Source organism: Mytilus californianus, unplaced genomic scaffold (assembly GCF_021869535.1).
Source record: "Mytilus californianus isolate M0D057914Y unplaced genomic scaffold, xbMytCali1.0.p SCAF_12, whole genome shotgun sequence".
Taxonomy (NCBI): Eukaryota; Metazoa; Mollusca; class Bivalvia; order Mytilida; family Mytilidae; genus Mytilus; species Mytilus californianus.
In genome coordinates, this window is record NW_026262604.1 from 60190069 (window position 1) to 60262157 (window position 72089).

Below are 72089 nucleotides of genomic sequence, written 5' to 3' on the forward strand. Positions count from 1 at the left end.
CCTGTTTGTTTCTAATATTGACCCATTAGTTTTTTATTCTGTAAACTCCATCAAGACCCTCTATCACGTACTGAGGGTTTAAAGACGGAATCAATTTCCGATTTGTTTTAATTGGGTCTATAGATAATGTTCTAATATGATTTAACTCGGTACAATAAGTATTAGATAAACCCATGAGGGCGTTAGACCGATTTGGTGTATCTAATTTACATCAAGATATAATTGTCAATACAGAATAATAGTTTTCCATAATTTAGGGGGGGGGGGGGGGGGGCGTCTTTCAGCTATTTGATCATATATTATTGAAAAGCATGATAAATGCAGGGCATCCATGTTCATTTCACAACATCTTGGTGTAAATACTAAATGAGTTTATGAATGTTGTCAGTTGTCATCGCATGAAACGGAGGAGCTCTGTGTCCAAAACAGGTCAGTCATGATGAATTTAAGGTTAGATTGCTCTAAATATGGTACCTCAAAACCGGGTAAAGTACTTACAAATGGAGGCGTGCAAATATTTAACATTGCGATGTCAATATTAGGACACATGCTGGAGATTGGATTTAAAATATCCGATATTTATAAAATACTGTCCGTCTTTGAGCGAACAGTTTACAGAAGGATGGCCGTATATGATTTAAGCAAAACTTCTTTCTCTGAAATAGAAGATGGTGAACTTGACCAAAATCTGATTGGAATAATTAGTGACTTTCCACGGTGTGGGGAAACCTATTTAAGAATCATGCTGAAAAGAAAAGAACACATGTTCCGAGATGGCGTTTACGAGACAATATTAAAAGAGTCGACGAAAACGGTCCACAAGAAAGACGCAGTGGACGCTTCACAGGCGAATTTATAATGTGGAGGGACCACATAGACACATATCACAAACTGATTCGTTGGAAATTCATTATTGTCGGTAGAATTGACGGTTACAGCCTATTGCCAATATTCATGAAATGAATTTGGCGTGATCTTTACGAAGGCGTTCTATGTTATTTTTACCATATTTTTATCTTATGGAGGATATAGGTGTTTTAGATCCATTGAACGAGTTGCAGTTGATGGTACTGCATTACATATTCATGGATGATATCAACAGGAAAATTGAAAATTGGGTATATGCTTGGTGATGTCATCGACGTCGTACAACTATTATAACCATTAGCTCTTTGGGTAGCAGGCTAGCTGCAAAACACAGTCGGTGCAATACCAGAATGTGATCTTCAGTATTATGGTGTAGAAGGTTTCAATAATTCTAGTTTGGAGCATGATGGTAACAGTAGACCAGACTTTTGTTCAATTTCCGTAACCTTGTGGCAGGGATACAGAGATTCACTTAGAACTTCCGTACCTTTTCCAAACACCACTAAGAACCATGGAATAGACGCTTTCATCAAATGTGTGAATATTGTTTCTCAGAGTCAGCAATAAAACCAATCTTATTTTAATCTTTTGAACTTAACATTAATCAAGGTAGCCCTGTCCTATGGATTTCAAGCTTATAAGAATATTAAAAAGAAAGGATACAGGGTATGCGTCAATGAGACACCATCCCAATAAAATAGAACATGGCAAAAATGCCATCATCTAGGGGTCGCCGTGTGGTCTTCAATATAGTGCAACAGTCCACACCACATACCAAGCACTAAATGGCTCGAAATAAATGTGAAACATTAATTCATAGCCACCACAAATCCAAAGTATTTGACGTAAAGACATATAACAATTAAAGAACCTTAATAAGCTACTTACCCCAGGCCCCCACATTTTCACTGGGTAATAAAGATCCATGGGAGTGAACCTCAATTTGAATTTGAAGACGCTCGGACAAGAAATGGAGACTCTATCCAGACGACATAAATGTTTTGCAAGTCCCAATCCCCCAAAAATGGTCCCCCATTTCAGATTTTTTCTGAAAATCGAGCTTAACCAAGGTTTCCATGAGAGTGAACATCAGTTTGAATTTGAAGAGGCTCGGACAAGAAAGGAGACGCTATCCTGGCGACATTAATTGTATGTGCAATTTTTACAAGTCCCCTATGCGAAAACACCCAATTTGGCCTTTGTTAAAAACGGGCAGTACCACAATACCAAACCAGAAGGCTCCTAAGAGCATGTATCACTCACCTGTATTTCAACGCAGAAATCAAGATCTTTTACATAACAGGTTAGGTTAAATTTGACCTAGTGGTATCAGACAAGAAGATCTTGAAGAGATTATCTATAGGGTCCTAAGTTAAACTATGTCTATGGCGGTTACCTTGTTTGATTGATGGGGATACCACCTTAGGACCACCAAAGTTTGGTCCCAATTGCCCCATTGGTTTTAAACAAAAGATCTTTAAGTGATTTTCCTATAGGGTCCTATTTTTAACTATGTTTGGCAATGGGGGCCACCTTGGTTGACGGATGAGCTTATCTAATATAATTCTGAAAGAGGACCACATTATAACAATTCCACTAAAGTTTGGTCCAAATCGGCCAAGTGGTTCAGACGAGAAGATCTTTAAGTCATTTTCCCATAAGGTCCCATGTTAAACAATGTTTGGCTGTGGCAGCCATATTGGTTAGCGGATGGGGTCATCAGATAAAATTCTATAAGAGGATCTCATTATGATCATTCCGCCAAAGTTTTGTTCCAATTGGTCAATCGGTTTCAAACAAGAAGTGATTTTCCCATAGGGGCCTATGATTAAATATGTTCTTCTATGGCGACCATCTTGGATAACGGATGGGGTCATTAGATACAGTTCTGAAAGAGAACCAACTGACATTTTTGGCAGATTGGAACCAACAGAGAAGTCTTTGTACATCATCGCCGCTATTTATAGAGTTGTCTTCTAATAGTACGACGAAATGGTCTTATAGCGTAATCAAATAGTCTATTAGTATATAATTAAATGACACCTCGTGGTATAAGAAAATGGTAGCTTGATATTAAAATATGTCTTCATAACATAGTAATATGACAGAATAGTATTGTAAAATGACAAATCAGTATGAAAAGGTAGCTTCATGTTATATCCAGATGTCTTCATGGTATTAAAGAATTTCTTCATGACAAAATAGTATGAAAAGGTAACTCCATGTTATATCAAAACGTATTTATAGTACATGAATTTATCTTAGTGATATAGCAAATTGAAAGAGTAGTATAGTCAAATGTCGTAGTAGCATAGAAAATTTGCTTCATGTTATATATCAACCCTTAATGATATGATTATCGTTTTCATAAGGCAGCTGTGGCGTTCCATAGTACCACTACGTTTTGATATGGCAAAAACAAAACACTTCAACTTGGCCTATTTTTATTGTACGCAATAACATAAAGGTTTCCGGAAAGAGTTGACAACATTTCACTTGTATATATATTTGCAGAAACGAAAGCAAAAGTTAACCAAGATATTTATAAACAAGAAATAGGTAAGCGATTTTGTTTTTTTTGGATATTGTTTCATCTATCTGGTCATGGGTTTTTTTGAATCTTGCAAAACCGTTTGATAACATACAGGAACCAGAACCGTTAATTACAATATATGCTGCTATTTGAATGTTTTTACAAATTTGAAATAGAAACGAACTATTATATCATTTTTCTTTTGTAATAAACGGTTTTGTTCATCTAATATGGAATCATAATTATTATAATTAAAAAAAGACCTGTCCCCCAAAAAAATAAAAATGCCTTATTCAAGTTCTGAATAAATTAAACAACCAAATACCTGATCCCACCACCACACTAGTTAATCGATCGATCGTTGTATTCATAACATTTAACGGTAAATATTTCATGAATATTCAGGTCAAACTTATTTAATCGAGGCAGCTAGGTCACTTAGTGTGCAAACTTAACAATGATACACAGCTTATAATTTGATACTACAGACACAGGTTATATATATCTAATAGAATAGAATAGAATATTTTTATTTCCGAAATTACAGGGCCAATAAAGGGCATAAAATCAGATACAATTGATTTACATAATTGGTAACAACAACAATGATAGTCACTTGTAAATATATATTAAGTATATTAGCATTGGTCAGAATCAGAGCCAAAAACCACATATATATTGTGAATAAAAGAATAAAATTACATTATATGCATTCATTCTCAAATCATTTACTTGACTTAGTGTCAATATTCATACCTGATCTCCTTAATTCAAAATAGTCACAAATATAACAGCCCAGTTTTTCCATAAGAGTTACATTTTCTTGGGTCAAGAGCCATAACAATTTAGAAGATTTATTAAAATTTTTAAAATTATAACAATTGTTAGAAATGTATTGAAAAAAATTCTTCCCTTTAAATATCATAAAGAGGGCATTCTAACAAAAAATGAAGCTCATATTCAACTTCACCAAGTGAGCAATTTGAACAAAGACGCTCAGATCTTTCTATATATTTTTTTTGAATATCTGTCTGTCTCAATTTTTAAAGAGTGAGCGCTTATTCTTAATTTACAAATTGACTGTCGTTTTTTAAAATCCTGTAGTTCTAAATATTTTTCTTTTTTAAAACAATGTTTTATATAAAAATAAGTACCAAGCTTCCCTTTTTCAGAGTTAATTGTTTGATACTTCAGTCTATTCCAAAATGTTAAATAACTTTCATATTGTTTATTTTTAACATACTGACATAAAGAACCAATTGATTGGTCAAAATTTAGTAATTCAATCTCTCTCTGAATATAATCTATACTAGAGTACCATGTATTTACATTAGAAATATGTAATTGTTTACAACATATGAATGCATCAAATAATACTCCTTCTTTCAAACCTACCAGTCTATGACAATATTTTTACATTGATAAAATTATAGTACAATAAATAGGAAATCTACCAAGCTCTGACATCACAGCTATGTTACTGGACTTTCTGTTTACACCATGAATATATTTCATAAATTTGTTATGAGCTTTTTCAGAAGAATCCTGACCAAAAACTTTTTCTAATATATAATCATTATCTTTTTTACAAGCAGCTGAACCAGTACGAACCATTCCCCATATTTAACTGCCATATAATAGTATGGGTTTAATTGTATGATCATAAAGATATAAAAAAGTGGCAATACTAGGGTTAGATGATGACAAGCATCTCTGTAGCTTAAAACATGCTTTTAAAGATTTGTTGTATAATTCATCTTTACACTGTAAATGTAATTCCAAGATATCTATATAATTTTGCACATTCAATCTCTTTACATCCAAAATGTAAACAGCATTTTAAAAATGTTCCTGGCTTGTTAAAAACTATACTTTTTGTCTATTTTAGATTAACATCAAAACACCATTCTAAACAATATTCATGTAACATATTAATTCTCTTTTGCAAACCTTCCTGTGTTTCTAAAAAAAATACTACATCATCAGCATACATAAGACAATCTACTCTACGGTTATTAATATTTACTGAATCAGGACATAATAAAAACTTGTCAGGTAGATCATTAATAAATATTTTGAAAATATTTGGGCTTAAAACATCACCTTGTCTAACCCCTATAAATGATTTAAAACATGGGGTCATTTCATTATCAATTTTAACACAGAGGTCACTTTTATTATACATATCTTTAATGATAGAATAAAACTTTCCAGTAATATTGTTTGTTAATATCTTATATCTGATACCCTCATGAATCACTTTATCAAAAGCCTGTTTAAAATCTACAAAACAGGCAAACAGTTTACCCCCCTTTTTACTAATATATTTATCAATAATGGTTTTTAAAAAACATGATCAGATGGTCTACATTTTTTTGAAAATCCAATTTGACATGGATTAATCAATGATTCTTTTACCAAAAAATGATCTAGTCTGATATTTAAAACAGAGTTAAATAATTTACCCACACAAGAATTAATGGCAATGCCACGATAATTATCTGTTTTACTTGGATCACCAGACTTAAAAACAGCAGATAAATAAACTGATGACCACTGCATTGGATATTTACCAGATGAAAATACATGGTGAAAAAGTTTCTGAATTAAAGGATTTAGAACTAAACTTCCTGCCTTTAGCATCTCATCAGGTATACCACCCAGACCTGATGCCTTACCACTTTTGAGTTTACATATTTATTCAAATATTTCTTTAGTAGAGAATCTATAATCTAATTCACAGGAAGTGTTTTTCCATATTTTCTATTTTAGAATTAATTTCTTTAATTCTTGTCTCACTGATTGATAGAGATTTATTCAAACCTGAAAAATGATTAAACGAGGTTTCTGGTTTAACTAACTAACTTTTCTTTACTATCATCTGTAGACTCCTTTAAAGAATTAATAAGTTTCCAGTATTGTTTTGGATCAGAATCTCTTAAATTATCAAGACTATCCAGGATGGACTGTTTAAATGTGCGCATTTTATATTTACGCAATTTATTATATTCTCTGTAGCATTTATAATATGAACCTCTGATGATAGGATCATACGGAAATTTTGACAATAATTCACCTTTTGATACTAGAGTTTTCTTCTTCACACCTAAATCAGAATCAAACTATTTACAATTAGGTCTTCGTTTTTTAGATGATTTATTGCGAAAAATATTTGCCTTTGAAGCAGCAACATTTATAATATTTAAAAATCAGAAACTGCTCTCTCTGAATCTTCATTGTCATAATCATGATTCATAAAATTATTTAAAAGAGTTTTGCAAACAGGGTGGCAAAGTGCATCTTGAAATTTACTGGTTGATGATTTTGTCCACTTATAACCACCTAGAAATGCATGCATTTAAAATTTATTAACAGATAAATGTGAAGAATAAGTTGCTAAAATTCCAAAAGACAACTTACAATGACAATCTGAAAAATTTGGGATGTAATCTGATATTTTGAAAGATAAAATTTTAGGTAAAAGTCCTTCTGAAACAATAGAATAATCTACAACACTAGATCCTGTGGGTTTATGGCATGTAAATTTACCATACAAATCACCCAATACTCTTCCATTTAAAATTCTCATTTTTGTAAACATACATAAATCTAATAACTGTTTACCTCTAACATCAACCTTACTGTCATAACTATGTCTTACATCTTGAATAGTATCACAATCATAATCATCATATATAGGTGAATGAGTATCATAAACATCATTTTGTATAAAATCTGGCTCTGATCCTGACCGAGCATTCAAATCACCACATAATATAATATCTCCTAACTGTTTATATTTGCATGTTATATCCCTTTCAATATTGTCTAATACATCATCATCAGACTGATGTAAATAACTTGACATACTTGGAATTATATAGGCTAGACACAGAAATATATCATTTGTTAGATTAAAAATGTTCTTATTCAGTTTAATCCACTGATAATCTTTACTGGTATTTTGCAAAATTTTTATGCCTGGGCAGATAATATTCTTTATTAGTATACCGAGGCCCCCATAAAATCTTGAATTTGAGGACTGTGATCTACAAACTGGGGAAAAATTGTATCCCTCAACACTAATAGGGGTGTTATATCCCAAATGTGTTTCTGTCAATAGTATAATATCATGCTGAATGATCTGTTTTAGAAATGAGGGGTCGTGTAATTTATTGTAGGATTTAGAAATTAAGCTCCCAACATTTAAAACACAAGAAGATAAATTAGATAATAGAATATTTTTGTGCTTATTCATTACTTCAATTTAATATTTAAGAAATAGTGTTGTTAAAATGTGAACTAAAATATTCAAGTAATTTGGGAGAGAAAATAAAAACTTGTGTAATTCACAAGATGTTATATCAAATATACACACACACAAAAAAAAAAAAAAATCCCAAACAAATATGCTAAGTTGAAAACTAAATTCAAATAAAGTTGTACAATACAATGTATAGCTATAAATGTAAGTATATATTTGGCAGAAATTAACGCTTTGCCTTTAAATGTTAATATCCCCTGCGGTTATAATCACGATTGTCTCGAAACTGATGATTGTTCCCTCTTCCGCCTCTATACCGCTGGCCTCGGCCTCTGTTGTACATATACTGTTGCAAATCATCATCAGGCACAAAATCATTTGTATTGTCACGTTGGACTCTAGGCGGTGTATAATTGTATTGGTTAACGTTTCGTTTCATGGGAGTTCTCGGGGGGAGGCCATGAATCCTGTCAATGGTGTCTCTTATATTAGATGCCAACATTTTAGTGCCATTATATGAAAGATGATAATTATCCTTAGGGTCCAAATATTTTTGGAAAGCTCTCCCTTTAAATGCCATATTGCTATTGTCACATAGCTCTACATTTGATTTATTTCTGAATTCTTCTTTTGCCATCAAACTCAAAATCTGAGCTTTGTTGTTCAAAGACTCCTCGTCGGCTCTTGGGATTGGGAGAGATATTACTATTTTTGCATCTTCAAATTTCTCCCTAGCACGATCAATAATAGAACCTAGATATGCAATGCTGTTTTCATTTGGAGCAGTTCGAACAGCATTTGATAAAGAATGTAAAACTATAATATCCGGTGTAACCTCTAGCTCCTGTATAACATGACCAGTTTGCTCTAATGTGAATGCCTCATGTTTTTCTGCAGAGTATATCGAAGAAAGTTTATTTGGGTCAATCCCTTTAATGTTGGATGTACCAATTAAAACAACATGGTTTGTATTTCTTGTTTTAGGCTGTTTTAGTTTTACTTCCTTGAAATTGTTTGTATTGTCTTGATTCAAATGTAATTTTAGACTAAGTACTTCATCTACTTTGTGTTTCAAATTTTTGGATACTGAATCAAAAGCTGAAGCCATTCCTTCAATTTTACTGATCTTATCGTTTAACTTAGTTTGTAGATCAGAAATGTCACTTTATAAGTCTTTAATTGTCTTGTCCTGAGAATTTTTGTGTAGCTCCATTTGGGATTTTTGAGTTTCAATTTTAGATTTCCAACATTCAATATTAATGGCAGATTTGTTTTTAAATTCAATTACAGATGACTTTAGGAGGATATTTTCTTTTTCAAGAGAGACTATACGAGCAGCAAGTTTGTCATTATCACTTGTAGGTTTAAGTGTGGTAGTAATTGTATCTTGCAACATTTTAAAATTGTTGTTGTTTGTTTCTATAGATTGATTGTAATAATACTCCATCAATTGAAATTTTGAATTGAATAAATCAGATTGCTGCGTACAAATGTGTATCAATTTCTTCAGTAAGAGCACGCTTGCTTTTGGATCCAGATGGTACATTGAAATTTGTTGGTAAACAAGTTACAGGGTAGTCACAGTAAACACTAGTTAAGGTGATATCATTGTTTGAGATCAGATGTTCAACATCCATGTCCGCCATGTTTTTTTCCTCTCTACGCGTTCAGGTAAGTTAATATATAATGCTTGCAAGATTCAATTATAGGTCATAAAACCATTGTTAATTAGTGTTATTACCACTTCATTTCTTTAAATAACTATATTACTTTGGTGACAATCTTCAAATTCCGAAGCAATTAAGATTTTTACCGGCGCTCACTGGAGGCTGCAATTACAATTCAGGGGAGGTTATATGTAAACAAGACTTGAGTAGATCACATCACATTTTAAAAGAATCAAAAAGAGTAAAGCAATACCAATTTCTTAACATTCAATCATTTCATTCTAACTATTAAGGAATAAAACCACTAATTCATAGCCCCATTGCTTTCTATGTTAAATTCTGGTATTGCAAGTATTCAGCTTCTTAGTCTTAAGTTCAAATAAAGTGACATGTCAAAACTATACCTTATCCTTTAATTGTATATTAGAGAGCTCTGGTTCCCGAAAATTTTGTAGTACAATAACACGAACTTCTAATCTAAGCAACAGGGCAAATACGTCATATTCAAATTGCATAAATGTTTTTTTTTATTATCAAAAAGAAACTTTCAACGAGTGTTCTATTAAAATACTTCATTTCCCAAATAATATACTTATGGACACAGTTACAGCTGTACATACTAGGAACGACTTTATTTAGAATATGTACTACCTTCTGACCAGGCTCGAATAAGTGGTTCTTTACCTAAACTATAACATAAGCCTCTGGATATAGTCTTTCACTTAACTAGTCAATCAAATACAACAATGTACCTTGATTTTATGACAAAGGCAATCATTACAATACACAGTCCTTTCTTGCAAACTTATTATTAAGGTTCATATACGTTCGATTAGTGCAAACTGTTGGGTAACCTATATGTTTAAATTATTTTGACATATGATTTCAAGAAAAAAGCAAAGGTAAAATAGATAGGTCTCATTCTGCATAAACAAATTGTAGCTTATCTCGGGGGCCATTTCAATCTTTCTTTGGTAGGGGTGAGCAGCTGATACATTAAGTACCCCACCCTTTTCATATTTTTTGTTAATCAAAAATGTATATCCTCTATATATCAGTTAACAAAAAACAGACCTATAGATATATTTTCTTATTTTAGAATACTTATAAAACCTGATAAGCATTCGTTATGCACAAAAAGACATTTCTGTCAACAACCTTATAAATATCAGCATTTTAGGAGAACCGGGGATTTGAAAATATTTCACACAATACAAATAAACATTGACAAAATTTGCCAATCTGACTTCTGTTTGTTTTTAATAAAGGATTATACTTCAACAATGAACATTGTTACGAACAAATGTATTTACAAGGACATACCTTTTTAATATATTGAAAAAAGTAAAAAATATAAAAAAAAAAAAAAAGTTTAGAACAGTATCTTCATTTTTAAATATTGTTTACATTTGTATTTTACATTTTAAATACTGAAAAACGAGAAAAAAATATTTGTTTTTTTTTATTCATGAAGATGCCCTTCGTCTCGTCTGAGACTCAGTGGGAATAACAGTTTCACAGAATCAGCAATCAAAATCATCATTCAAGGCTGCTGGTGATACAATTTTTGTGATTTTACTTTTTTCTATTAAGAGTCCTCTAAAAGAGGGACGAAAGATACCAGAGGGACAGTCAAACTCATAGATCGAAAACAAACTGACAACGCCATGGCCAAAAATAAAAAGACAAACAGACAAATAATAGTACAGATGACACAACATAGAAAACTAAAGACTAATCAACACGAACCCCATCAAAAACTGAGGGTGATCTCAGGTGCTCCGGAAGGGTAAGCAGATCCTGCTCCACATGTGGCACCCGTCGTGTTGCTTATGTTATTAAAAATCCGGTAAATAGTCTAATTCGGTAAGTCACATTCGTGAGCAGGGAAGGGTATTGTAGTTACGACATAAGGAACATATCCGATATCATCTGTGAAACGGTTATTCCATAACGGTCAACTAACTCGTGATGGCGTCCGTAAAATTTACGAAGGGATGATTTCAACTTCACCATTTGGAACTCTTGGCTTAATAGCTTCCTTGTGAGCAGCAATCCTCTATCAAGGAAATCATGATAGGAAACACAAGCCCGGGAATATCGTATCAATTGGGAGATATATACTTCGTATGCAGGCGCTGCTGGAATGTTGCTACATAGAAATGGAAAGTTTACAATTGGGAAGCTGAAATCGTCTCTTTTGTCGTATAGTTTTGTTTTCAACCGACCATCATTGTCAATTTCTAGATGTAAGTCAAGATATGAGGCAGACTTAACTGTATCTGTAGTATCCTTTATCTCTAGTTCGATGGGATAGATTCGTTCAACATAGTCACCAAATTTTGTATTGTTTAGTGAGAGAACATCATCTATATAGCGGAACGTAGAGTTAAAGGATATTGATAACTTCTTATTTATCTTCCTATGAAGTCAGCCTCATAATAATAAAGAAACAAGTCGGCAAGAAGAGGGGCACAATGTGGTGTCTGAAAGGTTTTGTGAATAAATTCTGATATTATTTTCTTTTCCTCATCAGTTATACAAAATGAATTTTACTCTGGATTGTAACTTAAGTTCAATGCACAGATAACATCGACTGCTTTGACAGTTACTATTTTGAAATTCTCTAAAGTAAACTTGTTCCTTTTGTAGTATGTATTACAAAAACTATAGATATATGTTTGAGGTAATCCTCAGTAAACAAAACTGTTTCTTTGTATTCAATTGTCCTTCGATTAATGGTCTCCTCATTCTTTGAATTCGACCAATTTTAAACGTTTTCTCTAACTTATCCAAATAATCATAATCATTAAACAGAGAGATGCCATCTTCTAGATTTCTATTAGTCCGATTCAAAATATTATTCGAGTTACAGGGATCGTGAATCTGTCGAACTCTGACCAGTCGAATAAGAAATGAAAAACAATAAAATATTCATATAAATGAAAGAAAGAAAGAAAATTCGCACAAGGGTAGCTGCTGTTAGTAGAGAAATTATTGTACCCTCGAGTTTTTATGTTATACAACATGTCTAATAAAAGATTCAGACTATTAATAGCTTAATACAATAGAGAATGGAAAGTCTTTAGTTTACATAAAAGGTTTAGACATATAGTTTCAGTAAAACTTATTATGCAAAATATCAAAGTACTGTTAAATATGCTTGCTTATATGTGAAAAAAAATCATTCATAGTACATGAATGTTGTGTCAGTGGCCCGGATGTATGTTTTATATAATCATAATGTTTTCTAGTATATGAAAACTTCGATAGAACAGTCAAAGTACGAATTGTATAAAACAGGGGTATAAAACCACTGATCGGTTTTATGACATTCATATTCAAGTATTTCAAACGAATTTTTATTTGATAAAATATTCATTCTTTATGATATTAACTTGTAAAATGAACCAATACCTGTCTTTAGAGAGATTCGGATGTTCATTCAACAGTTTGACAATCGTATATCTATATTGCAGACCATGACCTGGAACCATAACTGTTAGATCTGCACACACTGTTGATCTGTAAATACAATTTTATTTTTATTTCAATCACTTGTTAAACCATATAAACTGTTATTGACATTTAAAGGTAAGGAAAAGTTGAGGTTTCAACAACAACAAAAAATTGTAACAAGGAAATATTTGCACTTCACTTTACACCTGGAACAATTCAGTCTTAAAAATTTCTTTGTTTACGCTACTTTTGATTTTGCTAATTGAGTGTTCAGCAATTTTTATTTCTTCTCTCCCCCACTATATTTTCAAAAACCAACCTGTTTGTTTCCTGTATATCCTCATTTTCAAAAAGGTCGGCCAATGAAACCAGACCATCTTGCAAGGTGGATGATTCTTCAGGTGTTATGTCAAACAAATACTGTGAGCCCGACTGAGAGTCTGCAAAACAAATTTCTAAAAACTTTTATTTGTAATTACATTTATAAGTAACCGAAAACAAATAGTTTGTGTACTCTCTCAAAATGATAGTGATACGAATTATTGCTTTTCATATCTAAAATTAATACTGATAGCAGAGCTCCAGATAAGAATTCACAAATTGGTGTTTTTATCCACCATTTTTTTATGTAATTGGGTGATAAAGTTTTTTAATTGCATTATCAATTCCAATTCACCCCTCAAGCAAATATCAAATTGGGGTTTTCACCACCAAGCTCCTTAATGTATTGGGTTTTTTCATCAACACAATATTGAATATTTAGGCATGTTATAATCACATTATATCACCCCCAGATGTTTCCATCTTAAATGTGTTTTATTTCTTTGTATATGTGCTTAGCTGTTTTATTTGGTTTATTCACTGACGAGCAATTGTACGTTTAATTTGTGTCCCGTTTTAAACGTTCTGTCAGTTTTGTATTTTCTCAAAACTTATGTAAACTGCAGCTGGTGTCACTAGTTGGACAGTAACTAATTGCCTTTCTAGATCCCATATGATCACCCTACAGTTTATAGTTGTGGTAGGTGTTGCTAAGTGTTTAGATTTTTATGTAATATATGTGAAATTTAGGTGCTGTAAGAAAGTTTTGCCAGTCCTTTCACCTATTTGCCAGATCTACTTTTTAATAAAAATAAAAAGTAGTTCCCAGATTTAAGATATACCCCAAAACCTTGAGATTTATAGGGTGGTTTAATGATGGAGACCACATTAAACTTAAATTTACAAATAATTCTGCAACATCAAGTAAATAAATGACAATGTTATACTGCACTTGCCAATAAGACAACTATCTTAAGCATCCAGAACAATTAGACCAAAACAAAGAAAGTGTCAAGCTGCATAATTTGACGTAAAAAACGGATATGTGTATTCATTCATCAACTAAAATGAAAAAAAATAATATATAAACTGTTTTTGTTTAATTCAATTTACATAAATCTGGGTTAAGTTGTCCCTTATCAGAACTTTTGGTTTCCGATGCTTTCCAACTACATAGCATGTCATAATTGATTTGGCCTTTCACTTTTCCCAACTGATTTCGTTTTTGACGAAACCCCGTGTTTATCGTTCTATAGCAATGTTCTTGTTAAGGTACGCAAACACGCCCGTGCGTTCAATATACGCTTCCTAAAATCACTAGCTGAGTCTTGTTATCATCATAATTTTCCCTCAGCTATCAAAAAGAAGCCGAAAACATGCTTCTATTCAATATTTGTATCGGACATTTACTTTCGTTTTAATTCATTGTATGTTATGATAAATCCCAAGCAATTCGAAAAAAATATGACAGCATGTCACACGCTTATTGGATAAACCCGAGATGATCGAAATGTTTTCATAAACACGTGTACCTTTTGAGCAACGGAAAATTCCAACAGGGACCCATTACAGATACTTGATGCAGGGCTCTATTTTAAGAACGAAAAGACATTTCCAATTATAAATATTATAAAAATAGATTTACGCGACGACTGTAATCAGATAAGGGTAAATAACGCAATCGATAGCGAATAAAAGCGTTAAGAACTCATGGTTTTGGCATATAATTGGGTTTTCCTTTGAATTAATTGGGTTATTGAACCCTGCAATGGGCAATTGCATTGGGTTTTTAATTATTTGTATTGCGTGATCACGCAAATACGCAGCTTATCTGGAGCTCTGCTGATAGTAATATTAAGTATGTTTATATAAAAAGTAAAAAAAAACTACTATTTGGTTTGACTAATTTTTTCTCGTTACTCAATTTTTTCTACGAATATAAAACTGCCTTCTTTCCAGTCCCCGATTTCAGTTCCTAATGCAGGATAATCTACAAAGGAACACAATATTCCACAGTGAGCTTGTCTATGCCATATCTTATCTTGCTTTATATGTGCTTTCGCAAATGTTGGTGCATTATTATCAACTTCAATTTAATTAAGTCTGATCATGTGACTTACATTTCTAAACATTTGCGCATATGGATAAACATGATGATTTCCAACAAACTGTCTGTTTTTAAAATCTAATTTTCACAGCAGTCTGATCCAACAATACTTAACTCACATCTCGATTAAAGCATATCAAAATAACAGCAAAATGCACAGATATCAAAATATCCGTATAAATATCTATCGACAACAAGTTCGTAGTCAAGATTAATTGCTGGTGCTTGTGTACAAAATTTCTACATATGCCAGGGTTGGGAAAAACCCGGGTTGTATGAGTATTGCCCAGCCCAGTGTGAAATACTGGTAATACTGGGTAATATGAAATAATGGTCTGAAAGTATTAAATTGACATTCATTTAATAACTTTTGTATTGTAAAATTTAAAGGAGATTTTCTAAAATAAATATTTTATTTCCAGATCACACTGTCGCATTTCCACGCAGTGTGAACCTTAAATGCGAATAGTAACTATGATTTTGCACATAACTTAATAGTATTAACATCAAAATGAATGCACAAACCTGTGAAATTTCAAGTCGATATTACAAAAATTTCATGGAAAACTTTTAACCTAATTGAGGCTCGATTCAGACAAAGTATACGTGATTAACGTACAGGCAGACCAGACAACAAAACATTATACACTATTTGCCCTTACTGTACCCTATTGGAGGCTAGACATAAAAAATAACCCAACATGTTTCAATCTCGTGTTTGAAATTAAAAGGAAAATATGGAAAATCCCTTGTGCTTACACATATATGTGTAAATATCAGGTAATTGAGAAGAAAGGATAATAAACTCTGTATGTATACAAATATTACCATGTTCATCCTCATAATTCAATAAATGCGTTAAGGACTTTTGATCAAGCTTGGAAATCGGCATATCAGCCTCAGAAACATCATGTTTGGTATTTAGTTCTTCCAGGTGCTCATATTGACATATAAAGCTATCAGTGTCACACTTGCTGTTAGACCTGTCATTGAAACTACTGGTAATGAAATTTCTGTGGTTTTAACGTCACCAAATCAACCTTGATATTTTTCATCTTCTGGTACATTAGTATAGCACCTTTTTTCAGGTCCGGCTCCTCATCACATTCATGTTTAGTAACAACACAGTCACAATAATCACATCTTGCTTTTCCAATAAATTCGTCACATTTTAAACACTCTCCTCTATTTACCCCTTTGATATCTTTCCTCGAGTAGCTAATTGATTTTTTTCCTACATGACAACATTCTCAGCACAAACGTAATTGACATGTTATTGATATATAATGTCATTGATTACATAAAGAAAAGGAATGAAATTGATTGTAATAAATAACTTTGGCATGCTATTGACACAGGTCTGATAGAGAGCTTTGAAAACCAAAACTTCAAACAAAGTCTTGCACAAATTTAACTCGGGCTGATCTTTGCCGAAGTAAAAAAACCTTATAGTCCATTTAATAATTCAACAATTTTTTATATTTGTGTTATAAATATTTTAATGTTCTCTTATTTTTTTCTTATTAAAACATGCCAGTCCAGACTAATTGATTGATTGGTGGGTGTTTAACGGCACTTTTCGCGCTATTTTATGGCGGTCTGCAAGTCTAGAACGTATTCAGCAATATCTTTAATTATGTATTATGTTCGCTTTGATGTATCTTTTGATTATTCCAGCCGAAGATAAAATTGAAGAATTCAAATGGAATCGGATCATGTTGATAATACAATAAGAGAAAAACTTGATCGAAGCGTCTTCCACCCTGACAGAAAGCATGGTACCACTGAGCCCGGTGTTGGTGATATTTTGGACAGAACTCTGCATTTATCTACCTTAGATAATGAAAAGATCAATTCTCAAAAAAGGATAACAAATTTCAAAAATGGAAACCTGCCTACAATCTCCGATAGTGACGAAATTCAAATCACCGAGGAGAATGAAAATATTGATATCATCTGTTCAGTTATTAATAAAAATCAAAATATCAAGACAGAGGAAGATATTCAAGAGAAAGATTTTGAGGGATCGTTCGACTTTTCTTCAGATTATGTTCTTTTATCAACACGGAACTCCACCGATTCTCCGAGTAATGTAAACAATAATGGGAATGCGATTCTTCGACTACTGAATATAACACCTACAACGATTCTAATATGTTTTGGTGCTGGACTAATAGCAATGATTGTTTTCAAAAAGTAAATCTGATCAGCAGGATACGACTTAAAATGAAAAAAATATCGACCACAATTATAACATTTATAAAATATATTTACTTCATATTGAAATATCACTTTGCTTGTTTTATACCGCGAATCATTTATTTCATATAACGCATACAACATTAAAAGTCCAAAGTGTAAAAAGCAGCCATGACATTTGTCATACTACAGCTTTTCCTTATCGGAGAGTTTACTTCTGTTTGTAAGCTATAAGCAAGAAAAATAGATGCTCTTACATGTTTCTTATGAATAATATATTTTTTTGTATAACGTTAACATTGTACTGATATTATATACAATGTATCCATAGTTGCGCTTAACAAAGACGTAATGTATCATGTATTATGCCAGGAAAACGAAGTGTTTTGTTCCTTTGACAAACCGTCTCTTCTCGCTACATCATAACAATATTCAACAATTTTTTCAAAATTATATGGAAGTTCTATGATGTTGTCGGTAAACAATCGTCAAACCTATAGGTTGCACTTTGTAAATACAGCTGTTTCTCAAACCACGCCTCTTTTGAGGAGATATATAATATTCATAGATATGTTAATTTGTTAATGTACTGGTTCCCATTTATGATCTCTGTGTTTCATCTCATAGAGACATCACTTGGGAATGTAACCAGTATAGAAAAACATGGTAGCGCCTAAATTTTAATTCTTAGGAGGTCCAAATATGAAGGTAAGGGTAGTATAGAATTTTAGTATAAGTTTAAACTCTTAGAAGTTCAGGGCATATAAATGTTGAAAATATGAATGTTGGAATGATTAACTACTAAACAATACATTTATAGTATTCTAAAATGCTTTCAATTTGTTATCAGAATAGTTTCAAACATGTTTTAGACATTTCATGTCAGAAAACATGCACATAGGGTAAGCTGGCAATGGTTAAAGTCTTGTTTTCAAATTCTTTAAAAAACTGAAACAGGGGTAGGGGTATAAAATTTACTGTAAAAGGAAACTAAGAGTATATGCAGTGATTTCCTTAAGGCTATAATTCTGATAAATAAGTATTGTTGTGAGAAAAGGTTTAGAAGGTTTTCTATTTGAATAAATGTTTGTATAGGTTGCACTTTGTAAATACAGCTGTTTCTCAAACCACGCCTCTTTTGGGGAGATATATAATATTCATAGATATGTTAATTTGTTAATGTACTGGTTCCCATTTATGATCTCTGTGTTTCATCTCATAGAGACATCACTTGGGAATGTAACCAGTATAGAAAAACATGGTAGCGCCTAAATTTTAATTCTTAGGAGGTCCAAATATGAAGGTAAGGGTAGTATAGAATTTTAGTATAAGTTTAAACTCTTAGAAGTTCAGGGCATATAAATGTTGAAAATATGCCGCACAGCCCTATATTTTGACCTTTGAATAAAATAGTAGTGCATATAAACTTTCCGTTCTGGGATATAATTTTTCACGAAACTTCATAGTAAAAGTGTCACAGTTTTACCTGCAAAGGGAGTTCCTATGGGAAATTGCATTGTCCATATATACAGAAATGCAACCTATAACATATATCATAAAAATCGCCACAATAGTAATCTGCTTTTCAGTAGTGGGAATAGTGTAAAGTCAAGTTCTATGATGTAAACCACAAACCCTTTCTATCAGCAACAATATTCCAAAACGGAGATCTTGCTAAACAATATTCAAGGAAAATAATAAATTTCGGCTAGTTACTGGTATTGTCTTGTAATCCGGATGATTATTTGTATGAAATTAAGACACAGGTCAAGTTTTTACTTTAGAAAATGGATTACAATGTCACAAACCATACGATACAGGTAAAGTTCGATTTGGTTGATTGAAACGTTGGCCTTTGAAGAGTCAGGCCCTCAACTTAGCCTAAAAGTTATTACCGGATACTTAAAATACATTTTTGTACCACTTGATCATGTTGATCAAATCTTTTGAAATGTGAATGCAATATCATTGATCAGAAAATACGGGTTAGGTTCGATTTTGATGATTTTTATACACACATTTAAAGAGTTAATCCTTTAGTAACATTCAATTTGTTTAAGTCAGGTTGCGAATTCTAGTTGAAATTAAATTAAATACCGTTTTGCCTAATGTTTTTAGATTTAAATACATAAAATGCTTACGCTTCTAGAGATCCAGGAGTTGGTTTCACAAAAAGACTTATGACTAAGATTAATCGTAAGTCATGAACAATTCAGTATACTTACGATCAATCTTAGTCGTAATTTTTTTTCGAGAAACCGATTGCTGTAACACAATGCTATCAATCGTAAAATACAGTTATATTACGTTTGAATTTTTGCTTTGGATAACACCAAAATTATTTGAAAGCGGGAGTATTTGTGATCACTATTTTATTTACATATAACTCTAGTTAGTGTTTATTTTTGATTCTGCGATATATATCATCAATTTGTTTAACTTCTAAAGTACAATAGTTTTATCTTTTACCTTACAAGTTTGTTGAAAAAATATAAGTAAATAGTATTGACATGCTTACACAAGAAGCAACTGTGAACATCTAAATGTCGAAAAAGCCATACGACTAGATAAAATAGACAAAACGTAGAAAGTGTTACAAAACGTGAAATATAATAATTCAGCAATTAGAAACCGGAAACAATATTTAAGTAGAACACACTCGTAATACAAGGACTGATATAAGGATTTCTAGCAGAGTAATCGTTCTATGTAATATGCGTATGACCTCCTTGTATGATTGGTCGCAACAGATAAACTCGATCGGCAAATTAAAGTCCGGGATGTAAAACTCTGTGACAACATTATCCGGAATTTTTACACTTATCTTACATACTGGCATTTATTTTTATATTTGTGATATGTAGTATATGTACATTTGAAATTCATAATATGCAACATGATAATTTTGAGTTTTGCATTGTAATTTGTTAATTGTCTTACTCTGTTGAATACTTCTAAATATAATCAGTTTGCTGACAAGAATCAGAATCTTTTTTTCTATTTTGAGAGCAATATCAAAGTACTTTGTGTATGTTGCATAATCATGGGTATTAATAACGGAAGCCAGTAAATTCATATCTTAACTATTTCGTACCAATGCTATTTTGTATCCAGATTCACCATTTCGTCATGTTCGTACCTAACATTTTTAATTTGTAACAAATATTTGTAAGTTGTTTCAACATTACAACACTTGTTTTAAGATGATTTTGATTGAAAAAAAAACAACAGTAGCTTTCACTTTTGTGTTGAAATTTTACCGGTTGAAAATGTTGATTATTCGATGATTTGTTTGGAAATTTTGTTTTTAAATGCTCTTCTATCTTAAGTCATTTGACGTTCCAACTGTTTTAATACAAGCCATATAAAGACAAAACGCGCATTTGGCGTACCGAATTACAAACTTGGTAACTTGATGTGTTTCAAAAATATATGGGTCAATAGATGCCACTTCTATAGAGGTTCCATTACGACGAGTATCACCAGCCCTGCAATCAATACTTTGTGTTGACATGAACTAGTATTGATATGTTCATGTTGTGTGAATTTACTTTTTATAAAATGAATTAATCATAACACTAGGTTTTTCCACCCCTTTAAGTCATATTTTGCACAAGTTTTCAGATGTTTTTGCTTTTTTAAGCTGTTAAACTTTGTGTTTGATTTGAACGCCAAATTGAGGAGTTATTGAACTTTATTCATTGAAAAAGCGACTGGCGTATCATACGCTCATGACGCAGCTCTTCATTATGATTATCTTGAAAACGCTAATTAATTCAGAGACACTTTTAAAAAAACTCTGTTAAAACTTGATCTACAAATATGATGAAATCGTGGGTAGACTCTTTATACGAGTTATTTTCCTTAATGCGATTTTTTTTCACTGTTTTAATTATAATTCGTAAACAGAAAATACGATCAGCAAAATCAGAATTTCAAATATATCATCATGTAATCATATATCTAAATTGAAATCTACTGATTATAAACAGGCCCTTGCATGACGATTTTTGCCATGTTTTTATTTTGTGCACATACTACAAAGTTTGATGGAAACTGATGCAGAAAAAAACATCAGCAATAATAGATCAATGCAGAAAAGAATTTTTAATCAGAATTAATACTCTTGTCTTTAACGTTGTAGAATAGCCATAGTTGAAATTGCACATGGCTCCTGTTGAGCGTCACAGGCTCTTTAGACGCTACTTATTTTAGGTAGCAGTTCACATTTCCGCCTTTTTTTTTGGTAGACTAACTTTGAAAAACGTCCGTACCGGATCAATAATTAATCGATTTCGTTTAAATATGTATGAAATATTTGTAACTGGATATTACGCAACATAAGTTAATCAATTTTGATTATTCTCCTTGTAAAAATATTCATTTATTTTGACTTTGTAAGAATTTACTCCAAACGTTCAAGTATTACTACAGGATAATATTAATAAAATTTGAAATAATTGAGAAAACCATGTTGGTCATGAGCCAGTGAGTCACAAATACAACAATAGACAGCTGTCGGGCTCTTGAAAATTATAATTATTAATTAATCATACATTGTTGTCAATATATTGGGATTCTATGTAACTGTCATGCACGCGAAAGGTTTAGCTAGCTATAAAACTAGGTTTAATCCTCCATTTTCTACATAAGGAAATGCCTGTACAAAGTCAGGAATATGACAATTGTTTTCCATTTGTTTGATGTGTATGAGCTTTTGATTTTGCAATTTGTTAAGAGACTTTCTGTTTTGAATTTTCATTGGAAGTCGGTATTTTTGTTATTTTACCTTTTACTTTAATTAACAAACACCTGCAATTTACACCCAATACTCCAAATTACGGAAGCAATTATGACATATGACAACTATGACGAGTTGCTTTTTTTATTGAGAACAGACCACACATGTTATCGGTTGTCCATTGACATATGGTGGACATTTAAGACTTCCGCATTGAGCTTTCACTCCGTATATAAGGTAACTTAACTCATTATTTTCTACTCCAGAATCAAGAAAGTCAACATTTGCATCAATGCAAATGAAAGTCGTCGTGTGAGCGTGCCCGTCGTCGTTACCAGAGAGATAACCTTGATACTCTTCTGTCCATCCGGGGAGGCACTTATTTCGGCCTGGAATCATTAAAACAGTAGAGTGTGCAGGTTTGCAAACTGCACAAGGCACATCCTTATCTAAGGAATTGGCACCCCAGAAATTATCTTGGTATTCTGCACCACGAAGTATTGCCATATACTTTTCACTCTGATGATTGCCCCCCAATACTTCATGAATCATACATAGTGGATTAGCGGACCCTCCTGTCGCTGCATAAGAAGTACCTGCGGTCTGACCTGTAACCAAATACACAACATAATGAGATGCCATTGCTTTTTGAAAAAAGAGACATTTTTCTAGCAACGTGCTGACTGATATAAGGGAGGAATTCATATAGTAATTCGGATTTGGTTGAAGAAATTCACTCTATAATAGCGGATTTGCTTGAAATGAATGTTTTGAAAAATTGATTCAAGTCGGTAAGACGAAAAATGATGAGATTTTTAATGACGAACACGAACTGATGATTGCAGCTCAAAAAGAAAATAACATGTGTAATAATCATTTTTAAACTTTTAAATACTCAAACATCGGCAAAACAAAATAAGTCAGCCATTTTGCTTTTATACAAATAGCGAGTGAAATAAAGTAGAAAAAGTTGAAAGAGGGACGGGAAACACATTTTTTATTATAATAATTCATTGGAAATAACGTTTTATCCCGTAATTCAAATGATTTGCATAGAAAAACAATTGTAGGCGTAATCACAGCAATAATTGAGAATGGTTCCTTAACAAATGGAAACATGATATATTTAAAAATACCTTTTAAAGTGTTATAATAATGTACGCCAGATTCTCGTTTCGTCTACACCAAAGTGTCGTAATAAATACATGACATAGACAAAATGCAGCCTAATTTAATTTTTGCTAATACTAACAAAGTAGCTCTCCGGATAGCAATTTTCGTGATCGTTATTTATTCGCTTTCAAATTGGAATCTAGATTTGGAGATCAACTTTTCGCTTATTGTCAAAATCTGTACATATTTTCTAATAAATTTTTTTCTCCATTCATATAATATATAATCGATATGTGAATAGACTCATTTCCCAATATTTAATGGTAGTGAAAAAAAGATAGATAAGGGAATAAACGAAAAGAACAAAATCAGCGTGAATAGAAAATAAGACAATCTCCTATTCCTATTAAGAAACAGGAACCCAATTCAATTTAGTTACCATTTTCCGTATTCCATGTGAATACACACGTTTATTCTGCAAATTACTGGAATTCTCTTTTATTGTTTACATAAATGTACGTACCAGAATAAATCAGCGTTGAATTAGTTCCACATGCCTTCTTACCCCATCTGACATAGGTTTGTTGATTTCCTTAAATATATACAAATTGTTCAGTTTTGTTGCCAAAACGTGTAGGAAACTCGGACGATATTTTACATTCTCATATTTGACATTTCGTAAAATAAAGACGTCGATCTTAATAGCAAGTTTTAAATAGTAAGATAATAGTAAGATGATACAAAGAGGCAGAAACAGTCGATAAAGGCATCACCATGGCCAAAGTAAAATATGAAAAGACAAACTTCACTCTACTAGATACTAAAAAGAAAAATTAGTTACTTAAAAATAACAATAATGCAGTAACATCTAAATCAGATAAACATTTATCACTTTACCTAAACACCTGCCATGTTTGAATGGGGTCTTAAATCTATATCTGTTTTTGTATGTACTAGGAAAAGAGAGGACAATTGTAAACACATGATTTCATGACACTGATCACGTTTTAAACGCTGTGTGCCAAATTACCATACATGGGATAACAAGGATATTCGAGTGCAACGAAAATCTCATGATACAATTTTGCTATGAATATGTTTTGAAAACCTTTAAATAGAAATGAATTATTTTTTTTGTCTGCCGCACGACGCATTGCGGGGGGACATAGAAATGCCAAGCGTCCGTCCGTACATCCGGTCTTGTTAGCGCTTTCAGGTGTACAATTCTTCCCAGATTTTTTTTATAGAAATCATATCATAGGACTATATCAGCAGTTTCGAAAATCAGTGCCGATCAATTAATGTTTTAAAGAGTTATGTCTTCGGAAATTGCATTGCATTTGGTCTCAAGCCGACATTTCCCTCAGATGTCTATAACTAATTTTAAAGATTTTTTTTTGTTATTGCCATTGGACAAATGAAATATGTGCAAGGCGGGGGACATGGTAACATTGTAATACATGTATTTGATTTTTCTTAAACTAGATACACATAGAATTAATAAAACTGTAATCCATTTTGCTTAACAGATGATAAATAAGATAAGGTAATGATTACCTTGATGATTTATTTTCTCCTCCTTCAACTGCCTGGTTAGATCCTGTACTTTTGCTTCAAGCATTTCCATACGATGCAAAAGAGCATCCGGATCATTAAGCAAAAGTCTCTTCTCGGCAGTTTTTGCATCATTTAGTGAACATACGTTAAAAAAAAGGAAAGTGACACAAAGGAACACTGATACCATATTGCCAGTTCTATTTATTGACAATCTAACATGATTTTCTGCAAAGGTGAAAAGGTAAGATATAGAACAAGATAGCATTATTACATTTAATAGAACGGGCGATTTTCATGTAAGAAGTATAAGGTTAGGTTCTGCCAACATGGTTTAAAGAATAGATAAGTTTATGTGCAGAAACAATGAAATCTTTATCATTGTGAAAATATATAGACAGAAAAATTTCGTAAAAAGTACAGAAGAGTTGCCCTTTAACGTACATACCAATATCTAAGATATGTTGTACGTTTTTATATCTTGACATGACTTGTGTTACTTTCACTAGACGTCCTTTCAGTCGATTTGTGTGGATCTTGGGTGATAGTGAAATAAATGGCGACTCAATCTGTTTATGGAAATTATATTTCAGTAATTTATTATTGTCTGATCTCAAGACAGTAATACATATTTACCTTATAAAAAAAATTGTGGTACTTCCACTTCTAATACATTCATAAATAGAAAAAAAGTATGAAAGTTAAACTAAAGTGAAAGCTTACGTGATGTCTATTTTAAACAATGCATAGCAAGAAACACTCACCCTGTCGACGCACATGGTGTCGCACCTTTTGAAATTCATCGGATACCCTGAGTTTTTTGTTTGTTACCTTGATTTGTAATAAAAATTGTCATAGAAAATAAAATAAAAAAAAATACCGAAATCCAAGGCAAATTCAAAACGGAATGTTCCTTATCAAATGGCAAAATCAAAAGCTCAAAAACATCAAACGAATGAAAAAAAAACTGTCATCTTCTTGACTTGGTACAGGCATTTCCTTATATACAAAATGGTCGATTAAATCTAGTTTTAAAGCTAGCTAAACCTCTCACTTGTGTAACGATCGCATTGAATTCCATTATATTGACAACAATATGTGAGGTTAATGTCCAATGCATGTTCCGGACGACAATATTTTTACAATAAAAACAATAGGTAGTCCTGTTAAATGTAAAATGACAAAAATACCGAACTCCATAAGTTGTAATTTTTTTGTAATTGTGGTACACATTCTTTTTGACAAAGGTTAACACCGAACGTAGGGACAATTTATCATTTCACTACAATAAAATTGATGTTAACTGACCCATACAAATTCAAAAAAATACGAAAACAACATATAGGAAAATAGGGTAACAGAAAAACTGAAGTCTGTAGTCGCTGCAGTTTTTCATCATCCAAGCTGTCAAACTACAAATCTTATCAATTTACGCATAAGCACGTCTGCTACAAGATTTTTTTCGGTCGTCACATTAACATAATGATCCGTAAAGCAAAGGCGCTATTTCAAGTAGTGGCTAGGAGGAAGATTCAGAAACGCGCGCTGATCAGACATTATCGAAGTTGGCCAAGAATCTACAATGTAGATGGAATACTGATTTACCTATTCATACTGGTACCGATGCTGAATACGAGGAACATGTATGGGTTCCCTTTTCCTCTATACTTTACACTTATAGATCATTAAAGGACTAAGTTTCCAAAACCATAAGTCAAAGCTGACCTTAATAGATTTAGTTATCCTTAAACACGCACCAAAAGTATAAAAGTGTTGTTCATTTTAGGCACAACAACATTTGTCATAAATAAACCAATCATAGTTACAAGTATTAAATTTTCTACAAAAGACTTATGTGTGACGCTCGAATAAAAAAGTCAAAACGGTCAAATGAAGTACAAGGTTGTAGGGAATTGAAGACCCAAAATTCTGAAAGGTTATCCCAAATACAGCTAATGTAATCTATCCGTGGGATAGAAAATTCTCAAATGTCTGATCTGCCAGATGATGTGGCATGAACCATGAAAATGAGGTCTATGCAAACTGACTTTAAATTTCAGAGATGAAGAAATAATAATTCAAACCGAATGCACATATATATTACAACACTTCCTTATAGACGTGATTCGAGCTTGTGATTGTATGAAAAGATATACTTAAATGATGTCACACGTTAAGTGTTCCCATATATAACTTTAAGTATATTACAAGTGATTTAATACACAACTATTATTGAGTGTTTCCTGTATTAAATTAATAACTGTGCACACAGTTGTTTCTACAAATTCAATTATACGTAACATAAGTTATCACTCGTGATCATGCATTTGTCAATGTGATAACAATGAAATTTGATTCGTTCTTAACCAGGTAAGGACATAGCTAAAGATAAGCCTAGTGACGGACTTATGATTGCATTGTAATTTTTCGGTGTCAAAACCTCTATTCAATTTCAAAACGAGAATGCAACAAAAAAGAAAGTGTAGGAAAGTTGGTCAACCTTGATAAATGGCGAGAAATTTAATAACAGGAAGTCGATAACAGACAAATCCCTTTTTATCAACGAATCCTATAGAAGTTATTGCAATGAATGGTATTTTTAAATGAATATGGTTTTGTACGCTGTCCACATAATTATTCACCCGACATGGATGCACGATCACTATCATTTTGTAGGAAAAGGACCACCTTTTGATAGGGGCTATAATACATATTCTAACTCGGTAACGGAAAATGCAGAAAATATTTATGTTCGAAATTGAAATAAATAAGCCGTACTTGCTACAGATGAAAATGAAAATTCCAATTGCACACCAATTTAATATTTTTGTTCAAGAATCACAAAATAAACAACATTCTAAAATGTCTATTCCTGCAACATATATAAGATAACTAACAATCCATTTCAAACAAATACCAAAATAAGATTGATAAAAAAAAACCATACTAATTACAGTACATGTTGTAGTGAGAAAGGTTACGAACTTTGTAATTAAAAATAGTGGATTGATAAATACAAATCAAATGTTCCATCATGAAATGATAGTAGATTACGGAAAAAGGGAGATATGAATACCAAATTGATATGATAACCGATGCGTTCAAAACATTCATGAACATTTACATGTAATCCTAAAGACGTTAAAATGATGATTAATCACTGGGTGAATGGTTAAGGATAATGAACCTTTTTTTGTTGTTTCAATGCTAAAATATGGAAATTTTATAAAAATCCACAGCCTTTCCCCTTAAAATCTAATGATTGACAATTCGGAACTTAATAACTAAGAGATTACTGCATACAGTGGTATCAATCATTCCCTAACAGACGATTTTCAAATGAAGATATCAGTTAAAACAAGTACAAATATGGACTTATACCAGCACACCTTCAGGGGTGCGCTCGACTTTAGTGACACAGCACGAGAGATTTGGACTGTAAAAGTTGTTTGACTTTTGTAATCAATAAAGGATAGCACAACACGGACAAACATGTGAGTGATGAATTTAAAGATCATTTGACTTTAACATAGAGGACTTGGATCGTGCAGAATAATTCAAATACATCTTTCAACAGCTCTATGAAGGGTATATGGCAGGCCTGTAGCAGTGGGAAATTCTTACTTGTATACAACATGCTATATATTGATCGAAAGTGTGTTCGTACTTAAATCAGGGGCGTAGCTAGGCCAAAATGATGTGTACTCAATGCCGAGGAAGGAGGTCACACGGCGAGGGGTCGGGGGCCGCTGAAGGCCCCCAGAAGCTCTGGAGTAAATGATGCAAATCCTGCATTCACGCGATTTCCTGGGACTTAAAATTACCTCCCATTTTAATGAGTAACAAGTCAACTTTTTAAAATAATTAAATTTGAAAAAAAAATTAATTAGACAAAGCAAACTTTTAATGTGTAGTAGGTAGAACTTGTTTATATATTAGGTATAATTAAAAATATATAGTGCCACTACCATATATTTTAATTGTTACCTAATCAGTGACAACCCACTATACATTAAAAATACAAATTTCTAAGCCAACACCGTGCAACTTAAATGGAATTTATTTTTGGAGAAAATACATAAATAAATCTCTCTAAGTTTTATTTCATAAGAGAACAAACAGTCTTTCTTTTAGCTTTTAATTCTCAAAGTTACTTCGGAAAGTCAATGACCATTTCCTTTCCTTTCGTCTACTGAAGATGTCCAAAACCGTGTCTGTTGAAATTTGTTTTTCACAGTATATATTCAATAGACCAAGCCCAGATAAACGATTGGTTTTCATTGTATTTCTCTAGTCTTCTCATGGTACCGACAGATCGTTCTGTCGTTGCCGTAGATACCGGCATACATGCATATACGTTAAGTATATTAAAGTTTCCCCGAGTATAAATCCTTGTTTATAATATCATAATTAGGAAACCTTTGACTATATATAAATACGTTTGAAGTCTAGAAATCAACAAGGAAAAGCACCAAATTCAGTATTTCCGATTTCTATTTATCTACTTCCAAAACGAGAGTATTTTATTTTTACCAAGCAAGGATAATAAGCACTTTGAATGAGCATGGAGAATAAGCACTTTTAGTCTCGAGGCATCTATAGTTAAATCGAGGGAACATATTGAACGAGGCACCGGTCTTGCACGACCGAACGTAGAATAAAAAATAAAAACACGTTGATCGTCAAATAAAAAAAAACGGCGGACGTTGTAAGAAAATTACCATAATCAATCTTAAGTTTATATTAAGTTTGACTGAATTGTTTAAAAAAATCTATTATGACGACGTATGTAAGACTCTACATATCTCACAGGATAATCATAAGAATGACTTGTTTCCCAAGAACGTCATATTTTATTTCATCAGTTACTTTGAAATCTTCAGAAATGTCAGGGTAAGGAGGCATTGCAGCCGTAACAATTGTGTTCTGACACCCCGAGGACTCAGCTATTTTAATTGTGTGCATCAGCAACACAATCACGATGCTGGTTCCGTACATGAAAAGAGTAGTATGGTTTCAGGAACGAAATATAGTTACAACGTGATTATTAGCATTTTTTTATAATACTTTTTAATTTATTCTATTACTTCAGTTTTATTCTTACTAGATTGGCCATATTTTTATTTCTTTCAAATTGTCGATGTGTACGCAACTGCGTTTTTGCGTACGGGTTGCTACGCGCCTTACTTTCTTGTTTATTTGACCTGTTATACTAATTGTAATGCTTTTTTTGTTATTTAATGTTTACTTATTCAGGGTTATATCTGGTCTATATACCAGCTTTGATAAGTGTTTGGTATTACTTTAAATTTTCACTTCTTCGTACTATGAACATCAAAATTATTTATTTTGTAAAAAATATTTCCTTTCTCCATTTGAAATGTACACGTATACCTAACAACAAAATTATTTTCATTTACCTGTGTTTAAAGTTATTGCAAATGGCTGATATTTTTGTTCAAGCATATTGCTTTTCTTAAATTGTTTAACATTTCACAGCGGTATAACATGTTACTTTAATTATTCTTCCCTTAGTTAATTTATTTTGTATTTACATTGTATCATAGATCAAATTTATTTGTTCAGTGTATGTTCACTGGTGTTAATATGTCTTTTGATTGAGTTAAGCCATTTCAATTGATATTTTATAGTGTGTCTTTTTATGTTGTGATGTTACACTATTGTTTCAGATAAGGGTGAAAGTTTGGTACCATTAAAACGTTTAAACCCGGTGCAATTGTTTGCACCTGTCCTAAATCAGGAATCTAATGTTCAGTAGTTGTCGTTTGTTGATGTGGTTCATAAGTGTTTCTCGTTTCTCGTTTTTATATAGATTAGGCCGTTGGTTTTCCCGTTTGAATGGTTTTACACTAGTAATTTTTGGGGCTCTTTATAGCTTGCTGTTTGGTGTGAGCCATGGATCCGGGTTGACGACCGTACTTTGACCTATAATGATTTACTTTTATAAATTTTGACTTGGATGGAGAGTTGTCTCATACCACATTTTCTTATATCGATCGGTTGTCTGTAGCAGTAGAAAATTTCTACTGGTTTATAACAAGCCCCGTATTCAATTGATCGTCAACATTCCCCGTCGACGGATTATTATTACTTAAAACACTGTTTTCTGTAAAAACCAGCAAGCAATCAATTGTAGGTGTAAACTTCTCATCTTGTCTTATGTATATGCAGTCAAGCTATATATTTTGCATCAAATGTACTCTAAAACAGCTGTGCGAGTAGCGCATGCTAAGCATGATACGACTTTCTTTTGCATATTGAATATGTTGTAAGAAATATGATGGAAAATATAGCTTTTTAAAGGGGTCAGTAAATTGATCGCGTAGAAAAAAAGTGCACATTTATATTGCAAAGGCTTACACAAATAGTGTCCTAGATATGAGTATTAAAAGTCCCTGTAGGCGTATAAATATTGCCAAACATATTTTCTCGTTGTGTTGAAGACCCATTGGATGGCCTTCTGCTCTTTGGTCGGGTTGTTGTCTTTTTGACACATTCCCCATTTCCATTCTCAATTTTATATGACTTTAAAAATCCTCCAGTGTTTGACATGTGAAAAATCACTTTAAGTCTGACCGGTAAGTTCCCAAAGCTCTGAAATGCCAAACCAGAAAATGTTCACTTTGAAAATAGAGTTTCCCTAAATCAGTACAAATACGTCAACGTTTGAATTAATCAATTTAAGCAAACTAAAATAGAAAGAGCGCATTATGTAAAAATCTGCCTTGAATGTGACAGTTAAAGCTGGAACTACAAAGTTAAAATCGATAGGAAGATTATTTATATCAATCTTATCAACAAGTACATTGATTAAAGCAAACTCGAGCTAGTGCCTAATAGGTGATCAATTTCCTCGAATATATTTGTTAAAGTCCCATAACTATGGAACGACAAACCGAATAATATTCAAAAAAAAATAATGAAAATATCGAACTTCAAGTTAAATTCAAAAAGGGGGAAGTCCATAAAAACCGACAAAATCAAACGTTATCAAACAACAGAATGAGTGAAAAAATAACTGTGATGTGCCTGTGATGTGTTTTTAGCCAATCAAACCTCCCACTTGTATGACAGTTATATAGTTATAGTTCCGTTATTGAAAAAATGGGTGAACAACCCAATCAGACATACTAGGTTAATGTGACAACAATTGGGATCCAACAGCCAAAACGGTGTAAAATCACAGACATATAACACAACTGACTAAAAATTCAAACACACATACAAATAACTGTAACTAAGACACCAACAAAATCAAAATCGACAGGCAGCTTTCTTCGGTCAATCCTAATCACGGAAATTACTGAAAGCAAAGTTAGCATTCGAAGTGTTGACGTATGGTCAGATGGACGGACAAACAACGGTATAATACGCTACATATTAAACTGCGTATAAAAACTACGACGTATTAGAAAGATTGAAATTGAATGATACTCTTTTATATATTTACCTTCTATTCAAAACCTGAGATCCAACAGAGTGGGGGTATACTGGTTTTTATCTGTACGGAACACGTTTTGTTTGCCTTTTTCTTAATAACAAGAATTAAGAGCTTTCTGATATTTGGTACAAAACTACATATTTGCATGCTTGACCATGTGATTTCGATTCCGTCACTAATCTACTTCTTGCTTGCCGATTAATGGTGTATGTTTTGCATTGATAGACGTCCTAGCAGCTTGAAATCAGAGCTTGCTGATAAATGATGACACTTTTATATGTGGAGCTATACAGTGAATGTACTTATTAGCCATCATTGATCTGTTTCCACATCGTTTGCTGTATGTGTTGTTTGTTCTTCTTTTATTCAAAAGCAAGAGAAGGGTATGAATAAATTAACAGTTGCTCACACTACAATTTGTTTGTATTTGATATCTCTTAACGTATGTCCATTTAGCCACATTGTAAATGTTTTTTTTTTTTAATTCCAGACACTAATGTCAGACGCTTTCAATGAACGGCCTGAGCATGGAATCCGAAACAAGTGATTCCAACTTAGAGGAAGACAAATATAACGACATAGAAGAAGAAGATGCAGATGATCAACAAGATAAATACATTCCTACATTTCACATCGATTTCATCCAATTCCAGGCAGCTCAAAATTCTGTACAATTACAAAGATGTCAAGAATCGGACTACTTACTTCAAAGCAAAAGCTTGACAGTTTCTCTTCGTAAATCGTGTAGAAAATGTTGCTGCATAAAGAGTTGTACAATTTTATGACTAAAAAAAACATTTAGTTAGTTTATTTATATATCATTGCTTATCATTTTAATACTTCACATTTAATATAATAAATCATGGATTTGTAAAGGCAGTTATTCATTAGTGGATTTTGTGTAGATTGTACATTGGATCTTGATCCGTATTTCAAATCATAGTCAAATTTAGTTTTCAATGCAGTTAATGGATTATTTTTTTTATGTATTTTTCTTCTTTTTACTACTCTTTGCATGTAAACACCAGGTACCAATATCTCGACTTAGACTGTAATAATGATTTGATAGATCACCTATGACGGCATTGTATTTACACTAATCGTTTTCCACATCCACATCCCTAAACTTTAAATACTTCCTGTTTGTCATTTCAAAATGTTTTGAATGATACCCAGGGTTAGTCCCAAGGGGTCATTCCCACCCCTGTCATTGATAATGTTCATATATCTTGTAAGTAGTCGAGATCCCCACTCCCAAACCATATATATTCTGGTTTGTTATCCAAAATGATTTAAATGATAGACAGTGTTAGTCCCCAGGGGTCATTTGCATCCCCTGTCATATAAATATGTTCAATTATCTTGTTCGAGATCCCCACCCCAAACCATATATATTCTGGTTTGTTATGCCAAGATGATTAAAATGATTTACAATGTTAGTCCCCAGGAGTCATTCGCATCCCCTGTCATTTAAATATGTTCAAATATCTTATAAGTGATCGAGATTCCAATTCATATATATTCTGGTTTGCCAAGATGATTTGAATGATATATATATGTTTAGTACCCAGGGGTCATTCCCACCCCCTGTCATTTAAATATGTTCAAATATCTTGTAAGTGGTCAAGATTTTCACCCTTTAACCATATATAATCTGGTTTGTTATGCCAAAATTAATTGAATGATATATAGAATTAGTCACACGGGGTCATAACCACCCCCTACTATTTGAAAATGTAGAATTATATTGTTCGTGATAAAGATCCCCACCCCTTTGATTTGAATGTTATTTTAAAGAACGTCCCCACGGACCATCCCCATCCCTTTCATTTGAGAATGTTCAAATATCTAGTTAATGGTCAAGATCCCCACCCTTAAACTAATGATCTGATTGATATAGAAGTGAAACACTGAACCCAATCTCTTGCTTCTGAGAATTTTTTTTTATATGTTGACAAAACGTGTTTAATTCGGTTTGAGTCTAGCCACCAAGGAAGCATCATGACTGTTGAACGAAAGATAAGAAATTTTATTATGTATAAATACGATACGTTGTATATATACGTTGCATAAATCTGTATGTATAAATGCGGTATATAGCTGTTTATCATATCAGATGGCATCAAATAAAATTTGAGGTTTATGAAACTGATATTGCTTTGCCTTTTTTAACACTAAACTTTAAATTTTATTAAGCTAGCACAAAGTTGAAATTAGAAAATAAGTAACCTCAACTCTTGCTTCATGAGAAAGTTGGCTTAAAAGAATTTAATGATACATTTCACAATTAAATATATTGACTTTCTTATTAAGTTTGCATTCTCACATTTATATTCATATAAAAAAGATCATGTAGACTTAACCATGCAATATGAAACCTGGCCTTGGTAAAAGAAAAAAACATTTTCATTTTATAATTAAAAACACTCTTTTCTTGAAAGTTTTCTTTTACCAAGGCCAGGTTTCATATTGCATGGTTAAGTCTGCATGTAAAGAATTATGTGAGTAGTACTTCTTAAAATGCATTATTTGTAGACCCTCCTTTTGGTGCTGGATAACACTCATTCATATCCTTATTTTTGCACACTGTGACATTCTGTCTTCTGTGTGACATACGCTGTATAATATTATACAATGCAGAATCTTTCAGATAAACTGATTTACTGTATTTTGTCTACAAGTATTTTGAAATTAAAATAAAACAATGTTACACTGAAATTATCATTGCAGTTTTGTCCATTTTCACGTTTGCAAGTTTTTCTAAGAATTATTTGTCCTCTGTCTCGAAATGAATTACTCATTTACATTTCAGAAACTTATAAATACATGCACGAGTCAATACCTAAATTAAGGATAGTGTTTGATTGGCCAAATTTACCATGCAACTCTAAATTAAATATTTGACGTATTTAACATATAAAACTATTCCCGCATAGTTGAAAGCATCATCTTATCCAGAGATATAGATGTAAAATATAAATTGAAATTTTGTTTTGCCTCATGACCCAAACAAACTACCTTCTGCTCATGTTGGAGTAATATCTAATATGATAGGTTTCTATTATTATCCAAATTATTTGAAAAAGATTGTTTTCAACAAACATATATAATCCCCCCTTAAAAAGATTGCTTTTTCTTGACGTTTTATTGATGATCAAAAGTTACCTATACATTTGTGTGTAACTGCCTCCTAATATTTTTATAAATGAAAGTATTTTTTTTTTGGATTGCAATTAGGCAAGATTTCACTATTATATTTAAATGCTGTTGGATTTAATTTCAATTCTTTAAAGAAATATATTTATATATGCTAGAATTATAGTGCAGGTTTGGTGTACGTACTTTTATATCCTTGTATATTGCCAGTTTTAATATGTGTGCTAACTTTATTATAAAGGTTTAGTGTACGTTACTTTATATCCTTGTATATTGCCAGTTTTTACTCACGTTTTAATAGACAATTCTTAAAGTGGGACTATATTGCATTGAACGTGTCCCTCTATCTGTTTACTCATTTAGCATCTGTCCGTTTGTCCATTCATTAAAAAATGTTTCTGTAAGACTTTTCTCAACAGTTCCTGAACAGAATGACGTTATATTTGGCAAGCAGGTTGTCTGTAATGAGGAGTAACATATGAGCACTTTTTAATCTGTGGAAACCTTCCTGTTTTGGCACATAACTGTTGAAATTGTTCTGGGGGAGAAGAACTAATTTCCCTGGAGCATGAAGGCAGGGATAATTCATTTTATTTAGGTACCTGTTAGATAATACTAACAGCTGGTAAATTTTGATTAAGTTTGCAGGAAAAAATGCAACAAACATATGTGAACATGAACAAAATGTCTAAGACATGAAGGCCAAGGCGTATCATTTGCAAGGATGCTTTTCAAAATGTTCAATTAAAGTTCCTGCTAAACACAGTGTTTTTTTACACTAAAACTATTGATGAATTCCTAATAAAGGGGAATAAGTTTGCTGATGAAAAAAAAATATTAAAAATATGAAAACACTGAAATTGAACGTCGTAAAAAGATGTCTGAGACATTAAAAGAAAACTACGGTCTCCAACGAAAAAAAGAGGAGTACGAAATAGATGAATTTCAATGACTCATTATTGTCATCCAAGGATGCATATAAGAATGATAGAAAAAATGATAAAAAAAAGAACCAGCAGAAGTATCTCATACCAATGATCCTGGGATATCAGCATCACAATATTCTGAAGCAAATGATTTGAACCTAGAAGAATCTGAACTGAAGACATTTGAAAAATAAACAGTGTTGTTTGAAGAATTTAAGACACTTTTTATAATATTAATTAGGAAATGTTCTTATTGTGTAATATATATATTTTCAGAGCAGAGATTCTGTTGAATCTGGATATTGTACTTTTATAATTCTGTACTCCGTTTTTTTTTTTTTTTAAAGGAATTTTCAATAGCATTATTCCCAATATAAAAACAATCTTCAGGTGAAGAATATTAGACATTTATTAAAAAAGATATTTTAGTCAGGTATGAAAGTATGATAGTCTTTTTTATTTATTCAAATGTATGTATTTCCAATATAACAGACGGAAACAACAAATGATATATACAGCAGGTTAAGAACTACCAATGGTCGTATATATTTTGAACACACCTTAAACGTGAAAGCACTTCAATATTGAAAGGCACTTCAGTTTTGTACTATTACCACATTCAATTTATCAGTCTCAATATTTGTTCTAATGTTATATTCAATCCCCATGTGTCACACGTGGAGCAAGTTCTGCTAACCCCTCCGTAGCACCAGAGATCACCCCTTTTTTTGGTGGGATTTATATTGCTCAATTTTTTTTCAACGTTTTGTGTATTGTTGTTTGAGTTTGAATGTTCCGTTGGTATCCTCTAGATCACTTTTATAAATGACATCAGCTATACTGATGAATATGCAATTTTAAAAGTATATTTGTTTTACGTTATACTTCATGTGAAATAAATGAATATTTAACATCAAAAACATAATTATTCAACCTTTAACATCCACTGGTTAATTGTTCAACCATGTCCAAGAGGAGAACAAATGCTTAAACCACATTTATTTGAACCCATGTCAGCAAGCATACTCATATTTGTGTCATAGAAGACAATACAATCATAAATCTACTAAAGTTCAAACATTTATCATTATAGACATCTGTATAGAAATTCTATTCAAATTTTATTGTATATATTTCAGAAATATTACATCATGGCAAAGACAAATAGAGCAAAAAGAAGGAAAGACAAACAGCGGAAACAGCAATTTAGAGAAAAAATATGTTTAAAATATAGGCAACGGTAGTTTTCCAATGTTCAAATATCATCAATTGATTGATAAGAAACAAAAACAAAATGTATAAAAATCAAAATTAGCTATTTGAAACTTCAATGTAATATGAATACAGAAAAGAGAAAAGAAATTAACGACTACAACTGGGTTGTTTTTAGTTGTTTTGATTTTGAAGGTAAAGCCATATCAAATTAACGTGGTTTTGTTTTACAAAGTTTACAAACATATTCACCTCATAAAAAATAATGTTGTAGCTACTAAATACTTGTTAAGAAAGACCTTTGTGGTTTCCTTGCTTTCAAATGTTTAATGTATTTCAACATGTTTGCCCCAAGCTTACACGATAAATGTTCTGACAGAAATGTGTTTAAACAGAGAAACAATATCAGCAATGCACTATAACATGATAAGTTCTAAAACTTTGCAGCATTGATATTTTCAGCAGAAATTATGTATATTGTATATATATATAATACATAATTCCTCTCTTTATTTCTTACAGATTTCTTCATCGCATGTATACGTTCGTGTAAATACAGTATGGAAGGAACGTTTTCAGTTACTATTAAACCTAAAGGCTACAAAAACACGGAATGATAATCAAACAGATGTTTCACCATCTTAACAACAAGCTAGAACAACCACCCATCAAACCATTACTGGCGATGGAAACTGCTTCTTTGCAGCATTGTCATATGTTATTTGTGGTCATCAAGAATTTCATGATATAATTAGACATATAATTTGTAATCATTTTATACAAAATTGCAGAATTTTTCACCAAGTTTACAAACATACTTGTGTGATCGGCTGGAGAAAGGAACTTAAAGGATGAGAAATGCCGAAGACAAAGAATACAGCTAGACAAAATAACACTGTAAACCATCAAAATATTGAAAATAAAAAAAAAACAGAGCAAGAAAGAAAGAACAAACTACAGCAAAACAGGAATGAGAGATTAAAGTATAACACAGACAAAGAGTACATGGAAAGCAACAAAGTGCCAAAGAATATGTTATAAAACAAAGTGTAGAGAGAACAAAGAAAGAAGATTGTTAAATTAAGATATAGCACAGACAAAGTATACATGGAATACAAAAACAAAAACTGTCAAAAAATAAGTTATAAAACAAACAAAGTGTACAGAGAAAACAAAGAGAAGAGTGTTAGAATTAGACTCAAAACAAATTTGAATTACAAACAATTTGAGCAGGTGTCTTTCATAATCAAATATGCAGATAATTCTTTTTTTTGAAGAAAGGTCGAAGCATTTTCTAGGACAAAGTGTAGAATTAATACTCATTTTCAAATGAGCCTTAAATCCCAATCTTCCAAGAAGTACGAGAGCAGTGTAACATTCAGACAGAATGTCAATTCTGCTTCAAAGATCAAGAATCAGCGGTATACATCTTTAAGAAATAAGTTGAAGGCTTCATCTATAAAGAAATATGCATCCGAGTCATTGTTAAGAAATAATCTAAAAACTTTTTTTTTAAATCATATATCACAAAGACGTATCTTTAAGAGTGAAAAAGATATTCAAATAGAAAGTCTTTTAAGAAAGCATTTAAACAATTTCAAAAAAGAACACAAGACCTTCCAGTATATATCTGCACAGTGTGCATAAGATCTTTGTACAAAAGTCAGGTAAAAAGATGTAACAGGTCAAAGTATTTTAATGAAAAAGCAAACCAATGTTTAACTGGAAATTTTTGCATACATGTGATGAAAATTTAAAAGCAAAATGTGAAAACGTAAAGGAATGGACATGCTTTACATGCGATCGACATTTATCCCCAAACAATATGCCACCACATGCACAAGCAAATGGCCTTAATCTAGAACCTATTCCCTCCGAACTTAAGAACTTAAATTATCTTGAAAAACAACTTGTTGCATTACGCATTGCATTCATGAAGGTTCTTAGTTTACCAAAAAGAGGTCAAAGTGGAGTAAAAGGACGTTGTATCAATGTACCATGTGACGAAAACAGTGTAACTGCAACACTGCCTAGACCAATAAATGATGCACAATTAATAAAAGTAAAACTCAAACGTAAAATTGAATAAAAGGCTATCATAAATTCGATTTCATAATCTAGCTTATGTGCAGGAACCAGTTCAGATCCTTCTAAAAAAATATAAATGTACACAGATGTGAAACTTATCTTGTTCTTTGTGATAATTCAGTAAAGATGGACATTCATGATTGGGAAAGTAGCAATACAGATATTAGCAAGGAAAACAAGAATATTAATTGTTCTGATACAGTTAGTGATGATGCAATTGAAAATGAGCAATCCAGACATTGAAGATAATGATAATGCTGCTTATCCTGCTTACAGCCTATAGACCTTGGACAAGAAATCCTTGATACTGATGGGAAGGTTTTTTGCCTAGCTCCTGGAGAAAATCAGATACCAAAAAGCATATTCAAAGAGGAAGGTATAGATGCAATGGCATTTCCACATCTACATCCTGGGAGTATGGATATTCTGTTATATAGATACAACGGATAAGCGTTGATTCTTGAAAAAGAAACCATGAGTCCGCAGGGCGAATGGTTTGTTTTTCATGAATCAACGCTTATCCATTGTATCTATAACTTAAACTATTGTGTTAATGTCTTTTTAAAATGAGAGCCTTTTCTTAATTAGAAGGTATTGTAAGTGAGTTTAATTAACCATTTTATCATGTTCAACGATGCATTAATAAATCTAAGATCACAATTAATTGGTTAGAAAAATACAAATATAACACTACACGTCTGCTTTTGAATTATCAGGCATCTGAATATTATCTGTGTTTACAAAATAAGACATATTCGAACTTATTTCTAATTAAATTGAGAATTGAAATGGGAAATGTGTCAATGAGACAACCACCCAACCAAAGAGCATATATTAAGTATATATGAAGTATGTTACGGAAATTTCTAGCAAGAAGCCTAATTCTAGACACATCACGATTTACTCGCATAGGAATTTGCGAATAAACATTTGTAAAATAATGTAGTAAAACAGATGAAATCATACTATATTTATAAAACAAAAAAGAACAAATAGAATGTAATCATTTTCGTTTCAAATATGTGAAATAGCCAATAATAATCCAAAATTATACGGTAAAACTTGCTATTATTAAAAAATTGCCACAATAACATACAAAATAAAATAAAAAATAGGAATACTAAAGAATAGGGACAGCAAAGAGAATACAGGGATATGAACCTAAACCGACAAGTCTGCATCTTTAACTCATTGATCTTAACCATGCTAACCTCGCGGTTACCATCTTATACTATACGATTGCCTTTTATGTATATATAAAGGTGCAAGCCCTGTGTGTCCGTTGTACCGATGTATATCATATGTTCATTTATATATATAAAAAAGACAACTAAATTGTAACCCATTGGTAGCCGAGAGGTTTCGTCGATATGATGATGTCAGTCACACATAACAGATTTTAAGGACGGGTTCGAATCCCAGTGAAGGGTTATAAAAATTACAAAAAAATAAAGGTAAGTTTTTAAATTAATTCCATTAGTGAACAGAAATCAGTAAATTAGCCAATTCAATCTTAATGAAATTAGGCACACAAAGGAAACAATTGAATATAATTTCAGCGACAGATTTAGGAAGCGTTGATTCTAGAAAAAGAATCCACGGTAAATGAATAGGCTGACGTCACGACAATGGTTTAAATGGAGAGACAAGTCAGATTAACACCTTCCAAATACTTTAATGCACGGCTATTGTCCGCAGACACTTGATTTGCCACAGACAGTCAATATTTATAGTTTTGCGCAGTATATGACTGAAATATTGAATGTTACATGAAATATATCCCTAGCTATCGTAAAGGTAAGCAAAAACTGAAGATGAATAGAAAATAAATGTATCCATGTTAACAATACCTGACAATTTAAAAAAAAAAAAAAAACAGTTCGTGGCACTCCACCATACTAGGATAGAACGATGAAATATCTATGCAATGATTAGGCAAATTGGAATACCTACATTTTCTGCTAGCGAAACAAGATGGATGATGTTTTAAATACTTTACTGCAAGTAAGTCATGACAGAAAATATATTTGTGATCTGCAATGAACAGATAAATGCAACCTTATTAAAGGTGCGCCATATTATCTTACCACAGAGTGAAAGCTTTTTTTACTAATAGGTTGATGTCAAAAGCACAGTCAATAGAAAAGATTGTTGATTTCTTCTTTAGAACAGAGTTCCAACAACGAAGGTCTACCCATATCCATTGTTTAGTATGGATTGACGGTGCACCTAGACTAAATCAGGATAGTGATAAAGATATTTGCAGATTTGCTGCTCAACACTTAACCTGTCAGTTACATAATAAAGACAACAATCCTAAACTTTATGAAATCGTTACATCAGTACAAATGCAAAGTCGAAGTCACACAAAATTTTGCAAGAAATATTCAACAACATGCAGGTTTAACTTCCTTAGACCTCCAATATGTAATACATTTATAGCAAAAAAGTGAAACAGATGAACATAAAAAGGAAGATACTAAGAGACTAAAAACACCTACAACACTTGAACAAATAGACAAAATCTGTAAGCCAACAAGATCTGCCATGCAGATACTAGAAGATGTATGGGATGTAACCACTGCATATTATTCTTTATTAGATCTCTCATGAAATGCTTTTTTCAGAAAGGCAAATACAACTTATTCGGAATACAAACAATGTCTGCAAACAGTGACAACCAAAAATATGATTCATCATGAGAGGGAACTTTCTGATTTATGGGTAAACAATTACAATCCTTTACTTTTAACACCATGGAATGTAAATATTGATATCCAATATGTTACATGTGTTACTGATGTATACTCATGTGTCGCCTACATCTTGTCTTACATCAGTTAATCAGGAGGGAAGATGAGTAAACTCCTTTTTAATGAAAAGAAAAATGCTATTGAAGGTAACTAGGGTTCAGTGGGCACAATGAAGAAAATAGGACTAGTTTACTAGTTAAAGCGGGAGGTTTGGCTAGTCACAAAACCAGGTTCAACCCACCATTTTTTCTTAAAATGTCCTGTACCAAGTCAGGAAAATGGCTATTGTTATCTTATAGTTCGTTTCTGTGTTTGTTGCATTTTAGTGTTTCTGTTGTGTCTTTGTTCTCCTCTTATATTTGATGTGTTTCCCACAGTTTTAGTTTGTAACCCGGATTTGTTTTTTCTCAATCGATTTATGAATTTCTAACAGCGGTATACTACTGTTGCCTTCATTTATATGAACAATAGAAAAGCTTCGGCTCAAGAAGCAGTCTAGAGTATGCAGCTTCAGATTGACGGATTGTTTATGAAATGTCGTATTTATACCTACAGGTAGTAACCCTTTTGTAAATGAATATTCTTATTAATATTATTAGATCTTGAAAGGATGAGGACGAACATATTTGGATGACCACAATATTTGAAAACTACTATGAAAGTCCATGTTTGTCAGAATTTGACAACCTTTGCAATGCAGTTTTTTGTTCATTGTACAATATTTGTCCAATGTGATAAAAAATCCAATTATTTAAAAACAAATCCAGTCTATGAACTGCAAAAATATTTAGAAATAGTGAAACAAAAATGTAGGGGAAAGGAAAAAAAAAAGATTCAACAGGAAAAAAAACACCACAAAATTTGATATCTCTTTTCTTCAATTATATTTACCTCACAGAAGTACAAACATTCAACCACAACACTGCAACAGTTTAATGTATAAGAGGACTTTGTGAAAATTGGAGTTTTACAAGACGGATCTAAGGTGCTATATAAATAGATTCCACCACTGCAACAAGTGTGTTACGATATTTCTCCACTCGAGACAGTCAAATGTTAATATTTAAAGCGCGAGGCTTGTCGAGCTTTTCAAATAATTAAAATTTAACTGTTGAGAGTGGAGAAATATCGTAATACACGAGTTATAGTGGTGGAATCTGTTTCTCTAATGATTTTTATCCTTCCTTTTCAAAGATTTGCAGAAAGTTGTGTTCTTTATATGTCATTAGGCATGGTCGCCTTGTTTTCATGACGTCACAATAGGAAATTCAGAAGAAACCAAGAAAATTTGACGTCATAATTAAATTTCGACCAATCATTTACCGAGAACAGATATTTAACTAGTGAGGAAAACAATTTTCTTCATAATCTGTTGGGAAATTTTAAAATAGTAAAAAAAATAGAGAAAAAAAAATTCAAACAGGCAAAGGTATGAAACTGATCAATCTTTTATGGTAATATTCTATACAAAGCACAACAATGTCGGCATTTACCTCAAAAGCTAACCAAACCTTTAAACATACTTATTCAGAAGGGATATAGTTACGATACTGTTGTAAAGTCATTAAAGATGCCATTATTTGGTATTAATATTGATTCACTCATAGGGTCTTTGCATCGGAAATAAACACATTTATTCTAAAACCAGTTGTTGGCATGATACGGGTTTTATTCTTCTCATATATTTTATGATGGTATGATACTAAACCTCTAACGGGAGGGATTGTGCTTGATTTTCATATGGTGAAGACATAATCTTTCAATCAGTTTAATTGAGGCCTGGAGCTTGCATGTCAGTAACTGCTAGTAGTCCTTTGTTTATTTACGTATCATTGTAATTGTTCTTAGTTTCTTTCGTTACCTGTTCTGACATCGGACTCGGACTTCTTTTGAATTGAACTTTACTGTGCGTATTGCTGTGTGTTTATTTATTCTACAGTAGCTAGAGGTATAGGGGAGGGTTGAGATCTCACAAAACATGTTTAACCCCGCCGCATGTTTGCGCCTGTCCCAAGTCAGGAGCCTCTGGCCTTTGTTAGTTTTTTTATGTTTTTTTAATTTAGTTGATTTATATGTTTTGGAGTTTAATGTGATGTTCATTTTCACTGAACTAGTACACATTTTTGTTTAGGAGCCAGCTGAAGCCCGCCTCCGGGTGCGGGATTTTCCCATTGTGGCCTTCGGCTGTTTTCTACTCTTTGGTCGGGTTGTTGTCACTTTGACACATTCCCCATTTCCATTCTCAATTTTAATACACAAACGAAGTTCGAGAAGCTTATGCAGCATTTCTTTGATTAATGTTAGGGGGTAATAAAACATAGAACAAATAGGCTGAACTGTTCTTATTCGGTAAGGCAGTGTAAATGTAAATAGACTACAAACAAAATCATTTTAAGGAATGAGGCTGATAGAGGTTAATGCACTAGCACGAACACAAAAAGATATAGGAAGATGTGGTATGAGTGCCAATGAGACAACTTTCCATCCAAGTAACAATTTATAAAAGTAAATCATTATAGGTCAAGGTACGGCTTTGAATACGGAGCCTTGGCTCACACTGAACAGCAAGCTACACAGGGTCCTAAAAATTACTAGTGTAAAACCATTCAAACGGGAAAACCAACGGTCTTATCTATATAAAAACGAGAAACGAGAACCACTTAGGACAGGTGCAAACATTTGCAGCGGGATTAAACGTTTTAATGGTACCAAACCTCCTCCCTTTTTTGAAACAATAGTATAACATCACAACATAGAAAGACACACTATAAAATATCAATTGGAAGGCTTAACTCAATCATAACAAGCATAGAAGCCATTTTAGCTTCAAACAACACATGCATACTCCACAAAGACGACACAGTTGAAGAGAATAAGGCGATTACAAGTTGGGACGACATCAGGACAACAGGAAAATGCTATTATTGTTTCAGATGACAGTAACTGGACCAAGTCAGGAATTTGACAGTTGTTTTCCATTCGTTTGATATGTTTGAGCTTTTGATATTGGCATTTGATAAGGACTTTTCATTTTGAATTTTCCTTGGAGTTCGGTATTTTTGTTATTTGACTTTTTACAATAGTTCGGCATATATAAGAGCATTCATATCTATAAAGCCTTGATCCTCCAGTTTCTCTGCATTTGTCAACATTTTATGGGCATTGAATCAATATTATATTCTCCATGGTTGGTTTAGTTTTAAACATATGGAAGACTTCACTTAAAAACGAACAAAATAAGTTAACTACTTTTCTCGTTATATAAATAACAATGTATATGGAGAGAAATGTAGCGCCGAAAGCATCAACAAGTTACAGATCCTTTATGGAAACAGATTTGAGTAATAAAAACACATACTAGATCTTAATGAAACTTGGTTGGAATTTTTCAATATTTTGAGTGAGTATTCAAATGATTCTACTAATTTACTGAAGGGAAAATTGTATATCTAGAATATATATCACAAGATTATGTTTATGATTGATTATTTCAAGTAAAGAATCATGAAGTTGACATTTTAACCGCCGAAGCGCTGCAATTACTAATTTATGATAATTATAAGTAGTCAACTATGAGATTATCTTCCTGTGGAATATGCAGACAGCGCAACAGATTTAAATGAACTAGAAATGTTTTGTTGTCATTAAATGATCATGATGATTTTGCAACTAATATAGTTTCAGAGCGTGACTTACCTTTGCTAACCTGGACCGACTTCGACGGTAAAACGAGCGCCAAAACTATTGTCCTTGAAGGAATGATTCTTTTTACAAATAACATAACAATTAAGTGGTTGATACACTGGAATCAGAAAACGAAACTGTAGTGTGTTAAAATGGCAAGAGAAAATGCCCAAACATTTTGAAAGGATATAAGAAACAAGAACTTATCTTAGAACAGCAACATGTCGACTTGCTAAAAAAAAAAGTGAGAAAATATATTTAGAATTACACAAAAGAATAATTAAGAAAATTCAAAATTGAAACAAGAAATCAAACTGTATGGTGTCAATGGGGAAAAAAAACAATATCTAGATGTCTTTTAAAATTGTCACCGTCACAAAAAATTACAGCTGTCAAATGTCAAATCATAATTTTACAATCTGTCTTAATTTAACATCCAGCTGATAAAAAGCTATTCAATTTTCGTGTCAAGGTACCCTGGGCAGGTTTTAAATATTTTGAATGAACAGACTGCATCGGTCAAGAGTTTATTCACCTATTAAAGAGTAAGAAAGCTGTGTTTGGTTGTCCAGATCAAGATGACATTATTGAAGTTGAAAACAATTTTGTTTTTGCTTCATGTTTTGATCTCTTTTGTGCCAAATGATAATAGTTGCAGGACCGGAAAAATTCCATTTGAAGTTTTAGTAGGCAAAAACGACCAATGAATATCAAAATATTTTTGAAATTAATAAATGCTTGAAAAACAATGTAGACTTATATCTTCATACATATTACCGAAATGTTGACCATTTTCAATCGAAATGGCTTCAAATTTATCCCTAAAGAACAAAAACAAAATATGGAAAATCTGGTTCTGAAACAAATAATATAAAGCCGAGTACAGAATAAAAAATCTGTTGGGGAAACAAATTAATATGGGAGAAATTGTGATTTTTGCATATACATTTGTTAATGTCAGCCATATTAAATAAAAATGGCTGCCTATATCACTCAAAGTTTGAACACAAAAAGAAAGCTGGTTTTGAAAACAAACAATGTAAGCCCAAGAATGGCTAATTTTTTTTTGGGAAACAAAGAGATATGACGAAAACTATTTATCAAGTAAAAAGTCTTAAAATATCCGTCATTTTCAATCAAAACGGCTGCTATTTTATTTTATTTTTTATCTTAATATTACCACATATGAATAGCATTTAAAATCCAGCTGATAAAAATCTATTCAATTTTCGTGTCAAATAACCCTGGGCAGGTTTTAAATATATTGAATGAACAGACCTCATCGGTCAAGTTTATTCACCTATTAAAGAGTAAGAGAGCTAAGAAAGCTATGTTTGGTTGTCCTGATCTAGATGACATTATTGAAGTTGAAAACAATTTTGTTTTTGCTTCATGTTTTGATCTAGTGCCAAATGATAATACTTGCAGGACCTGAAAAATTTCATTTGGAGTTTAGTAGACAAAAAAAGAACCATTTAAAGCAAATTATTTTTTTGAAATGAATACATGATTGAAAAACAATGTAGACTGATTTTCATCATACAAAGTACCGAAATGTTGGACATTTTGAATAAAAATGGCTTCAAATTTATACAAAAACAAAATACGGAAAATCTGGTTCTGAAACAAATAATATAAAGCCAAATACAGTATTACAAAATCTGTTGGGAAACAAGTTAATATGGAAGAAATTGTGATTTTTGCATATATATTTTGTTAATGTCAGCCATATTAAATCAAAATGGCTGCCTTTATCACTGAAAGTTTAAACACAATAAGAAAGCTTGTTTTGAAGATATACAATGTAAGCCCAAGAATGACTTATTTGTTTGGGAAACAAAGAGATATTTTCAAGTAAAATTCTAAACATGTCAGTCATTTTCAATCAAAATGACTGCTATTTTTTTTAATATTACCACATATTAATAGCAGATTCTGAAACACACAATATAAACCCAAATTTGTCAATTAAGGATTTAGTGTTAATACGTAATTAACAGTCAGAGAAAAACATGACCTTGTGCAATTCCAAAATAACGGTATCGACAGATTGTAGTACCGTTAAAATGCATATGTGTATAACAAACGATTTAGTATGTTTTTGATATACTGATATAAAAATCAATATTTATACCAATAAATACAATATTCAAAGATCTAATAACAGTGTTGAATTAGTAACCGTTTAGAAAAGGTTTATTTAAAGGATTGATCCGTCTGAAATACAGGTACAGCCAAACTAGCAAACCAAATCTTTTTATTTATGGAAGAATTTAGTAAAGGGTTTAAGTAATTTGTGGTAACGTAATCCCTGACTTAATAATATACCAGTAATACATTGTAATAAATTGTTTAAATTGTTATAATTATGAATTTCATTTTCAATTGTCTAATTTTAAAGAGCAATGCAGAACGCTCTCATGACATAATGATGTTTTTGAGGGGCATTTTCTATTATGAATGTTTAGTATTTAAGTCCTCTGTAACATTCAAAACTGGACCTGTGTTGCATAGGTGGTATTGTCTGAATTATAACAATTCAAATGATGTACAGGTCATTTATTTAATCAGAATGCAGTGTTTTTTAAAATCACATTCAGGTAACTTTTCATTTTTATTTCCTGGAAAGAAATGTCAAGTCTCCCCAAAAAGTAAAAGTCATTCAAACATTTTCTTATTAAACTAATAATCATTCTATTTTAATCATAGAAAAACCTCAAATTCTATAGATACTATAAATACATAAAAGTCACCAAGATACAAACAATAGTAATAGTGTTTTATAAAATAGCAAGCTTAGTTCATTAACAAAAAAAATTGGCCAATGTGGGAAAAGTTGTAATTCGTTATTGGAAGGCTTGAGGGGTATTACCACTATTGTTTCCCCTATAATCCTCTGTTTTATTGGCTTTTTTTAAATTGTGCAGAATTTATCTTTGTTTTATTTAAATAAAGAAATACTTACCATAAGTAAAGTTATATCCTGTCCAGTACTACTATGAAAATTTAATATATAATTGTTTTTCCCCTATAAGCCTTTGTTTAATTGGCATTTTTCAAAAAAAATGTGTAGAATTCATCTTTGTTTTGAATAAAGAAATACTTGGCATGAATAAAGTTTTATCCTGTCCATTACTACAGTGAAAATATAACACACCTTTTCATTGCATATAAGATAGTAAACATCACCAGAAGTTAGTAATCATGTCCCTTAAATTTCCAAAATATTTTATAGAAACATAAATACCAAATAAAAAAAATATTGCTTTAAAACACCCAAGATTCATGCTTACGACTCAGAAAAAGATTTTCTGCAATGAAATACATGGCTAATTTCCAACAACTGTCAAATGCAAGAGACTATTTTTTTCAACCCTTTTTTGTATTAAACTGGATGTACTATGTGTTGGTGGTATTACACCTTGAAAGAGTAAAATAAAAGGATTTTAGTACATTAATCCATTATTTCTTTTTCTTGAAAAACTTTTTGATATATCTAAACTTCTATCAAAAGGAATGTAAAGCAATGTAAAGGAAGCTCAGTAAACACCTGTTTGTAGAAAGTCTTAACTATATGAGCCTTTTTCAATACATACTATCAATATGAAACAGATCCTAAATATATAAATATATATACTGATTTTTTTTTCTATAAGATTCAAATTAGTTAATTTTGTTTTTCTTTTAGCTTCGTGAGTATAATAACATAAATCAAAGTTAGTTAGAATTTTATGCATCATTAGTATAGGACATTGTGATAGTTGTTTTGAGTTGAAACAAATATTTTTTGCTTGTTTTGTGTTGTTTAATATTCAATGTACACACGTATTAGAAATATGATCACACAATTTTAAAGTAAATATTGATAAAAATCGGTCTGCATCCTGTCAAATAATACTGTATATAATCTGTTTAGAGGCAAAACATTATTATCAAAGGTTTATGTCACAGCATGATACATTTATATACATATTACAGTTTGAGGGAATAAACCATTTCACAGTTTCAGTAGGTATTATTATCTTAGAGCATCCTCTTTTATGCTCCATATGAGATATTTTGTTAATATCAAAATGCTGTATTCTATTTGATTAAAAACGTCTTTAACAATATTAATTGAATCTAATTTTAAAAGAGGTAAACAGTTATCAAAATATAAAATTACAAATGAAGATAATAGATTATTGAATAGATACATTGTAGATGAATTATAATTTAACCCCTAACTAAAGTAGTACAGTCGTACAGACTACCTTTTGTCATGTTTCTACAGTCATGACGGTATTTTGCATAATCAAAAATGCTTTAACGCATACCAATTGAACTATAACTATACATCTTTAAATATTTGCAAGTAAGGACCAAGCATTCAGTTGATATTTTATAGTGTGTCTTTCTATGTTGTGATGTTACGCTATTGTTTCAGAAAAAGGGTGAAGGTTTGGTACCATTAAAACGTTTAAACCCGCTGCATTTGTTTGCACCTGTCCTAAGTCAGGAATCTGATGTTCAGTAGTTGTCGTTTGTTGATGTGGTTCATAAGTGTTTCTCGTTTTTTATATAGATTAGACCGTTGGTTTTCCCGTTTAAATAGTTTTACACTAGTAATTTTTTGGGGCCCTTTATAGCTTACGGTTCGGTGTGAGCCAAGCTCCGTGTTGAAGACCGTACTGTGACCTATAGTGGTTTACTTTTATAAATTTTTACTTGGATGGAGAGTTGTCTCATTGGCACTCATACCACATCTTCTTATATCTATATAAGTCAAATGTGCAAATCAATCAAGAAAATTGCCTATTCGCTTCAAACACTAAATCTTCTTAATTGCCTTCAAGCATACTCGGAGCTTCCTCGTAAGAATAAATAAACGGCACTTAACTTTTCAATGAAGCTAGATTGATCCATTATAACTCAATACAGCTAGTCCAAATAGTGCTATGTGGCTTAAAATTAAATGTGTCTGAAATATATAATTTATTATGAGTTAAACAAAACTAAAAAAAAAAAATAAGTCAGTATATCTGCTTAGAAAATGCCAATTATAGTGCACATGACCAATTAAATACAAAATTAAGTGACTGGTGTATTGATTTATGTCATTGCAGGAACATTTTCCCCATTCTATTTTGTTGGAAACACATATTTCAAAAATTTGAAAATATTTGGATCCTCAGTAGGCATGGCCATCTTATAAGATCTGTCAGCAAAACATTTGAATACAATGGTTTAAATTATTTTGTTTTTTCATATGGTTTCAATAATTTCTTTTTTATGCTATAAATATCCTCTTTACATATATTGAGTAGCATAACCGTGTTAAACTTTCTTTAATTATTGTTTTTTTTTTCTTATATTGTTACATGAATTTGACAGTAATTGAAAGATGCTGTAATTTCTTTTGATAAAGGAATCACTTACAAAACACAATCAGACTAAGCAAGTAATCACTTAAACGAAAATCAGTCAAGAAAACAGTTATTAACCGATTAGTTTAGACATTAACCAACCACCTACAGTGCCTTTAAATGAGTATTTTGTAAGCTTTAATGCATTAGGTATCATCTTATATTTTCAGCCGCAAATATAATCGAAGAATTTCAATGGATAGCGATAATTTAGGACCAAAGAAACTTGAACGAAGTGTGAAGCACCCAGATAGAAAGCATGATAAAAAAAATCCCAGTGGTGTTGGTAATGCTTTGGACAGAACTGTCCATTTGTCTACCATAGCTAGTACATCTAAAGAACGAGAGGAAAATTACCAAGGGGGCAACTTGCCAACGACCTCTAATAGTGAAAACAATCAAATAATTAAAGAACATGAGGAGACCGACGGTGCGACCAAATTTTCAGATAATGATAAAAACCATGACGTTAAGACAAAGGAACAGAAAAGTATACAATTGTTAGAAAATGGTTCCGATTTTGATTCACCAACAGTCAGCTCTGACGCATTACCACCAACAGCCAGTTATGACTTATATCCACCAATAGCAAGCTTTGACGTTATTTCACCAATAGCCAGCTCTGACGTATATCCACATTCAGCCAGCTCTGACGTATATCCACCAACAGCCAGTTCTGACGTAAATCCATCAATAGCCAGTTCTGACGTATATCAACCTACAATCAGCTCTGACATATATCTACCAACAGCCTGTTCTGACGTTAATCCACCAACAACCAGCTCTGACATTATTCCGCGTTATATCTCTTGTTTAACCTTTTAAATCACTAAATTCATAAACCATTGAAATAATCTAACCTTCAACTTACCCGAATGTAAGAGTTTATAAAAATATTATTAGTGTCAAACTTCTTGATTGAGTTTGAAACTGCATACACTGCTTCAATAGAATAAATATCTTTCCATTGATATTAACTTATAAGTAAAAGCTTTACCAACAGAAAGTTTGCTTTAATGTGTATTCTACACAGACGTAAATGTATGAAAAATATCTTGTTGGGTAAGGCTGTTACTCATATCTTTTTTGTAGCAACGTCCGGTCAGAATGATGGCGTTAAATCCGATGACTCGTGTAAAGAGAGTGCCACGCTCTTTGCACGTTAAGAACCTTTGCAAAAAGTTTTTGAGGGGTCCGTAGGTAGCCTGTTGCAAGGCTAACTTTCTATCCCTGTCCAATATACCCTTATTTTCCCGTGGCAGTCCAAATTTCCCGACCTTCATCCCGGTTGGCCTCTATTACAGGACCTACCTATTGTATTTATTATTAGTTTGTTCTCGTCCTGAACATACATGAAATATTTGTCACTGTACGTTAAACAACCAATAATCAATCTATCTATCGTAATACTACTAAACCACATTAGGTTTTACACATCTGCATAAGATTTATTGCCTGATTAGTTAAATTAACAGAAGGTACAACCTAATTATGAAGATTTGACGAATCATATGCGACTGGATGTTAAGCAAGCAACAATCCATCAATCGATTTTGTAACGTCGTCATTTCGAGGAGCGTTTAGTACATTGATTTTGTCATTATATTGTCCAGTTGGTCATGGTATGGTTAGGTTACTTCCCAGAACGATTGCCTCAGGCCTGTTTGTATAAGCAAATAAAAAGCAATACTATTTTTGAATCTATATTGTAAGTCAAAAGATCTACCTTAAAATTGATATGTTAAAGAAATAAATGCAGGATAAGCAAAATATCGAAATTGATATGTTCTATAAGCGATTAACATGGTTAAGTTAAGTATCTAAAATTCGTCATGGTTTTGATCAAAAACAATACGTATTTCTTTCGCCTTTGTACTGTTAATTTGTTGGAAGGCGCTTGTAGAAAACAGAAGTCACACTATTCACGAATTGAATAAAAGGAAAAGAGAAGCCTTTTACATCAATGTTTGGCGTAATCGACAAACCCCCGGGGCAAACCGTACGTTATACAATTATGAACCGTTGAAAAGGTGAATCAAATGTTCGAGCTGCGCCCTCCGGGAAATAACCTTTTTGGGTTGACAATTTTGGATAGACAACGCTTCTTAGGGGCCACACCTGTTTTATTATTCTGAATTACTACTACTACTAAATAGAAATATCAGTTTATCATTTCCCCAAGTCATAAAATTTTGATAATAGTATTATTTTTTTTTTTAATTAAGCGTTTACAATTTGAATACGATACATACGACAGCGGATAAATGTTTTGACTTTCTTGTACACTCTTGTTGTGTCTTTGACTGGCTATTTGTATGGTTAAATGACAGCTGTTATTAACAAGCAAATTCAAATGATATGTTACATACATGTTTTATGTAAACTAGGCTATTTGACCTTTGTTAACCATGTGAAAAATCGTTTTATACACACTTAAGAATGACTCGCCTTTCACTTTGATTATCCCATGTAGCATCGTAATGTTTTCTCTAAAAATGTCTTTCCCCCATGTGCTCTCTTTTTCTTACAAATAACCCGGTTGACTTTGTTCTTATGTTGTGCTGTTCACGACGACGAGGGAAAGGAAAAAAGGGGAGAGGTAACGACCTTGACTACCCATAAGGGTCTTGTACGGTCGAAAATGCTGTTACTATCCCTGCTTCGCAGAGATTTAAGCGCTCACAAACATGTCAAACTGCGCCACATTTTGTTGTGCCTATTCCTATTCAGGAGCCTCTAATTAAGCTGTTGTTAGTTGCTGTCTGTCATATTTGTTTTTCGCGTTTATGAATTTGTCATAAATCAGAGCATTGTCAAGTCGAGGCCTTTTATAGCTGACTATACAGAGATGTTCGCAATGTTGAAGGCCGTACGGTGACCCTATATAGATATAAGAAGATGTGGTATGAGTGCCAATAAGACAACTCTACATCCAAGTTACAATTTATAAAAGTAAACCATTAAAGGTCAAGGTACGGCCTTCAACACAAGCATTGGCTCACACCGAACAGCAAGCTATAAAGGGCCCCAAAAAATTACTGGTGTAAAACCATTCAAACGGAAAAACCAACGGTCTAATCTATATAAAAACGAGAAACGAGAAACACGTATGAACTACATAAACAGACGACAACTACTGTAATCAGATTCCTGACTTGGGACAGGTGCAAACATTTGCAGCGGGATTAAACGTTTTAATGGTACCAAACCTTCTCCCTTTTCTGAAACAATAGTATAACATCACAACATAGAAAAACACACTGTATATTATCAATTGGAAGGCTTAACTCAATCAAAAAACGTAAATTAACACACAATGAACGAATAAATTTGACCTGTGACACCTGAATGCAAATACACAGTTAATAAAAAATTACAAGGGATAAATAATTAAAGTCGAAAGTAAATAAACAGGTTTAAACACAGTTAAATTATGGTATCACTGTGAAATTTCAAACAATTTATAGAAAATCATCACTTTTGAAGAAACCTGCGTCATATTATACACAGGTAAATGAAAATAATTTTGTTGTTGAGTATACTTCTTCTGTGTGTATAAAATCTTCTGTTTAGGAATACCAAGAAATTTCTTTAATATCAATAAGACTAATCTAACACTTGGTACATATGGGGTGAATATCAACAATAAAAATATACAATTAGTGTTAGATAAAACTTCCTGTACAGGTCCAAGAACAGCATCTAAGGAAAAATGAAATAATTTTGATGTTCATAGTACGAAGAAGTGAAAATTTGTAGTAATTAAATACCAAATAATCAAAGCTGGTATATAGACAAGATCCATGTTTACATTAAATAACAAAAAAGCTTTACAAATAGTATCAACAGGTCAAATTAAAAAAAAAAAACGATTTGAGAGTAATCGCAGTTACTGACAGCTAGTTAAAAGCCAAAACAATAAATAATAAAAAATCATGCATCAGAGACTAAAATCAACCAAAATACATCCCAGGGATTTAGTATTTTAACGTCATGAACAGTCAAAGAAGACATGACTTGTGCAATGACAAAAATAAATGTATCGACAGGTAGTAGGATAGCTATAGTTGTTTAAATCCGCTTTACTTGGAAGGTTTATTTGGACTCTGTTTGATAGTCGTCTCACTAACAATCACACCACATCTCCTTATTTTATAAATATTATTAACTTATTTTGAAGGCTACTACTATGTTAGTTTTAAGAACATGTCTAGGTAAAATATCTTCTTAAGTTCAAAAATGAAAAAAGGTACAAGCTCGCGACTTATAATTTTTGAATTGTTTGAAAATAACATGCTATAAAACATCATTCTGAGAAAGTATTGTTATCGTAGTATTCTATTCATGGGATGCAAATCCGGCTGCGGCTATGGTGTAGACTATATACTATATATATATATATATATGTCTAAATTGAAAACAACGTTCAAACCTATGATATATATACTTATCTTATAAGAGAGAAGATCGGAGATCTGGATAGGTACATATTGCATACAGGACAGTTGTAATGATATTTTAAGATTAATAATAATGTTGTATAGTAAACAGAAATATTCTTCTGTTACCTACTCTAACATCGGACTCGGACCTCTTTTAAACTGAATTTTACTGTGCGTACTGCTGTGTGTTTGTTTATTTCATATTGGCTAGAGGTATAGGGTAGGGTTGAGAACTCACAAAACATGTTAAACCCCGCCGCATTTTTGCGCCTGATCCAAGTCAGGAACCTCTGGCCATTGTTAGTCTTGTATGTTTTTTTTTAAATTTTGGTTCCTTTATATGTTTCGGAGTTTAGTGTGAAATCCTTTTTTGCTGGACTAGTATACATTATTGTTTAGGGGCCAGCTGAAGCCCGCCTCTGGGTGTGGGATTTCTTCGCTGTGGTGAAGACCCATTGAAGGCCTTGGCCTGTTTTCTGCTCTCCCAAGTCAGGAGCCTCTAGCCTTTGTTAGTCTTGTATTATTTTTAATTTTAGTTTCTTGTGTACAATTTGGAGTTTAGTATGGCGTTCATTATCACTGAACTAGTATATATATTTGTTTAGGGGCCAGCTGAAGGACGCCTCCGGGTGCGGGAATTTCTCGCTGCATTGAAGACCTGTTGGTGGCCTTCTGCTGTTGTCTGTTCTGTGGTCGGGTTGTTGTCTCTTTGACACATTCCCCATTTCCATTCTCAATTTTATCTTGCATTATTGTAAGCTTTCAATATATCACAAGACGCCGTACAACACCCTGCAATTCGCTGTACAATAAACATTAATTGTTTTGGTCCATATTCTTTAGAAAACATCTTTCCGATAAGGAAATTCATTAATTATGGTGTCACAATATCATATTTCAAAACTTTGTCTTGAAAAAGAGATGAATATCTGGCCAGCAGGACGTCGGAGTGCGATCGACATCTAAATTTGCCAGTACCAAGTGCAGGATAAAAACAGGATAAGCCTTTCATAGCTAGTGATTTGTCCAGTAAATAAACAAAATGGATATAACACACAAGACTTGCTGGTGTTGGAAACTGTCTAAGACATTAGTCGAGAAAACTTTTTTTTAAATTTGTGCAAACATTATAGCTTTTGTTTACGTTCATAATTATCATTCGCCGATAGACCTTTTCCATTCACTGCCTCGTACCATTCTCTAATTAGTTTGTTTCTCGTTTCATTCTCAACATTAAACTGTTGTTTCGTTGTTTTCCTCTCATAGTTGATGTGTTTCCACGGTTTTAGTTTGTAACCCGGATTTGTTTTCTCTCAATCGATTTATGACGTTGGTACAGCGGTATACTACTGTTGCCTTTGTTTAAGTAAAATTGTGGTTTAGATGGTCTTTGTAAGTCCGCTTTTTTTCTAATTCTTACTTCTTATCAGATAACTTTTGAAGATAAATGTAATTTTAACCAAATTAGAAAGGCTCATTATCTCAATGTGCTATCCAAAGTCGTTACCATTGTTTTTTTTTATATTTTTCACGTGTTTTGGGGTATTTGATGCAGTTATTGAAGTAAATGAAAATCCATCAATTTCCCTTCATGTTTTTGAGATTCTCTGGGACTCTGACGCCAATAATATGGGGATTGTTTCTGCTTGGAAAATTAACAATGTTATTCGATGCTAAGAGGGAATATGCTAGTGCTGTCAATATAAAAAAGCATGTTCTGCAATAACTTTCTTTGTGAATTTTGTTTTGACATTGAACTTGTAATTTCCTTTGTAGTACAATATCCCAAAAGATAGCCCTGAGTTAGTACATTCTGCATTTGTCCAGAAACAAACCACATGACATATTGTAATGATCATTGAGTGTTTCTTTCTTATTTAAAAGCATTTACATGTTCTACAAATATGAAGAACTAATTCGACTATAAAGAGTTCTACCAGTAAAATCAAATAACATTATTAAGTGTACAACGACATTTCAAACTCCCCCCTCAAAAAATCATTTTTAATATCATTTAATATCATTTAATATTAATATAATGGAATTTTATGCGACTGTCATTAAGTGAGATGTTTAGCTAGCTATAAAACCAGGTTAAATCCGCCATTTTCTATATAAGAAATTGCCTGTACTAAGTCAAGAATATGACAGTTGTTATCTATTCGTTTAATGTGTTTGAGGTTTTGATTTTGCCATTTGAATAGGGTCTTTCCGTTTTGAATTTTCCTCGGAGTTCGGTATTTTTGTTATTAAACCATGAAATAAACGTCCTTTTTACTTTGAATTCATAAATTATTAAAAACCTAAGTTTTCAAACCCACCAAAAAAAGATGACCTTTAATAAATTTCGTTATTATTATTAAAGACGTATCAAAAGAAAAAAAGTGTTCTTTATGTGTCACAACAACATTGGTCATAAATAAAATAATTCCCAAACGGTCAAATAAAGTACAAAGTTAAAAAACATTAAAGAACCAACACTCCAAAAGGTTTTGCAAGATATCGCTAAGGTAATCTATTCCTGGGGTAGAACATCCAAAAATGTCTGTCCTGCCAGATGATGTGGCATGAACCATTAAAATGAATCAATGCAAATTGACTTTGAATTTCAGAGATGAAGGAATAACAATTCAAACCGATTGTAAATATATATTACAACACTTCCTGATAGTACGTGAGTCGAGCATGTGATTGTATTAATAAATATTAGAAAACAAAAACTATACTTAATTGATGTAATACGTAAAGTGTTCCGTTATATAACTTTAAGTGTACAGAATAAGTGTTTAATACACAACCTAAAGTATTTCCTGCTTTAGTTAAATAATTGTGTACACAGTTGTTTCTACAAATTCACTACATTCGTCACATGAGGTATTACGCGTATTTATTCATTGCTTAATTTGATAACTATGAAATTTGATTCGTTCTCAACAAGGTAAGTCAATAACTAAAGATAAGCCTAGCGACGGAATTATGTTTGCATATTAAATACTCCTTTCAAAAGTTTAGGAAATTTGGTCAACTGGGATTAAGGGCGGGAAATTTAATTACAGAAGGCCGATAACAGATAAATGCCTTTATGCCAACGAATCCACCAGGATCTATTGCAATGAATGGTATTTTTTTAAGTGTAGAAGGTTTAGTACGCAGTCCACATATTCATTCATTTGACATGGATATCGCAAAGGCTTATACATTTTGTCCTAGACATGAGTGTTAATAATCCCTGAATGCGTAGTAATATTGACCAACATTTAACATTTAAAATCCTCTTGTGTTTGACATGTGAAAATCACTTTAAATCTGACGGATAGGGTCCCAGAACTCAAGGATGCCGAACCAAATAATTTCAACAATGAAAAGGAAGTTTCTATAAATCAATTAAATATCAGCGTCAATGTAGGAGCTCCTCAATTTCGATAGGAAGATTTCTCAAATCAGTTTAACCAACATGTACTTATATAAGTAAACACAAGTTAGTGTGCAAAAGGGGAACAATTACTTTAAATCTAACTGTAAAAGTCGAATAACTATGGAGAATGACAAACTGAATGATATTCAAAATAGTATAACAAAAATATCAAAGTCCAGGGTGAATTCAAAATAGGAAAGTCAATAAAACCGACAAAAACAAACGTTATCAACCCACAAAACAAGTGAATAACTGTCATATTCCTGACTTGGTACAGGCATTTCCTAGTTTCATAGCTAGCTAAACCTCCCCCTTGTATGACAGTTGCTTATAGTTTGATTATATTGACAAAAATAGATGAACAACACAAACATACATAATAGATTAATGTGACAATAATTGGGAATCCAGCGGCAAAAACTGAGTAAACATGCATCGCAAAAATACAACCCAACTGACTTAAAAATTAAAACGAACATACAAATAAATCTAACAAAGACCCAAATCAAATAAAATCGACAAGCAGCTTTCTTCGGTCAATCCTAATGTTGTGTTATCATTTCACGGGAATAAGTGAAATACTACGGTTTAATACGTTATGTCTTTGAAGGTGTTTAAAGCTAAGACGTATTAGAAATGTTGAATTTGAATGATGCCAGCTGAAGCCAGTCTCCGGGTATGGCATTCTGTCACTGCGTTGAAGACCCATGTTTGGACTTGGGCTGTTATCTGTTTTTTGGTCGGGCTGTTGTCTCTTAGACACATTCCCCGTTTCCAAACTCTATTTTATTCATTTTATATATTTAACCTTTGATTCAAAACCTGTGATCCAACGGAGTGGAAGTTAACTGGTTTTCATCTGTCCGTAACACGTTTCGCTTGCATTTTTCTTAGTAACAAGAATTCAGACCTTTCGATATTTGCATTGGTACAAACCATCATATTTGCATGCTTGACCATGTGACTATTTTCGAAACCATCACTTATCTATCTCTTGTTTGTCGAATAAAATTATATGTTTCACATTGATAGACTTATACGAATTTTCCTGGCAGCTTGAAATCAGAGCTTTTTGATATATGATAACACTTTTCTATGTGAAGCTATATTGTATGTTTTTTTTTCGATTGTTTTTGATAACTATTAACTTGCAAGATTGTAAATGTCTTTTTTTAATTTCAGACACTAATGCAAGTCGCCTTCAATGGACGGCCTGAGCATGGTATCCGACGAGAGTGAATACAACTTAGATGAGGACAAATTTAAAGAGATAGAAGAAGACAATGCCGATAGCCAGCAAGATAAATACATTCCTACATTTCACTACGATAACGCTTTTATCCAATTCCAGGAAGCTCAAACTTCTATACATTTTAAAGGATGTCAAGAATCGGACTCTTTACTTGAAGGTACACGCTTGACAGTTTCTCTTCGTAAATCGTGTAGAAAATGCTGCTGCATAAAGAGTTGTGTTATTTTATGACTAAACAAACATTTTGATAGTTTATTTTTACATCATTGTTTCATTTTAATACTTCAAGTTTAATATAATAAATCATATAATTTTAAAAGCAATTTTTCATTAGCAACTTTTGTGTAAATATTAAATTTCATTTGTAAGATTGGATCTTAATCTGATTTTCCAAGTATGCTTATAAAAGCATGATCAAATTTAAATCTCAATGCAGTTTATGTGTTGTATTTCCCTTTATTTTACAGATAGTTACAACACCATGTACATGGTTTACTTTTACAAATTGTGACTTGGATGGAGAGTTGTCTCATTGTCACTCATACCACATCTTCTTATATCTATATATGATTTTATGGTTCGCCTAACAGTCTAGTTAATCTCATTAAGCAGATTAGTACGTGTTATAGCGAATTAGACATATTTAAGCTAGTCAATGATCCGATAGAATGATCTACCTAGCACAACATAGTCCGCCAAATCTTTCACTCTTTAATATGTAAAACAAAATAGTCGCAAATATGCATAATGAGTTTCTTTTATATCTCCTTCCCTATTTCACTCAACAAAGTTGCTAACCAAATTTAAAATTTAAATCCCTTCGTTTAATATGCCCCGAGATGCATAAATGTGAAGAAAAAGTGTAAAATATGTCAGATATAAGGCCATAGCTGTTGATTTTTTTTGTCTGCTCACCTAAAAAAAGTTTTAACAAATGTTTGAAAATGAAGAAATGTGAAGAAAACTTTTTTAAATGATATATGTTTCTATCATACATTATCACGTGATTGATTGATTGCTGGTTGCTTTACGTCCAGTGGCAAATATTTCATGTATTTTCATGACGAGAACAAATTAACAATAACTATAATAGGTAGGTCCTGTAATAGAGGCCGTCCGAGATGAAAGTAGGGGAAATTTATACTGCTACTATAAAATGAGGGTAAAATGGAAAGGAACTGAAATTTTGCAAACGGGGCACCGACGGACCCTTCAAAGAGTTGTTACAAGGGTTCGTTAAGTGACCGAACGTGGATGCGTACTTGTACATACCGTACAGCCAAACGGACACCCAACTTTGACAAGGGTTTTACTGTAGGTCGGAAGAAGTCGTGTAGTGACCATATTTCTATTCCCAAGTCACCCTTGGGATACATTATCACGTGACAATGTGCAGTTCCCTAGATAACATTATGGAACAAGAACTATATCTATGTCATTAAACGGTTTATGGCTCGCCTTTGCGTCGGTCCGTCCCGTCCCATACTAGATTGATTGATTCTGTGTTGCTTAACCTCCAGTGTCAATTATTTTATGCATATTCATGACGAAAAGAAATTAATTATGAAAACAATAGGAAGGTCTTTTAAAAAAGGCCATTCGTAATGAAGGTAAGTGAATCTTAGACTGCTATTGGAAAATGAGGGTATATTCGATAGAGACAGCCATTTTTCCATGCATCAGGCCACCTACGGAACCTCAAAGAGTTGTTGCAATGGGTATTAACGTGGAAAGAGAATGCCGTATATAGATTAATTGACGTTCGGAAGACTTTATTGACCATATATCTGTTCCCCAGTCACCCGTACTAGACAAAAAAGTTTTGTTTTAAGAGGTCTACAATGGAGTCATTATCACAACATTTCAAACTTATTTCACACCGCGTAGAACGCCACATGCAGTGATGGATAATTATTGTTTATTTATAATAAATTTTCTGAATTTGGACCCTTTTTACCCAGAACTAGCATCGAAGTCTCAGAAATTGTGACCACTGCTTTTGTTTTGGGAATGTTATGACTGATCGATACATTCCGTGCAATATATTATTTGGTACTAACAACTCTTAAGAAAAATATAAGTTACCTTTTACTTGTTTTTATTTCCTCGTAGCCCTCACCCATGCCATAAATAGCCAACATACTATGTGGCGTTCTACACGCTAAAACACGTTCATCATAATGCGAACTTGTAAAAAAATTTGCACAATTAGGTATTTTGATTTCGTGTTTCTTTGAACATGATAATGCCATAGCGGGGGCTGCCCATATATTCATGTTTTACTTCCTGAAAGATTGATTGATTTCATGTGTGATTTGGAATATTCGAATTAACGAAAAAGAATCTGTTTTTATTTTAGGATTTTAGTTGAGAGAAACTTTAAGTGCATTTAGAAGCAAAAGCAAAAACAAAAGACATGCAATATTGTATCATGTTCACATCGTGAGAACCTTTGCAAAACTCAGCAACGCCAGAAAAGTAAAATAACAAAACGGAAGATCCCTTATCAAATAGCAAAATCAAAAGCCCAATCACATCAAACGAATAGAAACATCTTTCGTATTCCTGAATTGGGACAGTCATTTCCTTATGTAGAAAATGGTGGATTAAATCCGGTAATATAGCTAGCTAAACTTCTCACTTGTATGACAGTCGAATAGTATTCCATTATATAGACAACAATGTGTTAAAGACAAAGGTAGGAATGACAAAATCATACAAGCAGTTACTTACGGTATGATGTAACGCGAATAAATCATTTGATTAAGATGAAATATGCCTCAGTAATAAATGTTTATGTTTTATTTACCATACACGTCATTATCTATTCAAGATCAGCTATTCAAACTTTGGTAAAGAAACACATTTATTAAATCTGAGCTCAAGATGAACTCCATAAATGTTGTGCATATTTGAACAGATACATATACTTCTTTGATGATCCCATAGATAGATAATCAGTCACCAGATTCCATTATTTAATTTCACGAACTATAGACGAGTTTCAAAGGAGAAATTTGAATAAATGTGAAAAATTTATCTGTGAATATCTTGTCTGTAATCAAATATTCCTTTTTGGCATTAAGCTCTCGTGTTTTTTTTTGTATTTATACATCGTTTAATTTAGGGCTTAAGCGTTCTGGATGACGGTAAAGCCAGAAAAACGCTTGGAACGAATGAGATTAAAAAAGTCTTGTAACCATTTGAAGTTGTTTTATCGACTAAACAACACACCGAACAAATACGGACAATTCAATTGTTGAAAGACACGGGACAAACAAGAGTCAACAAAACACTACAATTAAGATTGAGCGAACTAAGCGACTATCTCAAGATAGGAAGGGTCAGCATATCCAGCTTAACTGATGAAGAAAACTTGTAACATCAAACATGTCAAATGATCTTTAATGAAAGTTGTTATAAACGTAGATATCCGACCGTACAAAATAAACAACATTTTAGTAGAAAATAACAAGATTTATTAATATTTTATCCTGCATGTATCATACAGACGTAACAAAGTTCACATGAAATGCTAAACACACGGCATATATGTAGGACTCAAATCTATGGCGGGTTCCAGATCTATGGCAGATTCCTAATCTATGGTAAATATGACATCATGCCATCCCAAATCTATGGCAGTTTTTTAAGAATCCTAATCTATGGCAACTTTTTAGTTTCCTAATCTATGGCGGATTTCTAGATTTCAAATCTATGACAGATTTTCTGCAAAGGTCGGATCAGTCAGTACATATCTGACCAATGATTTCGAGGTCGAAATGTCCAAAGGTAGAAAAAGAGCTGCTCTTAAGTAAAAACCAGTATAAGAAAAACAAATTAGGACTATTACTAGGAAGCATATCCATAACCGTTTGTAAAATGAACACAGACTTTAGGGTTGAAAGCATGTGCCCAGGAAGAATAATTATTTCCTACTCTGTGCATAGTACCTGTTTGACCCTTTATTTAACCAAATCCATTAACAACACACAAGCAGTTTGAATTTTTAACTAATATCTATTTGAGCGTTGAATAATATAAATCTTGTTGGACTGATGACGGTTTAAGTCCTTTAATGAACAATGACTCGCCTCTAACACGTGTCTCTCTAAACAAATCCTTATTTTTCCAACAGTACAGTTATTCGACATATTTATAGCGGAAAACGATATTAATATCTATTAGAAGTCTATGTCATATTTATTTTTTCTTAATCTCAAGAAAGATTATTTGCTACAATAGTACAGGTAGTCACTGTTATATAGCTGACAAAATACTTTATGTTGTGTAACTTCTTACAGAAAATTAAAGAGATCATAGGAATACAAAAAAAAATAGTATAAAAACACAAAACAGCAAACTAAAATGCACGGGAAAAGCTCGTACAATTAAGGGTGATGCCAACACCAGCAACACGAGAAGAAGAAAACAAGGGTAGAAACAAACACAATTCTGAATTATAATCTATTTATTAATTTGGATCCTTGCAAACTTGTTTTTCGATCTTTTTCTTTTCCTTTTGTATAACAAAACCGTCGTCGTCAGCGGCAGCTTCGACGTTACATGACGTTATTCAATTGTGACGGAAAATTACGTAGTATCCAAATCTGCCATAGATTTGGAGAAAACAAAATACTGCCATAGATTTGTGATTTCTTTGGCGTTTGTGACATCATATTTACCATAGATTAGGAATTTGCAGAAATTTGCCATAGATCTGGAACCTACCATAGATTTGAGTCCTACATATATTCCGACATTTCACACCATTACAGCTCTTCTGTTCATTTGTCCCATACACACATCTCTCTCCTGTCACGTCACTATCACACAACGTCAAAAAAACAACATTAACACTGTATATTGTATAATCACGGAAATGTAAACAAAGTCATAGTCACAACAAAAGTTGACACTAATATTCAGTATAACTATTTATAATATATACAAGATAAGAACCAAACAAATTAAGTGTGTGCCAAAAATGAAGGTCAACACCTGAACGAAACACATTGATAAAAGTAATACGAATACGAACCACTTGTCTTATACCGGTTATTATTACTATCATTTATCATCTGAAGATGGAGGATGCCGAAAACGGTAAAATAATGTTTTCCTTGTATTTTATTTTATGTTCTATCCTGCTTGTCTAAATCAAATATCCATTTCAATTCGATATAAATACATTTGTTGTAAAATTTGTGAAAAACAATGCCCGCAGCTGCCAATAAGCGATGCATAAAAAATTAAATAGATGTGAACTAGACATCGTCGAGATGGGTAGCAGTTTTTTACGTTATTACATAGTCTCGTTATATGCTGAGAGGGATTTTATTCTATGTTTTTTAGTTAAAGTGTTATATTTGAACTAGGGAGTTGTACATTATGACACACCCTCTAGTGACGGTTAATATAAATGTCTAGTATACATTTTGAAATCATAACGGTTCTCAAAATATAGAGCTGACATGATCTGTGCCATAGGACATGGAGTTGTCAACTGAAACCAACTTTTTGATCTTGACCTTTGACGTATAAAGTTGTACATATGTTAAGGCACACTATCTGGTGTTGGTTAATAGTCATGTCTAGTAAAAACTTTGAAATCATAACGGTTCTCAAGATATATAGCTGACCCGATCTTTACCATAGGACATGTGGTTGTCAACTGAAACCAAAGTTTTCGACCTTGAACCTTGAGCTAGGAAGTTTTACAAACATTATGATACACCATCTGGTGTTGGTTAATATACATGTAAAGTATAAAGTAGGAAATTATAACGGTTTTCTAGATAAAGAGCGGACATAGTTTGTTACGAACGGACCCACATAATGATCACTATAGGTCGTCCCGTCCCTTTTAAGTTCAAGTATACATCTTCAAAAAACACGGGGAATAGTTACTGATAAACTTGATTGTGTCATTTACACCTTCTCCGCTTCATGGGTGGTGCTATCAACATTTTATTTGAGTGGCCTCAAAGATGAAATTACTAGGCGAAATGAATATTCTTATCCAACATAGTCTCATTTTTCAATGGCAGTTTGAATTCCCTGCACAACATGGAATGCAATAAATCAATCTTTTATTATAAATGATTTTAATGAAAATTAGCTGAGTTACAGATACGTCACTTAAAAGAAAGTACTAACTTCAATTCTGCGAAAAAAAATCAATTGTATTAACCATACGCATTTTTTCAAATTTAACTTCAACATTTGTATGATAAATACAATATTTGGAAACCATTTAATTAAAATTCTGAACCGATAAAACTTAAGATTCATTGAAAAGGGCGTAAATCCGGATTAAACCATATAAGAGTATAAATATTTTGTTCTTTACAATTGAAAATGCACCGTTTTGGTACAAATTCTAACGTTGATCAGGCATGTACATTTCGCCTTCATAAGATATCCTATGCAATTTCATCATTTGTCTTCTTTTCAGGACCATTAGCGAGTTCCAAGGCCAATAACAAAATAATCATGTATGGATCGACACCAGGGGGACATCGTCCCGAGCATAGAACTTCCGCAAGCATAAACAATGAAGCCAAATTGAGCCAAAGCGATATACATGTTCCCACATTTAGAATGAGACAATATAATCGTGACTTATTTAGAACGGCTTAACATCCACTTGAGAAATGACCAGAGCCTATAAATTATTTTTCTTCATTCAGAATGAGTTTCTGTAACTCATTTAAAACGGCCCAAAATTCAAGTGCAAGACTACTAACGACTTCGGATATTGAACTACAAGATGTTCGTAAATTAGAAAGTGATTCTGACCGAACGGAAAGCGAGACACAGGGTTGCTGTTGTTGTTGTTGTTAGAATTGGTATATAAACAGAAAACTTAATTAAAAGATGGAAAAAGTCAACCATCTGAAAAATCGGGGTTTCAAGAAAAGAAAAACCAAAGAAGTATTAAAAATCAGTCATTGAAAATCTAATTGTAACGAGCGTTTGAGAAGAATGTTTAAAGGCCGGAAATTGTCAATTGTAATCACACCTGGTACATTGTGGGTTTGTGTTGGAAAGGAATGATCCAAAATAGCAATATATTAAGATCTGGACAAAGAACCAGGAATATTTCACTGGTATTTATCAACTACCAAAACTTAGAGATGCGACAGTGGTATAGCATGTAAATTCAGAACATTTGTATTCAAAGTTCATCACACTGGTCTTCTTTCAGAGAATATTGGTAAATAAATTGATTACAACTCAGAAAATTAAAAACAATTTCAAATTGTAAATGAACTGGTTGTCTCAGTTCATAAATTGTCTAACAAACGGAAGAATGTGATATCTACTTGAGGAAGCCATATAAAGTTAAAATGAATAAGAACAATTTGTTCAAATTTACCAATAAAAAAACAGTATACAGTAGTGTACAAGAAACTGATTGAATTGCGGTTTTAGATAAAGGAAAGTTACCAGAAAAATCAAAGAAGAGTTGAACATGTTTTAGTTTACTTGACTCCATTTTTCCTGTATACTTACGGAGCGGCGGAAAATCCAAACAAATTCGACATGAAAAAGGCATAAAACCGATTTTTTTTTAAATTTTAAATTGTAATCTGCAATTAAACTTTACCACGTTTCAACACCTTAGTCAACTTTGTTTGAAGTAACTTCTGTCCAAAAAGTAAAATCACAAAAATACTGAACACCGAGGAAAATTTTAAAAGGAAAATTCCTAATCAAATGGCAAAATCAAAAGCTCAAACACATCAAACGAATGGATAACAACTGTCATATTCCTGACTTGGTACAGGCATTTTCTTATGTAGAAAATTGTGGATTGAACCTGCTTTTAAAGCTAGATAAACCTCTCACTTGTATGACAGTCGCATCAAATTCCATTATATCGACAACGATGTGTGAACAAAACAAACAAAAACAATAGGTAAAAATGTCACAAATAGGGGTAAATAGTCTAATTCGGTAGGTCACATTCGTGAAAAGGGAACGGGATTATAGTTACGACATAAGGAACATATCCGATATCATCTGTGAAACAGATATTCCATAACGGTCAACCAACTCGTGATGGCGTCCGTAAAATTTACAAAGTGATGATTTCAACTTCACCATTTGGAACTTTTGGTTTAAAAATGAAAATTCACAATTGGGAAGCTGAAATCATCTCTTTTTTCGTAAAGTTTTGTTTTCAACCCACCCTCATAGTCAATTTCTTGATATAAGTCATAATAAAATGGCAAAATCAAAAGCTCAAACACATCAAACGAATGGATAACAACTGTCATATTCCTGACTTGGTCAAGACTCCTTCTGTTGTAGTGTAAACTATATGAAGTTTATGTCTACTTTAAGTACTTTCCGAATAAATTGTCTGTTCAGCTTCAAACTTGATGTGTATAAATATGGACAAACCTGATTGCAAAGATATCGCAAAATATTCACAATCAAGACATTAACAAATTTTTATTTGATCATCTTCCAAGGCAGAGAAAAAATGACGAAAAACTTAGGAAGGTGTAAAAAGTATGTTAAAAATGAAGTCAAATAAAAACTATGCTAATATGAATTATGGTCAACTGGGGAAGGATACATTTGTAACAATCAAAGACCTACACAACATGCATAAGCCAAACACTCCGCAATCCCATCTAGGCACATTAGCACATTATTCACAGGGATGAGAAATGTCCCTGTATTGTTTTTAAATATTTTTCCTTTAAATATTCAGGATAATTATTGATATAATCGAATCTATGATAGGCAATTTCAAATGAAAATCATTTTTTTGGAGACGAGTCAATATTTTGATTAAAAAAAGGACAAGCTGGCACTCTTTATTGATGCAGATACAATTTGTTCGTCATTGTGTTCTAATATTACTGTCATTTGTATAAAACAATCAATCCTGTGTTTATAAATTTACTGATTCATTGTGCGGCTCTATACATTTTCAAAACAAAGTCGAAAATTACTATAGTCAGTTCTATTATCTGAGCCAGCCTGAGATATCAAAACTATATATTTACAGGTTGGTTTTTCCATTTCCTTGTTTTAAGGCTGGATTGTAGTATTTTCTTTTATAACTATTGTTAGATGGTATAGTTATATTATTTGTAACTATCAATCTATATGTTAATATTACGGAATTGATATTAGTCACGGGTGTCATTCAGTTTTTCGAGAGAAATGACCGTGAAAGAATACCTAACGGTGGTCAAGCATTGCGATGGGATCGTGAATGATCTAGAATCGGATCGTGAATGTAATTAAATTGAAATTCTACTTCAAAATCTGTGAAAACATCGCTGAATTTTCAAAACGCGGAACAAATCCGAAAAAACAAATATGTCTGTCAAAATGATTCACTTTTCTCAACAATACTAAGCAATAAGGTAAAGAAAATATGCAGTACTTTATGAGAAAACACAAAAGGCGCAATACATGTTTATGGGATTCACTTAAAAAAGCACGCTTTTTGTACCTTTAATGGTCACATTCCAATATAATTATCATGATATATTTGAAACTTAATCTTTGGTGTGTTCAATAGTACAGTAAAATAAAAGTATGCTCTTCCATTGAAACCGTTCATTTCAGGCAACGCATTATTTTGATCGTTAAATACAATGCGTGACCAGACTTTATAATCAGAAAACAATATTTATTTTACCAATTTATATACTTACAACTAATGGAAGCGTGTAACATTTTTGTTAAGACCGAACATTGAAGCTTTCATTTTTTTAATTTTAATTTTTTTTTTCTAAATCCAACACTTTACCTCGAAAGTTAAAAAAAATAACTAAAAACGTGTCTAGATAAGTTGATTTCAAAAATAGAAGGACCTCCACAGCATGGTCCATGTATATTTTGCGTCCATTCGTTTTTCATTTTGAAATATCAAAAAACAAAAAACAAATCAAAGTGCTGAATAGAACCTGTGGAAAGTTTGCAACGGTAGATGTGTAATATTTCGATAGGTTGTAAATGTGTAGATTGGGTGTTTAACTTTTTTTCCGACTTAAAAAAAAATTACTTAATACAAGAAATAATTGCAACATGATGCTGTTACGAAGTCTCCCAAACAAAGCTCCCATAATTAGTCATTCCCAGGAAGGGGTGGGAGTGACCCCAGGGGATTCGCCTTTTATTTGATTTGATTTGTTTTATTGTCCCATATATGAATATAAATGGTTAAGGGGTGGGGATCTCGACCGTTTACAAGTTATTAAATAGGAAGGGGATGAAGTGACCCCTGGTATTCGCCTTTTATTTCATTTGATTTGTTTTATTGTCCCGTGCAAGAATATATATGGTTTCGGGGTGGGGATCTTGACCGTTTACAAGTCATCAAAACAGGATGGGGTGGGGGATGACACCCAGGGACTCCTATATTTCATTTGACTCGTTTTATTGTCCCATACAAGAATATATATGGTTTAGGGGTGGGGATCTCAACCGTTTACAAGTTCTCAAACAGGAGGGGCTGGGGCTGATCCAGAGGGACTCCCGCTATATTTCATTTGATTTGTTTTAAGATCCTGTGATCATTACTGAAAACTGCGTGTGTCTATCACTTACTGTTTTCAAGTTATAGTCATTTTAAAATTTAAAAAAAATAAATCCCATAGGGTTCTATAGTAAATCCCTCCTTTCTGTTGGCCCCTCAAAATACCCCTAAATAGATCTCAAGAAGAAAATGATAAGAACTGCGCAAAACAATAAGTCTCCAAACTTCGTTTGGGAGACTTAATAGCAAGTAGTATATTTAGAATTTTGTTATAGTCTGATTTTCTGATGCCGATTATGTATTAGGCCGAGTTTGTTGTGGCCCGAGATTAGATACCGGGACTTTCGATACACTCGGGCTTTTACGTCTTTAATAAACATTGTAAAAATCGTAGTAAGCGTCGAAAAATGTTCATTCATGAAATATTTTAAACACGGTATTTATTTTCTCTTCAACCGGAGGACGGGAGGAAACCCCTGAAACCGGGATTATAGTACTCCCGTTGATATGGATCTCACGCATGTCTGGGGAATACCGATAAAAGCATAACGTAGAAACTACTGTCTCGTGTAGATGTATATTGATTTTACTTTCCGCGCAGCGCAGATCTGCGAAGTAGTGTTTGTGATAACCATTTTCAAAATGAAGTTGAATTATTTGAATTATCGATGAACATTCAGTACATGTTATTTCAAACTGTTAGCTAATCAAAATAGAAGTAACTTAAAATTTCAAAAGCATCTTCCTATAATTAGTTGCCAAACACCAGTGCTACATCTTAAAGTAAGATAGTCTGTCACTTCCGGTTTGAGGCCGATGCCTTAGGAAAGTTTTTGCTGTAGCTATAGCAAACTTTCCAAAAACGAGAGTGTTTTCATTTTTCGTTTTTGATTTCGCAAAAAACAAAATGAAAAACAAAAGTGTTTTCGTTCATAATGCACGATATTGCGACATTTTTT

The 72089-nt window shown here is 32.4% G+C and overlaps 3 long non-coding RNA genes across 3 annotated transcripts; all 3 read left to right on the plus strand.

Moving 5' to 3' along the window:
• Window positions 1-3316: 3316 nt before the first annotated feature.
• On the plus strand, window positions 3317-17714 carry LOC127722143 (uncharacterized). Its single transcript, XR_007991681.1, has 2 exons — window positions 3317-3426; window positions 16896-17714. It is a non-coding gene; the product is annotated as an uncharacterized LOC127722143 (long non-coding RNA).
• A 9354-nt stretch (window positions 17715-27068) lies between these two features.
• On the plus strand, window positions 27069-33162 carry LOC127722140 (uncharacterized). Its single transcript, XR_007991677.1, has 2 exons — window positions 27069-27195; window positions 32778-33162. It is a non-coding gene; the product is annotated as an uncharacterized LOC127722140 (long non-coding RNA).
• Window positions 33163-58751: 25589 nt separating this feature from the next.
• On the plus strand, window positions 58752-60990 carry LOC127722141 (uncharacterized). Its single transcript, XR_007991678.1, has 2 exons — window positions 58752-58891; window positions 60551-60990. It is a non-coding gene; the product is annotated as an uncharacterized LOC127722141 (long non-coding RNA).
• The last annotated feature ends 11099 nt before the right edge of the window (window positions 60991-72089 follow it).